The sequence below is a fragment of the Cornus florida genome, unplaced genomic scaffold, assembly GCF_030987335.1.
Source record: "Cornus florida cultivar Cherokee Brave unplaced genomic scaffold, ASM3098733v1 CherokeeBrave_3.0.0_Hap2_Chr11, whole genome shotgun sequence".
Lineage (NCBI taxonomy): Eukaryota > Viridiplantae > Streptophyta > Magnoliopsida > Cornales > Cornaceae > Cornus > Cornus florida.
Genome location: NW_026775581.1, coordinates 60,527,047 through 60,587,994, shown reverse-complemented (window position 1 = coordinate 60,587,994; position 60,948 = coordinate 60,527,047). Strand labels below are relative to the sequence as shown.

At 36.7% G+C, this 60,948-nt stretch overlaps 5 protein-coding genes and 1 non-coding gene across 8 annotated transcripts; 3 read left to right on the top strand and 3 right to left on the bottom strand.

The window, feature by feature from the left end:
- Positions 1-2,083: 2,083 nt before the first annotated feature.
- LOC132282534 (uncharacterized) lies at positions 2,084-4,272 on the top strand. Its single transcript, XM_059784255.1, has 4 exons — positions 2,084-2,386; positions 2,870-3,052; positions 3,165-3,224; positions 3,816-4,272. Exons 1-4 carry the CDS (start codon positions 2,144-2,146, stop codon positions 4,104-4,106), a joined length of 777 nt encoding a protein of 258 aa, XP_059640238.1. The 5' UTR covers positions 2,084-2,143; the 3' UTR covers positions 4,107-4,272.
- Positions 4,273-5,542: 1,270 nt separating this feature from the next.
- LOC132282535 (large ribosomal subunit protein uL22y-like) lies at positions 5,543-9,061 on the bottom strand. The gene is made up of 7 exons (XM_059784256.1): positions 8,964-9,061; positions 8,772-8,808; positions 8,498-8,538; positions 6,519-6,749; positions 6,328-6,430; positions 6,177-6,244; positions 5,543-5,833 (listed from the first exon to the last, which is right to left on the bottom strand). Exons 1-7 carry the CDS (start codon positions 8,964-8,966, stop codon positions 5,765-5,767), a joined length of 552 nt encoding a protein of 183 aa, XP_059640239.1. The 5' UTR covers positions 8,967-9,061; the 3' UTR covers positions 5,543-5,764.
- On the bottom strand, positions 7,982-8,112 carry LOC132287596 (small nucleolar RNA snoR74). The gene has a single exon (XR_009473092.1). It is a non-coding gene; the product is annotated as a small nucleolar RNA snoR74 (small nucleolar RNA).
- A 1,871-nt stretch (positions 9,062-10,932) lies between the features above and the next one.
- Positions 10,933-11,585, top strand: LOC132281144 (uncharacterized). Its single transcript, XM_059782876.1, has 2 exons — positions 10,933-11,139; positions 11,352-11,585. Exons 1-2 carry the CDS (start codon positions 10,933-10,935, stop codon positions 11,583-11,585), a joined length of 441 nt encoding a protein of 146 aa, XP_059638859.1.
- Positions 11,586-27,027: 15,442 nt separating this feature from the next.
- Positions 27,028-36,679, top strand: LOC132282828 (SWI/SNF complex component SNF12 homolog). Of its 3 annotated transcripts, none has more exons than XM_059784631.1 (3): positions 27,028-27,154; positions 27,446-29,076; positions 29,713-30,085. In XM_059784631.1, the coding sequence occupies exons 2-3, from the start codon at positions 27,503-27,505 to the stop codon at positions 29,783-29,785; spliced, it is 1,647 nt and encodes a 548-aa protein (XP_059640614.1). In that variant the 5' UTR covers positions 27,028-27,154; positions 27,446-27,502; the 3' UTR covers positions 29,786-30,085. The 3 variants fall into 3 exon arrangements, with proteins under 3 accessions (XP_059640614.1, XP_059640616.1, XP_059640615.1); XM_059784633.1 differs by adding an exon at positions 36,442-36,679 and having other exon boundaries at positions 27,035-29,076; positions 29,713-29,814; XM_059784632.1 differs by having other exon boundaries at positions 27,036-27,154; positions 27,374-29,076.
- Positions 36,680-50,114: 13,435 nt separating this feature from the next.
- Positions 50,115-51,766, bottom strand: LOC132286766 (cytochrome P450 94B3). The gene has a single exon (XM_059789150.1). The coding sequence runs from the start codon at positions 51,722-51,724 to the stop codon at positions 50,207-50,209; it is 1,518 nt and encodes a 505-aa protein (XP_059645133.1). The 5' UTR covers positions 51,725-51,766; the 3' UTR covers positions 50,115-50,206.
- Between the last annotated feature and the right edge of the window lie 9,182 nt (positions 51,767-60,948).

The following is a 60,948-nucleotide window of genomic DNA, read 5'->3' as shown; positions in this document are numbered from 1 at the left end:
TTTTGTTTTAAAAAAGAAAAAGTGATGGTGTGTGAAATAATTATGTATTTGTTTAAGTTTTATTTTAGATACTTTTCTATAGTGTATTGTATCAAGTAATTAATTTAAATACAGTCGTAATTTAATTAATTAAAAAAGAGTCATTTAATTTGCATAAGAATTTAATTACTTGTTTTTAAAAAAAGGTTAGTACTTTTTGAGAATATAAGGAAAAAGACAAGCCGAATATAACCATTGGAAAAAAAGACAAGCAGAATACAGCCATCGGAATATCACATATTCTCTATAAATATCACTAAAATTCTATAAAAAATTCTCATCATTCGACAATTATCTTTATCTCTCAATCTTCCTTTCAGTTTTTTCTCACTTAATTATCATCATTCAACACTTCAAGTCCTTCAACACTTCATGGATTATCAACCTCTATTACACCAGTCGCAAAACTCAGAACTACAACCGCAATTCAATTATAATTTCCACCCTTCAGGATTTTTTCAATCCGAAAACCTATCTCAATCCTAATTTGCCCATTTCTATAACCCACATCCTTCCCACTATCAATCTCTTTCCCAATTTGCTCTTTCCTAATACCCATCTCAATCTTCTCAACCTCGACCTAATTCTTGGAAATCTAGGCCCAATTGGTACACCCAAGAAGATGAAGTGTTATGCAAAGCGTTGATTAATGTTGGGAAAGATCCAATAACCGGTGTGGATCAACAAAGTGGCATGTACTGGGGACAAATTCATGCACTTGAATCTCGTAATTTGAAAATTAAAGTGAAATTAGATTTGGGTGTAGAGCAAGAACATACACAAAGATTGGAGATTGAAGCACAAAAAGAAATGAAATTAAAGAAGATTGAGGCACAACTACAAATTAAGAAGACGGGGATTGAGCAAGAACAGGTTCTTTGGGAAAAACGAATGATGGAAAAAAATTCAAAAGATATTGCAACCTCGGTGATCAAAAAATGGATCGAGGATCGACAAAATGAAATTATATCGCGTTTCAAACAAATGGGCAATTAATTGTAATGTCTAATATTTTCTTTATATGGGAAAGTATTAATGAATTTTTTTCTTCTATTTATAGGTTGGTATGTAATGTACTTGTAATATCATTGTTTTTTAAATAATATTTTTTTATTTTTAAGTTTGTCAAAATATATAACCGAAACAAACAATTATAGCCTTTAACAATATAGTTGTTGATAATATAGCCGTTGAAAAAAACAAAAACAAACAATTGAAAAAAAAAAAAATTATTTATATTTTTATAAATAATTTTTTAAAAATATTAAAATAATAAAGTAAAAACAGGAAAAAAAGAATGCACAACAAGGCAAAGGAGTTCCAAAAAACAGTGTAGAGCCAGCCACCACACACACTGAATGGTCTAACAAAAAGTAATTCTTGTTTTCTACTGTCACCCCTAAAACAAGTAGAATGAAAAACTTGAATCAAATTTAATAAAATGATTTTACTTTGTATATTTGAGAAAGTACCTTTGGGACAAGAGAAAGTTGTTTTCTGTTTTTGCTTTTAAAATTGTGACAACAAAATCATTTTAATAAACACTATTTTCGTTTTCTGTTTTCACTCATAAAAAATAAAATTATATTTCTCTTTCTTCAAGAAGCAAAAATATAAAATGTTTCACATTATTGAATGCGACCTAGACTTGTTTCTCTGGGAATCACTTCATTTTACTTTGGTTTTACAAAGGAAGTAGAATGAAAGGATAATGAACTAGTTGTTTTCTTTGGTTCATAACAATTAAAATTTCACTTAAACTTTTTTATTCATATTCGAGTCCTAATAATATAGGAGTAAATGTTAGATTCTCCTTAAATAATGAATTAAGCAAGCAGGCCCTTAGCAACTAAAGTGCTTAATGTCAGTAAAAAGAATTATAGGCACTCTGTTGTTTTTCAACTTTTGTCCTTTTCATGTTTTAAATTTAAAAAGATTAATGTGGCCCAATAAGTAGTATGACAGATAGGGTAGAGAGATGTGTATATATATATATATATATATATACATGATTTCTTATGATTGGGTAAAAGAATCCACAAGGGGTGATTGGCATTAGGAAGGAAAGAAATGGACACAACCCAACTGCCGCAGAACACCTTCAATGGGGTCACTAACAGCATCCACACATTTGTTCTCCTTCAACTCCTCCTCCTGGGTGAGTTTCACTCCATCTCAGTCCTTCCTCATACCCACAAAATCCCCCTTTTCAACCCCTCCTCTCAAGCCCAGAAGCCCCAATCTTCTGAGTCTCTCTTCAGCAAAGGTCAGAGCTACCCTGGATGAGAAAGGCCAAAACACCACTGATCCTCCTCTTCTTCTTCAGGAAACCAAACAGCCCACTAAGGTATGATTTCCTTACACCTTTAATTTGTGTTCTCTTATCACTTCAATTCTCTTGGTTTTGTGTTTTATTTTGATTTTAAGTCAATATTATGTGTAATCAATTGGAACTCATACTTGTTTTGTTGCAATTAATCTGAGTCAATTATGTTGGTCTAGTTGTTTAGTGACCTGATGAGTGTGGAAGTGCTCAATAAGGCCTATACTGGGACTTTTTATGTGTTCTTTACGCTGGAAATTTTTGCATAAATAAAAATGATTCTGTGGCCCTATGCCCTAATTTTTTTAAAATAGGATTGTAACGTGATTATCAATACTTAGATGGATTGGGTTGTACTTTTTAATTTCGTGGTTTAATTAGAAATTAAAGATACTCTTAAGTTTAATCTTCAATAAGGTACGATAGCTGAATCTATCTGTTTAATTAATGCCGTATTCTTGATTTGTACATGTGTATTATTGTTATTAAATCCAACACCTTATTTAGGAAGTGGAGGAGAGTGTGAAATTGCTTAAAAATGCTGCGAAAACGAGACGTGTTGCGACGGAGGAGGTTCTGTCTGCTCTCTCTGTGATAGAGAAAGCAAAACTTGACCCCTCAGGGTTTCTTGAGACACTTGGTGGATCTAAATCCCCTGGGAAAACCTGGATGCTTATTTTCACTGCTGAGGTTATTCTTCATTCTATGCCTTTTTTTTTTTCCTTTTTTTTGGTTCTTTAAGTTCACTCCATAATCTACACAGAAAGTGTCTATTCTTATTCAATGTTTATGCTCTTTATAGAATCAATTAAAGGGCGGTAAATATGTCCCCATTACGGCTGTTCAAAGGTTCGATGCTTCTGTAAGTATTCTCATGCATTTTCTTTCTCTTGTATTTTATGTCAATATATATATATATATATATAGTGTAAGGTAATGATAAGTCGGGTATGTTTGCAATCAACTTCTAGGAAGAAACTCTTCCAGTGGATGCTAATATATAGAGTACTTTTATATCTATGTTCTTGAATATATATATATATATATATATATATATATATAGAGAGAGAGAGAGAGAGAGAGAGAGAGAGAGAGAGAGAGAGAAAAGAAAAGTAGAAAGGAAAAGGTGGTGTTGGAACTATAGTGCTTGGGCATATTAGTTCAAGTACTTTAATAGCGAAATATCCTGAAAATTAATAATATGCAAGTTCGGTATAATGGTGATAGTATAGAAGTATTTTAAAGTCATATGCAAGTTTCAATGTATTTAACCCCTTAATTGGTAAAGCATTACAAGAAAGAATGGAAGAAAAAATGAATTAGCTTGAATGTGCTAATGAAAAATTGGCAAGGGTGGCTAATTTCGAAAAACTAGCTAATTTAAACAGTAGTTTTTTTTTTTTTTGCTTCTTTGTCAAGTTCCGAGACTGATTTACCAGATTTGGATTGTCAGGGAAAGAGGATTGAGAATGGGGTTTATTTGGGACCAATTGGATGGTTAACATTTGAAGGCAGGTTTTCATGGAAGAATAGAATACTTGCATTCATATTCGAGTGCATTCGGATAAAAATTGGACCTTTCAACCCTTTCGAGATAAAATTCGGAGGAAAAGATGAAAAGGAGCCGAGCACGAAGGACCCATTCTTCATCTGGTTTTACGTTGATGAGGAACTAGCTGTTGCTCGAGGCAAAAGTGGGGGGACTGCCTTTTGGTGCCGCTGTCGCCGTGTCTTTGCTCTCTGATCCCTTTCGGTTTATACGTAGATTTTGCAAAAAAATGTTATTGTATATCGATGTTATAGGATGAAACGAATCATTTGTATTGTGATGCATGTATGCTACACTGGGGAACTAGCTTAGTTCTTGGAAATTGGCCTGACTGGTTCAAAATTTGTGAGATCTCGTTCATGGGAAGATTGTTAAATTGTTCATCATCAAAGTGTTGTGACCACTATAAGAAAACTGAGCATTTACAGCATGTTTACCGCTTTCAGGTATGGAACCTCGTAAAAAATCATTTCACTCCCGCATTTTTTTGTATTTCTTAATTAAAAGCAAGTAGCTGGTTAACCTCACCTTAGACAAGGAAAAAAAGAAGTTACGGTAAACTCCCTTCGCGAGCACCATGAGTGAACACATTTCCAGAGCCCTCTTCACACCAGAGTCTTATTCACGACTCCTTTCATGAGCTCCATGAGGGAAACCCTAGCTTCCATTGTTGATGGTGAGCGAAACTATAATGGATTGTTGGTTTTAACTCCAGGTGACAGCCTTTCATTGTTTGAGGTATCAATAGTCCGAAATGTGAATTCAAATCCGATTTTCAAATTTCAGTTTCGGTATCAGCCTGAGTGTTTTGATTTCGTAGTTGTCGGATTCTCTAAACTTTAGATTTGAGTCGGCTATGATCATGTGATTCTTGTTATTTTGATCAAACTGATGATGGTGGTGTTTATATGCTTCCACAATTTACCATTAGCTGATGATTTGTATTTCATGTTTGTTGCCGTTGGAATTTTATGAATTGATTTCATCAAGCGATCGATAAATTGTTTCAAAGACGCTTGAGTTCAGTTTGTTGAAATTCACATACATCTATGTAATAATACTCTCTGCTCACGCCAAATAAGGAACTCACCAAATGACACACAATCCAAGTGCCACCCAAAGCAGGAATGAATATTCATGTGATGAATTGTGGCTATGTTTGGTGAAAATAAAATATTGAGTATTTTATATTATTCCAAGCATGGTTCGCAGTTGCGAGAGAAACACCTTCCATTCCATTCCCTAAGGATGCCTCGTCCATCCCTTCCCCTCTTCCTTCCATTCAAATGCTGTTCAAATGATTCATCTCTGATTGAATAACTCAAATCTCTCATCCAAAACATTATATATTTTGGACCATTTCTATGCAACGTAACAAGATGGCATACCTGTTCTTAATTCAATACATTCAAGGGCCAGCAAGAACATCAAATTCATTAACAAGAATCCACATAGAATAGGCCAAGACCATCTACATTCCGGTGATTATTTCAGATGAACCTACCTGTAAGGCTGTAACCATAAGTAAGCGAAAAACAAGAACCTGAGTGGATAGCATGCAATTGACCAACTTAGTTCACATCAGCACTGAAAAAGATCATTTCAAAGCAAGCATCATCAAACACCAAATAGCCTAAGCACCTTGTGCTAAAAAAATTCCAAGTAGAGATTAATCTAGCACTCCCATCATACATAGGTAAGTTCTTATATTACGGAAAGTTCACACCTTTAGATGAAATATAATTTAAGAACGCTTCCTCAAAAGCTGCAACAGAAAATGGTCTCTTGATGACAAAGACACAGAAAATGAAAAACTCTCACACTTCTTCAGATCGGACTACCACACTCATCTTTCAAGAGGAAGCACCACTGCGTAGAGCTTGACCCTTCTTTGTCTTCCTAGGAGCCAGCTGGGTCTCAGGCTGCAAAATACAAGAACCTCATAAGAAACAGTGCCATGTTAAATAAAAAATTAAAAAACATAACCCATGCACTTGAACATTATAACAAATCAAGAACAAATACACTTTGGGTGTATTTGGTTGCATGGAATTGCAGCCTTGGAATTGGAATTGGAATTAGTGGAATTTGAGAAAATTTTGGTTCAATTTTGTTAGTTGTTTTTCTCAAATTCCACCAACTCCAATTTCCAGACTCCAATTCCATGCAACCAAACACACCCTTTAGATGATTCATAGTAAAGAAGGCACATCAAATCCCCCTCATCAAGCACTTGGATTTTTCTAAATATATTTTAACAATTACCTCTTTCTTGACAGCTTCTTCTTTTTCAGACAAAATCAACTCAATATGGCAGGGAGATGACATGTAAGCTGCAAGAGGGAACAGATGGTTACTGCTCATGAATGGTAAATAGGAAGAAGATACAAGAATCCAAAATGAATAAATCACTCACGGTTGATTCTTCCATGGGCACGATATGTGCGACGCCTTTGCTTCTGGGCTTGGTTAACTTGGATGTGGGATATGTAAAGTGAATCCACATCTAAACCTTTTACCTAAAGAATAAGGTTACAGGAGTCAAACATGTAGTTAGTGAACAATGATTAAAAACGAAAAACAAAAGCAGTTACAATGGATACGTACTTCCGCATTACTCTCAGCATTCTTGAGTAAATCCAGAATAAATCCCGCGGACTTAACAGGCCAGCGACCTTGTCCATTTGAATGGCGGTTCTTTGCTTGAGCAGTCCGTCCAACTCCACGACAGAAGCGTGTGAATGGAATAGCTTGTTTGTGTGCAAGAACATCTTCCAAATACCTCTTAGCCTTGGTTAGAGCCAACTTCCGAATTGCATGAGCTGTCTCTCGTGTATTCTAATAATAGATAATTAAATGAAGAGTAAGGAATTAATACAAGTATAGAGAAAAACACTGCCAGGGATTAGCGATCCCAGTAATAGTTCTAGATAGATCTGAATTTGAATCTAAATAAACAGAAAATAGATTCTATGCAATTGCAGAGCATTAGTATTCTCTATTCAAGACGCTGCAATAAAGAACTCAGTAAATCAAAGATTATACCATCCAAATATAAGGCAAGAACCAGATATAAATATGAAAATCTAACCAACATAATAAAATTTGGGGTTCAATTGGTGTATTGCCTGTTTGTCATCATCTACTAGTAAGTTCAAGCATGAGTCTGCAATTTTGGCTCAAGACTACTCAGGAGTTCAGAAAACTAATCAAGTGGTTTCAAAATACGGGCACGGAGGGCAAAATACAAATTATGGAAGGCCTGCATCCATTACTGATAAAACAGTCTGCAAACAGAGGAAATGCAGTATGTACTATAATTGAGGAACCTAACAGTTAAAAAGGACAAATCAGGTAATTAAATTCATTTATTTATTTACAATAAGTGACACCTTGAGTGAAGAAAAAGATAACAGTGTAATTTCGCAACTGCGTGGAAGTCAACTATATGACCATATAGTTTATTCCACAAATCTAATGTCAAGAAACTATAGGTTAACCTTTGCTCACAAAGAGATGCTTTCTTCTCTTATCATGTGTAATGAACTTTAAGTAAATTCTTAGGATATCCCACAAACATCACTGGCTTTTCTTTCCATTTTCCCTTTTTGAGGCAAAGACGATAGGCATCTTTAAATAGAAGTGTTTAAGCTCAAGAAGGCTAGAAAATCAACTACTCCCCAAACTATGCTAGAAGAGACTCCTTCAATATTTCTCCATGGCTAGGCTATCTATAAATAAAGCACTGGGCTCCACAACTCGTTCATTTCATTAGATAATTGATAAAATGGAATGTATAGTACAATTCTATTTTTTGTTTGGTTTTCTATGGGCAATTCCAGAGGCAGACTAGGTGCAAAGCACAATATTAGTTCTCATTGAATAGTACCTCCTCACAAGAGCTTCCTGTGTAGTTTTCTCTTCAAATTTGTGTCGTACTTTCCTAATTCTTCTGTTTCCAGGCTTTCAACTCAAGTTGGGTTGGCCAACTATTTTAATGACCTAGCTATGAATAAAATTTTATGAGATTGAAACAACAGAATATCAAATAGGACATGGGACCACAGTAAAAATCTACCATTATTTACTGAACCTTCTGCCACCAACAGATTAACAGAGGTTCACCCAATAACAATGGACGTGATGTCCCTGAAGTTTACAAGAGACCTGTTCACAAGAGGCAACAGATCCCTGCTTTTTTCATCAGGTTCCATAACAATGCGGAGTATCCAACCCCCATGAACACGAATTTAGAATTCCAAATAAATAAAGATAACCATCATTCTACATTCATTCTTCCATTCAGTTGTAGGATGGTGTCATCAATCTAGATGCATGCTACGAGCCTATGAGATAAGTCTCACAGTCTTAAGACATTAACGATTCGCAAACGGACAAAATAATAGGACCACCGAATGGGGTCACAAAAAAAAGAGTCACATTAAGCAGCCATAAGCATCATATCACAATATATCTATGTTCATAAAATAAAAAAACTGAACAATTAAAGTGTGACACAGCACTGAAACACCATACAAACCCATATGATTCACCGCAAAAAATTAAGTCTAGATCAACTCAAGTACCTTAAAATGAACTCTAAGATCAGAGCCCCTGGCTTTGCAAGCTGAAACAAAGAAACAAAAAAACACAAAAATCACATAAGAATATTCCAAACCGTTGATTGGCACAAACCATTGCTCTTTTTCTTTGCCGAGAAACACAAAAAAGGGAAATTAAATCTCGATTCATGCCTTTGTTAACTACCTAAAAACCCAGAATTAAAAAATAATCCGTGTATATATATATATATTATCGAAGAATCATAAAACTTGACTGTAACAAAGTCTGAGTGCTTACATTTGGTGGGGTTGACCGGTTCCTTCGAATACTTCACCTGAAATATTAATTCAACCAACAACAGATCTCAAAAACAAAAACATTACATAGAAAAATCATACATGCATATATATATATACACACACACATATTAATAATCGAAGCAATATAGGAAAAAACAGGAGAGATTGGAATTTGGTTAGATTGAATTACCATTGTCGCTGTTGCTGCGAGTCCTCTCGCTGCCGAACGTGTTCAGTACCCAACCGAAGAGAAATGAGCTAAGGTTTTGAAATTGAAACCCTAGGGATAAAAAAACTCGCTGAGTTTGGGCCGGGCTTTTAAATGTGGCTAACCAAGCGTTTGATTGGATTGGGCCTTGTATGATATTGTAAATTTAGAAGTTGGGTTTAGGGCTGTTGTGCAGAAAATTTCTATTGGTTTGAGAGAGAGGGTGAGATATTGATTAATTAATAATTATACAAAATCTCATTAACTATAAAAGTAGCAGCTTTGAAATAAAATTGAAGCTCAATAAGGTGGATAAGTTTGTTAAGTGACTTTAAATGTCTCTCCTCAAAATTTCAAATTTAAACTCTCGTGCACTGAATTTGTCTTCTTATATTACTCTTGTGAATTTCATTTTTGTTTGTTCTCAATGTGAAGAGATTAGACTGCAAAATTATGTCATGGATGACATAAATCCTGTTTGGATTCAATGGGTTTATATTATATTAGATTATATTATATTATATATATATATATATATATATATATATATATATATAAGTGCTCACTTGGTTGTAATTGCTAGAAAGGCTGTTTGGATTAATATTTTGCTCACTCGTTGAGTAAGATATGTTTTCGAATATTGTTCGATGCATGTGGAACGAGAAAACTGCATTTGTCCGACAGTGAATAATGAAATACTACAAGAGACATGACACCTGTAATGACCCACTTCACCACATGGTACGATTTTGTTCACTTTAGACCTGAGCCCGCACGATTTTGGTCTTCGCCTTTATCCCAAAAGGTCTCATACCAATTGGAATGACACACCTACATATAAGTACTTCACCTTTCTCTTTCTTAGGCGATATGAAATTGTGCACCTGTAGCTTGCCAATGTGGTAACCTGTCAGTGTCTCGCATGCGCCCACGGTACATCCGCCCACAGGGTCATCACAATCCACCCCCCTTGGAGGCCCGACATCTCCGTCGGCACACTTCCGGCTGGGTTAGGCTCTGATATCATTTGTAACGACCCACTCTACCACATGGTATGATATTGTCCGCTTTGGGCCTGAGCCCGCACGATTTTGCTCTTGGGCTTTACCCTAAAAGGCCTCGTACCAATTTGAGTGACACACCTTTTTTTTTTTTCCTAGTTGGTACTCATACACACATGTCTCTTCCGAGACTTGAACCCCTGACCTCCTTTTGGGAAGTAAGAAGCTGATACCGCTAGGCCACTGGCCCGTTGGTGACACACCTACATATAAGCGATTCACCTTTCCCTGAGCTATGAGTGCACAATCCCACATCGCCTGGGTGAAAGAAAGGTGAAGTGCTTATATATAGGTGTGTCACTCCAATTGGTACGAGGCCTTTTGGGGTAAAGCCCAAGAACAAAACAGTGAGGGCTCAGACCCAAAGCGGATAATATCATACCATGTGGTGAAGTGGGTCGTTACAAATTGTATTAGAGCCTAGGTTAAGAATTACCTGGCTAAGAGAAGTGATAGTAAGAATAGGAACATATACTTATACGAATTATCTGCTCTCTTACCATGCTCCAATTTAAAGTATATATTACTTGTGAGACTTATAATTGACATTCTTTACTGAAAATAGGATGTCAGGAGCTGGAAGAGGCAGATGATGACCTGCTAGAGGCTGGGGTCAAGGAGATGTCAGTCGTGGTGGTGTTGACCATGACAATGTTCAGTTGGAGGATGCACCTCATGCGCTGAATCCTATGATTGGATTTATCACAGATATACGCAAATTGGGAGCTATTGAATTTGTCAGACCTACCGCTCCACTTGATGCCGAGAAGTGGATTAAAGATATGGAAAAATATTTTGAGATGATGGACTGCACTGAGGTGCAGAAATGGAATATTGGTGTTTTTCTTTTATCTGGTGAGGCGCGCTAGTGGTGGCAGTCAAAGACCAGGATGGTTGTGGACATTACAGCTATGACATGGGATGATTTCAAAACTCGGTTCAACGACAAATATCTTCCACTATTGGTGAAAGAGAAGAAGGCAACTGAGTTCATGCAGCTGGAACAGAATAATGATATGTCAATTAATGAGTACGAGAGGAAGTTTACAGAGCTATCCCGATTCGCTCCTCACATTGTTGCGAATGAGTTACACAAGGTCAGAAAGTTTGAGCGAGGGTTGATCTCTCATGTGAAGAAGTTTGTGGTCATCATTATGACACTTATGCTAAAGTGGTGGAATGTGCCATGGCGATAGAGGAGAATAATAACATCATCTTTCAGAAACAGAAGAAGCGTAAGGCAGAACAGAAAAGTAAGGGGGCTAGCAGCTCTCAACAGAATCAAAGTAACTCTAAATAAAATAAGAAGGGTCAGCAGCAGCAGACTCAGAGAAACAGGCAGGGTCAGTCTTGGCAGAGAGGTAGACAAGATTGGAGAGCAGGGAAACGACAGAGAGTTGGTGAAGGTGAGCAATCCACAGCTTTAATACCAATCACACCTCATGATGCACAGCCATATCAGTTCATCGGGCATTGTTACAATTGTCGTAAGCAAGGACATTTGGCTCGTAATTGTCCCAAGCCTCATAAGAATAACCAGTAGAGAGGTCAGGCACCACGGCAGCAAAGAGGTGCAAGGGTTTATGCAGCTGTTCCAGATAGGAGATAGGACTGTGCACCAGCAGCAGTGGAATGTACACTTACTATTTTTGGCAGTATAGCTAGAGTATTATTTGATTCAGGTTCTTTATATTTTTTTATTGCACTATCGTTTATGGACACATTAAGAATAGAATCTGGACATATAAGTAATGCCTTATCTATTACAACTCCACTCGGGAGCACGACGACGCTTGATAGAATATGTTGTGTTTGTCCTGTTACAATTGGAGAGTTGGAGTATCCTATTGATTTGATAGTATTACATATGAGGGACTTTGACGCTATATTGGGTATGGATTGGTAGGCTAGATATCATGCTCAGTTGGACTGTCATGAGAGGATTATTGTATTCTCAGTTCCAGGATAGTTACCTTCTAGATATAAATGTGAGGAGTTCAAGGGCACCATGACTATAGAATTTCTCGCCTACATTGAGGTGGTTAGGCAACGCATGACTATAGAGCAGTTGCCTACAGTGTCAGAGTATGCCGATATGTTTCAGGATATTCCGAGTTTGCCTCCTAAAAGGGCAGTGGATTTCTACATCAACCTCACTTTTGGTATTTCACCTATCTCTAGGGCACCCTACAGAATGGCGCCAGTTGAATTGAGTGAGTTGAAGAAACAGACTCAAGAGTTGAAAGATCGGGGGTTTATTCGACCTAGCACATCACTTTGGGGAGCACTTGTTCTATTTGTCAAGAAGGATGATGGGTCACTTCGCTTATGTGTTGACTACCGTGTGCTGAATAGGGTCACTATTAAGAACAAGTACCCATTACCATGCATTGATGATTTGTTTGATCAACTCTGAGGGGCACAATTGTTCTCTAAGATTGATTTAATGACTAATTACCATCAGTTGAGGACTAAGGAGGAGGATATTCCTAAGACTACCTTCAGGGCTCGTTATGCCCTCTATGAGTTCTTAGTCATATCTTTTGGGTTGACTAACGCCCTGACAACTTTTATGGATTTGATGAACAGAGTGTTTCGACCTTACTTTGATCAGTTTGTTGTGGTATTTGTTGATGACATTCTAATATATTCCAAGACTAAGGAGGAGCATGAGAGACACTTAAGCATTACACTTTAGACTCTACGTAAGTATCAACTCTATGATAAGTTTGAGAAGTATGACTTTTGGCAGGAACAGATTCAGTTTTTGGGGCACGTGATCTCTAAGGATGGAGTTTCGGTGGATTCTACCAAGGTAGAGGCTGTGATGAGTTGGAAACGGCGTACTACTATCACTGAGATTCGTAGCTTCTTGGGACTGGCAGGATACTACAGGGGCTTCATTGAGGGTTTCTCCAAGATTGTTGAACCTTTGACTCGTTTGACTCGGAAGGATGTGAAGTTTGTTTGGGACCACTGCTGTCAGCCGGCATTTGAGGAGCTGAAGACTAGATTTACTTTGACACCAGGTCTTACTATTCCTGTTAGTGATGAGAGATTTGTTATTTACACAAATGCATCACATCAAGGTTTTGGCTGTGTTTCGATTCAAGATGGTAAGATGGTAGCGTATGCCTTTAGGCAGCTTAAACCACATGAGTAGAATTACCCTACACATGACCTGGAATTGGCAGTCGTGGTTCTTACATTGAAGGTGTGGAGGCATTACTTGTATTGTGAGAAATTTGAGTTATTCTCTGATCACAAGAGCCTCAAGTACCTCTACACTCAGAAGGAATTGAATATGAGGCAACGGAGGTGGATGGAGAAGATGAATGATTTTGATATAACCCTACAGTATCATCCTGGGAAGGCGAATGTGGTAGCAGATGCCTTGAGTCGGAAACCGAGAGGATTAGTTGCCTTTATGATGATTCAGGAGTGGATAATGTTAGAGGCATTGGCCGAGTTCTATATCATGCCGATTTCTCAGAGTACAGGGGCTCTTCTTTGTAGTTTAACTGTACAACCTACTTTGATCAACCGGATCATTCATGCTCAGACTCAAGATGACAGGTTACAGACTAAAGTAGTTGATGCTGTTAATAATGAAAGTAATGTCGACTGGACATATTGTGATACCCCTCGGATCCGAGACACGGGTTGATCAGGCCCAGGCCCAAACCCGAGCGATATCAAACGATTAAAGTATTTTAAATCGAACACAGAATACAAAGTGAATAAGAAATAAAAGTTAAAAACTGAAAGAATACTAAATTAAAAGGAAATCCTCAACTTAAACTAATTAAAAACCAACTTATTTAAACTTAAACATAAACATCGAGAAGAAACCAATAACAGAAACATCAAAGATTACGCAAATTTCGTGTCAATGAGATTAATATAATTCATACATGCATACAAGACTTGATATAATAAACGTTTAATCCATTTTAGTCTTTAAATAAATCCCTGGAGTCTAGCTAGGCATGCACAGAACACGAATTAACGGGAAAGAATAGAATAGAGACTTGCATTTGAGTTTCATATTACATACTCTAAACTGTCGTCTCTGAATTGTCCCTTGCTCTGCCTTCCTATGCCCCCTCTTTCACTATCTGTTTCTTAGCAGTCCCCTGTGATACAGACGTAACTTATGGAGTTTTGAATTATCGAATTTGATTAATTATGATACAAGGATTTTCTTTTAGTTTTTTTCAGCTTATTATATTATTTCGTATTTCACTTTGTATTCCATGTTCGATTTAAAATACCTTAATTGTTTGATATCCCTCGGGTTTGGGCCTGGGCCTGATCAACCCGTGTCTCGGATCCGAGGGGTATCACACATATGAAGCCGATAGTGGTATGAGATTCCGAGGTAGGCTATGTGTTTCAAACTTAGCAAACCTCAAGAGAGAGATCTTAGAGGAGGCACACCACTCTAGGTACATAGTGCACCAAGGTGGCACTAAGATGTATCATGATTTTAAAAGGCAATTCTGGTGGGAAGACATGAAACGTGATGTGGCAAAGTTTATGTCTAGATGTTTCACTTGTCAGCGAGTGAAGGCTGAGTACCAGAGACCAGCAGGACTATTACAGCCTTTGCCCGTGCCTGAGTGGAAATGGGAGCATGTGACGATGGATTTTGTTGTGGGGTTACTGAGGTCGATGCATAACCATGATACAGTATGGGTGATAATGGACCGATTGACTAAATCAACTCATTTTCTACCCATTCGAGCTACTGATACTGTAAGGAATTGTGTAAGATCTATATCAGAGACATAGTTAAGCTCCATAGAGTGCTGGTGTCTATTGTTTCAGATCGTTATCCTTGTTTTTCATCTCTGTTTTGGAGTAGTTTCATGCAGCTTTTGGTACTCCTTTGAGTTTGAGTATTGTTTTTCATCCTCAGACCGATGGCCAATCCAAAAGGGTCATTCAGGTGCTGGAGGATATGTTTCATGCTCGTGTGCTAGATTTTCGAGGCAGTTGGGAAGATCACATTCCATTGGTTGAGTTTGCTTATAATAACAGTTATCAGGTTAGTATCGGCATGGCACCGTATGAGGCACTTTATGGTAGACTTTATCGTTCACTTGTATGTTGGGCCGAAGTTGGTGATGAAAGTTTTTTGGGACTAGAGTTGGTACAAGAGTTTATAGAGAAGGTTGCCATCATTCGAGATCGACTTCGTACAGCTCAGAGTCGACAGAAGAGTTATTCAGATCGACGCCGTCGAGCTTTGTAGTTTAGTGTGGGAGACTTGGTGTTCTTGAACGTATCACCAATAAAAGGGGTTACAAGATTTGGTAGGAGGAAAGAGAAATTAGCTCCTCGATTCATTGAACCTTTTGAGATCACAGAGAGGATTGGGGAGGTGGTATATAGATTGGCTTTACCACCCTGACTATCAGTTGTTCATAATGTTTTCCATGTCTCTATGTTGAGGAGGTGCTTAAGGGATGAAACTTAGGCCATTAACTGCACAGAGGTCCAGATGCACCCTAATACAACCTATGTTGAAACGCCTATTCGCATTATTGACCGTATGGTGAAACAGTTGAGATGGACAGAGATACCACTAGTGAAGGTGCAACGGAATCATCAGGATGAAAGAGAGGCTACTTGGGAGTTAGAGTCAGAGATGAAGGAAAAATACCCACAACTTTTCGAATAAGGTACGTAAATTTCAAGGACGAAATTTCTTTCTAGGAGGATAAAATGTAATATCTTTAAAAATAATAATAATAATAAGATATGTATGTTTTTAGGAACGGTTTATGGTTGTGTTATCCTATTATTTTGAATTTTAAAATAGCTTTATTTGATTTAAAACTCTAAGAATAATATCTATATTATAGAGTTTGTATTGTATTGGGTGAGGAAACAAAAAGAAAAACACCATCTTTCTCAAAACCTACCTTAAACTCTTATCACGTTAATTCCTGGGTACCGATTACTAAAGCATTGTCAACCTTTTGCAGTGGCTGGAAGGAGAGGTGATTAAAGGTCATACACGTGAAGGAGTAGCGTTATTTGAGGCAAGTTAATCTTTGTCTTATAATTTTATATATACGACTGACTTGTTTATTAAAGTTTTAATATTAAATTCTGAATTATATGTTCCCTGGTATACAGATTATCTTGTTAATATTAAGTACTTGTTGAAATAGTTGAACATTTTTCGTTTACATATATTGATCTTATATTTACATACACACTTAGAATTGGTAATTGAGCAAATCAAATGATCTGTGTCAAATAGTAACATTTGTGTATGGATTGTATGTTATCCTAACGTAAGTCTTTATTCTAATTTGTGTGAATGGTCATTAATGAGTAGATATATATATATATATATATATATATATATATATATATATATAAGTGATATGCGTATGGATGTATAATTATCGTGTCATTGAAATTGTTACATTATTACGGCTTATTAAGTATATTATGAGCTTTGGTAGATAAACTGATTTTTTATATGTTCGTATGTGTGTATATATATTTTTTATATTTTTATATGTATAATGTGGATTCGTTAGTTGATACAAATTAAGATCAATTTTAGTGGACTAGTAATCTATGTTGGAGTCCATAATAGCTTGCGTCTTGTGTTGGTCTAAAATGAAGATTTTAGAAAACATTGACTTTTATATGTGCTTTGAAAAAGTATTGTATATTAATTAGTTGGATGAACGTCTATATAAATCCTATGTTAATATGGTTGAACAATGGGATCGAGATTGGAATAGTGATAAACAATGGCCGATTGTAAGTTGTTTCCCGCTTACAATGATATAATTAATTATATTTTTATATTTTTATTGTATTTTAAGGTTAGAGAAATTGAAAAAAAATATTATTAATATTTCAAAAATTATGAGATTTTTCAGAAAATTAGATTTAAATATTATGAGGTATTTTGGGATAAAGCACAAGAGTAAAACCGTGCGAGTTCAGGTCCAAAACGGATAATATCATTCCATGAAGTGGAATGGGTCGTTACACTCAAAGCGGACAATATCATACCATTATTGGATTGGGCCTTGTATGATATTGTAAGTTTTAGAAGTTGGGTTTAGGGCTGTTGTGCAGAAAATTTCTATTGGTTAGAGAGAGAGGGAGAGATGTTGATTAATTAATAATTATACAAAATCTCATTAACTATAAGAGTAGCATGTTGTGCTTTGAAATAAAATTGAAGCTCAATAAGGTGAATAAGTTTGTTAAGTGACTTTAAATGTCTCTCCTCAAATTTTCAAATTTAAACTCTCGAGTACTGAATTTGCCTTCTTATATTACTCTCGTGAATTTCATTTTTGTTTGTTCTCAATGTGAAGACATTAGACTACAAAATTATGTCATGGATGACATAAATCCTGTTTGGATTCAATGGGTTTATATATATATATATATATATATAAAAGTGCTCACTTCGTTGTAATTGCTAGAAAGGCTGTTTGGATCAATATTTTGCTCAATTGTTGAATAAGATATGTTTTCGATAATTATTCAGTGCATGTGAAACGGAAACGGGAGAACTGCATTTGTCCAAAATTATGTCATGGATGACATAAATCCTGTTTGGATTCAATGGGTTTATATATATATATATATATATATATATATATATATATATATAAAAGTGCTCACTTCGTTGTAATTGCTAGAAAGGCTGTTTGGATCAATATTTTGCTCAATTGTTGAATAAGATATGTTTTCGATAATTATTCGGTGCATGTGAAACGGAAACGGGAGAACTGCATTTGTCCAATAGTAAATAATGAAATACTATAAGACACATGACACCACCGTCATCTAAATAATAAATAAAAAATATACAATATGTACTGATTCAATTACAGGCGGTCTTCCAAGTCATCTTGAATTTAAGCTTAGGTTGCTCAAAAGAGGTGGGCTTGGCCTTGGTTCTAAAATTAGTTGTCAACATTGTTTGTTTGTTTTTCCCTCCAAGCCCCTAAAATTCATCTCAAATCTATGTAGCATTAATGTTTTATCACTGCCCATTCGTTTTTTCTTTTTTTGGAACTAACGGAAGAAGCCTAATTTTCATGATGGCATAGAATTGCATATGTATGTTCGATTGCATAAGATTGGTGTCTTGAAATTACAAATAATTTTAAACTAGCTTAAAACAAGGCTTCAGTTGGGAAAACCAAACAAGAGATAAGAAAGATCCAACAGTAAGAGAATTTAGATATGAGAAAGCTCCGAGCTATGTAGCATGGACACCGATATAAGTATAGTTTAGATATGACTATATAAATATTAATTTTTATTTATATACATGTATTGAGTAATAGTATTATAAAACTTTAATTCATTTATGATTTTTATACTAAGAGTTGTAATGAATTTTATATCATATATACGGTATTGCACTACTTTATCATAATAGTGTTTTTATTTTAAATGAACAAATATTATTTAATATTTCACTTGTGATCATATAATGTCAATTTTTCTCAAAAAAAATAAAATAAAAAATTGAACACTTAATAATGTGTTCATATTATTTCAAGATTATCGGGTAAGATTGTATTAAAAATATCTGAAAATGTCGATTTAAGTGTCCAAAAAATATCGACAAAATGTTCCTACCCACCCATCAGTCAAACATTATTTTACCTAGCATTCCTAGCCATTCTCTTGTCTCATTCGGCCCCATTTTGCCATAGGATTGATTAGTTTAGAGATTACTTCTATATCTTATCTACGTAGGATACTGATATTCGTCGAACACTCTTCCAACATATATGACACATTTTATTTCGTATCTGACACGTATCTCGTATAATATTTTTATTTATAGACACATATATAAAATGTGTCAGATACGTGTCGAAAGAGTGTTCGACGAATATCAATATCCTACGTAGACAAGATAATAGAAGTAATCTCTAAACTAATCAATCTTGTGGCAAAATGGGGCCGAATGAGACAAGAGAATGGCTAGTAATGCTAGGTGGGCGCAAATCATCTATTGTACGATTCCCATGTTGTTTCCTATAGTGAGTGGTAAGTGGCCTTGGTTTGGCCACGTTTTACTCCACTTAATAGACACTAAGACTGTGTTTGGCAATTGCACCACTATTTATAAATAACATTTCACCACCATTTATAAGTAACATCACAGAAGTCTAAAAGTAACATCACATAGTCTAAAAAGTAACATCACCACCATTTATAAGTATCTTCACTCTCAAAACGTGGTGATGCTACTTTTAGACTTCTGTGATGTTACTTTTAAACTTCTGTGATGTTACTTATAAATGGTAGTGAAATGTAAAAATATATATATACATCTAAATATAGAACACCCAATTCAGCAAATTCAAGTTTTGGCCTAAATTTTAGACACCCAATTGAAAAAATCGATCTAATTGTGCAATTTTAACACTTGACATTATTTTGAGCATTCAACTGAGAAAATTCAAATAAAATTAAGAAATCAACCAGGGTTAGAATAATTTTTAGAATTTCCACAAATAAATTAATCAAATTAAGCATATATTCAACAAATTATGAAATTACTCATAGTGCTTGCATTTTCAAAAAATACATTTTTTTTAGAGGCATTAACTACAATAATTCAATAAAGGAGTATTACTTGTTTTAACAGAATTAATGACAATATACAATTCCTAGATTCTGAAATTTATAAATGGTGGTAATGTTACTTTTTAGACTATTTTTACATTTCATTACCATTTATAAGTAACATCACAAAAGTATAAAAGTATTATCACATAGTCTAAAAAGTAATATCACCATATTTTGAGGGTGAAGATACTTATAAATGGTGGTGATATTACTTTTTAGACTATGTGATATTACTTTTAGATTTCGGTGATGTTACTTATAAATAGTGATAGAAATATTACTTATAAATAGTGGTGTAATTGTCAAACACAGTCTTAGTGTCTATTAAGTGGAGTAAAACGTGACCAAATCAAGGCCACTGTAGGAAACAACATGGGAATCGTACAACAGATGATTTGCGTTCAATACTAGGTAAAATAATCTTTGACCGATGGGTGGGTAGGAGCAAAAATGGGTTTTTGTTCTTTGGATGGGTAATTTTGCGGTGGATGGTAATTGGCTGAAAAAATGCACATGGACAGTTTTGTAATTAGCTTACGAAACTTGATGGTCAACCCTAATAGCTTTAAAAAAAAAGTATTGGTAAATAGCAATAAGTGACTTAAAAAATTTACCTTTTTGAATGAATCCTTACCTTTAACTCTGTTTCAGTATTCCACAATATAGAAAGAATAGCTTAAAAAAGTAAAGTATTGGTAAATAGCAATAAGTGACTTTAAAAATTTACCTTTTGAATGAATCCTTACCTTTAACTCTGTTTCAGTATTCCTCAATATATGCCACCACAATACATGCTACCACAATATAAAAAGAAGGAAAACATTGCCTAATAGCCAGTTTGGCAATCGATCACTTTTTACTTCTTTGATCCATCAAACAATATTTTACTTTAAAGTCTATTTAATAATATTTTGAAACTTGTTTGATAACGCAAAATTTGGCTACAAGATTTTTAAAAGAAAAAACATGAAAACATATTTGATAAAAAGTGACTAGTTAAAAATATCATTTTAATTTTTAAATTTTTTTTTTTTTTTTTCAACCAAGTGAAAGTAAACAAAAATATCATTTTTATACTTCTAAACAATTTTGAAAACATTTCAGTACTATTCAAATAACAGCAAACGTTACCAAACACGTACACTAGTAAAAACAAAAAACACGAAGCAAAAACATTAGCCATAAGGGCCGCCCTAAGGGCGTATGCTTTCAAATTGAGTAAATCTCCAAAATGCCCATTGATGTACTGATGGTGAAAAACCCCCTTAGGGAAGACAAACACGTCCCTGCATCAAGTTTCAAGATTCATTACCCTCTAAACTAGAGGCCGAATCTAAGTTTTTTCTTTTTCTTTCCTGGCAAACAAAACCTACACAACAAGATTACGTAGTTCATCCTTGGCAAACTCAGGGAAGTGAGCAGAAAAACATTCAACAAACATATCAGAAAAGAGTTAATTAAATTGAAAGCTTGCCAAATAGCATGGGCAACAATATGTCCTCGATTTAATTAAATTGAAAGCTTGCCAATAGCATGGGCAACAGTATGTCCTCGAGAACTGATAAACGAAGACAGAACGTTCTGGTGACAAACTTTTGCCGCCGGGATATAAAAAATGACGGAGGAAATCCCTACAGGAGAAATGACCTCCTTCGAATCACTTTCAAAAGCAGCTGAATCTAAGTTTATTTTACTATTTTCTAAAAGTTGCTTTTGCAGGAGGAGATGGCTGCAACAGTAATGGCTTTAGCTTCTTCAGATGGAGATAGATTAGAGCAAACTCATGGAGCAAAGATTAAAAGCAAAGACAAACATTTTTTTAAAAAAGGTCATCCTCTCAAAAAACAATGTTCCCCTACCAAACTCTCCATAGAAAATTATGAAGCCATCGCAAATATGTCCCCTTTTGCAAGCCTCACATACAGGAGTCACAAATAATAGGTATTTCTGACGAGAAAAAGGGAGTCGAAAATAATTGTGTTGAACTAGCAACATAACAATTTCCGTAGGTAATGGACAATCATTTACGACACCAAAAAAGGTCGATATTCCTATGCTTTTATGACGACGAGGGGTCACATTTCCAACAAAAATATACAGACAAGAACCATAAAAGTCATCAGAGGGAACACATAATAACTCTCTAATCTGATCATCAAAGATTAGAGTAAAAAAAAACTAAGAGGGATGAGGTTGATCCATATACAAAACACACCCTCGTGCAGTCGTCAATCATTTCCTACATAGATGTGCCTTTCTTCTTCATACGCTTATCGAGTATAGCCACCAATCTCCCTACAGTGGCATCCAATCTGCCTACAGTGGCATCCAAACGCTGTAGTAAGCGGCTCAGATCAGCAAACCCTGCCTCAAATTGAGCAGAGAGAGCAGACAATTCCATTATCTCCTGATGAAGCAAGACTGCATTATCTACAGGCTGTGGATGCTGTGACAAAGACAATATAGATGGTTCATTATAATATTGAACAATTAAGAGTGACAGCACTGAAACACCATATCTAATGTGATTCGTTTCTACCGATAAGCTCCAATTGCATCATACAAATTACAAAAAAAAAAAAAAGGGTTCATCTTTTTTTCCCGTATACTTGCAGTCAATTATTTCATTTTGATAGTCTTAGCGATTACATGGATTATACCCACTTACACAAATACCTCAACGATTCCTGCTCGTTAATACATAGAGTTCAATTTCAAACCCATACACACACACACACACACACACACACACACACACACGATTCAACTCAAAAAATTAAGTCTAGATCAACTCAGGCACCTTAAATTGAAGAGAGCCCCTCCTGGCTTTGCAAGCTGAAACAAAGACACCATGAAAACATGAAACCAAATAAGAATAATCCGGAAAATTTGTCATTTTCTACTTGAAAATTTCTCCATGATCTCTACTTGCGTAAATGGCAGCTTTTTGTTCCTCAATCTTTCAGCATTGAATTTAAATCATCTCCATATTACTCTCAAAATTGACAAAAGCTTAGACAATGATAAATTTTGCATTTTTGGCATGTCCAAGTATTATGACTCTGCTCTACATCTAGAATCCAAAAGGTATTTTGATCATATATGTGAAGATTTTTTTTATTTTTTTGTAAAAATGATTAAATTAAAATTAAAATACCATATGAAGCTCATAATTGAATTTTTTATTTTTAGATCCAATGGAGGGAGATCCCATTTGATAAATATTAGTAACTTTCTCTCTCTCTATGTATATATAAGATCTCATGAACATATCTATATTTTGAGGAAAGGGAAATTAAATCTTCATCATTGCTCTTGCTAACTACCCGGAAAAATATATATATATATATTCGGAAACTTGGGTACAACAAAGTTTTGAGAGCTTACATTTGGTGGGGTTGTTCGGTTTCTTTGAATACATCACCTGAAATGTTAATACAACCAACAACAGATCTCAAAAACATCCACATTACATATAAAAATCATACATGCCACTTATATATATACACACACACACACATATTAATATTCGAAGGAAGATGTGAAATAACAGGAGAGAGAATGTAATTTGGTGTGAAGTGAATTACCATTGTTGCTGTTGGTGCTGAACGAGTTCCGTACTCAAACCAAAGAGAAATGAGCTAGGGTTTCGGAAATGAGACCCTGGTGTGATACATATGCTTGGTGAGTTTGGGCTGGGCTTTTTAATGTGGGTAACCATGCGTTTGATTGGAATTGGATCGGGCCTTTTATGGATATCGGAAGTTTTAGAGGTTGGGAACCCGGTTGTGAGTTGGATTTGTTTGGTTTTTGAGTCCGTGTCTTTTCGTTTTTCAGAACTATAATGCTCCGTTCGGTAAGAAAGATGAAAATTTGATAGAAGGAAGAGAAGAAAAGATGAATGAAATTATAAAATATCTATAAGGAATAAATTGTGTACTTCTCTCTTTTTATTTGGTTGGATGGAAGAGAAGATAACGAAATAATACTTTATTTTGTTTTTTATGAGATAAGAGAATATAGTATGTTAATTATAAGAAAAGTTTTATAATTTAATTTTTTTATAATATCTTGTCTCATCGCTTCTTCTCTGCCAAACCAAGGAAGTTTGCTTCTTTTTTCCTATCTTCCGCCACCCTATTTTCCTTCCTTTTTACCAAACGGAGCATAAAAATTTATGTAGTTCTTGAAATATATAATTTATATTGAATGATTCGGTGGCTAAGGGTCCCACTGAAAGAGAAGTAAACTCAGACGTTTTGGGTTGTTTAACTTGTTTGTGAGTTTGATTTTCACAAAATACATGGATTCAAATTAATAATATGAATAGTTTGCAGCTCATTGCACTGATATAAAATTTGTCTACAATTTTTGTGAACCAAAGATCACCAAGTTAGAATGGTTTCTACATTTAAAAAATATATATATATAATGATAAATAAGTTAAACCGGTTGTTAGTGAATTTAAATATCTTTTCTTAAATTGTTAAATCAAAGGTTGGAGTTAAGTCTAATTGCAAAAAAACCTCCTTCAACTACAAAAAAAACCTACATATCACACGAAAAGTTATTACTTTCTTATTGTACAGTCAAGAGTCTTAAAAAAATTATTATGCTATGTGGCGTTTGAGAACACGTGCTCGGTGATGGTCTGTTTAGGGGAAATCACGTGCTTGGAGAAATTTGGAATTGTCTGCTTAGGAGAAACCAAAAGAAACTACCACTAAGCGAATATATTTGGCTATAATAGACACACTTAAATAATATAACTACTGCTCCTTAAATTTAATTTGATAAAAACAATGAAATATAATTATTTCATTACTTTAAGTAATATTATATTAATTTTTTTAATATAACTGGTATTTAATAAATTAAAATAATAATGCATTAAGTTGAATAAATATATATAAGTAAATGAACATATATTCTAAGGACGCTCATGCTTTCAAGTTTCTTTGATACTTCAGTGCCTTCCTTTATGCTTTATGCGGGAATTTCGTAATATAGCATTAATGCTTTTCTCATTTTGATCGGGAAAAATTTCATTGCACCCGTTGCACCATGTAACGAGGTCAGTCGGACCATTTGTATAATATGAACGATTGGATGTGCCCGTTACATTGTGCAACCAACGCAATGAAATTTTTTTCCATTTGATCATTAACCGAGGAAAGTGGTTTGCAAAATTTTAAACATTTTAAGTTGATTATTTGCTAAAAAAGTGGTGTAAGAAGCGGGGGCGGCTCAATCTAATTTGAGCCTTAAGAGAAAAATATAAAGTGACTTTTTCAACAATATAAATAAAATTAATCACAACCCAAAAACAAAATATACAAATATATATACACACAAGTTTATAATAACGAAAGTTAATAAAATTAAAAAATAATTAAAGAAAAAGAACCATTGAACCTCATTTAGAAAACCCAATCCTAGTTAGTTAATTCGGATACGCGAATTAAACGCGTAGGTATGAATTTTGGGAAAATATTTATATTTGCCGATCAAAGTTGAAAGATATGATAAAATACGCGTTTTTTTCATCACCCCGTATCTAACGCGTTTATTCGTTTTCCTAATTATTATTTTTTTTCATTTACGAAGTTCACGTTTCTAATAGCGTATTTTTTTTGAAACACAAACTATTGTCTTTTCTATCCTCTTTTGCTTGATATAGTCATTATTTTTGAAACCATCAAAATAATGTTATTTGTTGTGCAAGTTATTGTCTTTTCTAACCTCTTTTGCTTGGTATAGTCATTATTTTTGAAACCATCAAAATAATGTTATTTGTTGTGCAAGTTATTGTCTTTTCTACTCTCTTTGCTCAGTATAGCCATTATCTTTCAAGCCATCAAAATAATGTTATTTGTTGTGCAAAGCAATGACATATATATATATATATATATATATATATATATTTATTTATTTATTTTTATTTTTTATTTTTTTGTGGAACACTTGAAGAATCGTAAGTTTTTATTGATGTTTGTAAATATTTATAGATTTTTTGTTTTGTTGTAAGTTCTTTTAAATTTTGTTAATATCTTTATTATTATTATTATTTCAGAAGTTTGTAGGTCACCACACTCGCTAGATGTTTTTGTAGAATATCACATTATATACTTAAGTATTTTTTTTTATGATTATTGTGATAGTGTCAACTGTAATATATTTATTTTATTATTTGTTACATATTCTTTATTGTCCTTACAAATATATATATATATATATATATATAAGAAAATAATAAGATGTATATAGCCGAATTTTTTATCCCGAATTTTTAGAATATACAACGTATTATACACGTACGTATCCGTATTTGTATTTTTACGTTTTCGTATTTTTTTGCTGAATTTTTTAAACATGTTTTAAAAAAAATATCGAATTATGCTCGTACGTTTTCGTACCCGTATTTTTTCCGTACCGTATTTTACTAACTATGAACCCAATATCTAATAGTTCTACAAAATTTTTAATAAAATAAAAATGTGCTCAAAACAACTGTAAACTTGTAATGAGATGGGGAGGAGAAGACTTCCTGAAAAGAAGAAGATAAAACATAAAAATAAAAAATAAAAAAATGGAAAGTTTTAATCATTTTCCCAAACAACAACATTAAATAGATATTTAATATTTTAGTGTTGGTTAACTTACCAAAAAATATTTTTAGTGCTTGTGTAAAAAACGTGAATGAGAGTGAAAGAAAGAGGGGAGAAAAATTATTAAATGATACATTTTTTTGGGTCTAATATTAAATTTCTATATTGGTTAGAATTTATTGTAAAACGTGAATGATAGTAGAAAAAGAGAAGGAAAAAAAGTCATATAAAGATATAAATATTTGGGGTCAGTATTAAATTTATGTATCTTAAAGTCCAACCTTATCCCGTGTGTATCTATATGCAGATACATATAACCAGTTATGGGCAGTTTTCTTGAGGGCCTATATATTGGGGTGCATGGGGCATGGTTTAGGAAGAGAGTGAAACACAGAGTGTGTATTCTTAGCTTTGGTTCTTTGTACGAGTTTGGTGTCCTTTGTAATATGTTTAATATGAGCAAAGGTTGGGCTTGTCTCTGTAAACTGTGTGTGCCTTCTTTATATTTTTGTATTGTGTTGTATGTTGGTTGAGACTTGGTGGGCCCAAGTGCCATTAGAGAGGCGCTGGTAGGAAGGTAAGGTGCAATTTTTTTTTTTAAAGTTTAAAAAGTTTTTATGCATTTATACAGGTATCAGTTAATTTTCAGATCTTAAAGGGTTATATTTGCAATTTACGAAACAATTTCGAACGAGGGCACTTCCGTAACTTTGACGACCCAATAAAAGAGAGGGGGCTTAGCGAGATAGAGAAGAGACAGAAAGCGAGAGATATAGAGAGAGCGAGCAGTTCGCAAGCTCTGTTGCGGATCTCAAGAGGCAAAAGAAACGAAGTAGAAGGAATTTGAACTGCGAATTGTTCTGTAAGATCATTTATTTTGCTTTGAAATCGCATTTTTTTCAGATTATTATTCACTGTATCTCTCTAAATCTAGGGTTTCAAGATTCATTCTTGTTCTTCCTAAGAGCTGTTATAGAAAAGATTTAAACTCATATAATTTCATTTAGCTGAAAATTGGTAAGCTTCAAAAGCTTTGGTCTTTAGCTCTATAAACTTGTCAAAACTCAAAATTTATATACAGAATACAGTCGAGCTTTGTCTTACTCTGCTGAAGTCAAGGTTTTGAGAAGCTTCATTGTTTGGTTTGGATTAGGTATACAAACCTAAGCTTGTTTAAACCCTAGAAGAATTGAGTGAATTATATTTTGATATGTCGATGAACAACAACAATCCAATGAAGAATGTTGGGGTTCCAATCCCTTTTGGGAGTCCTGGGGCAATGCCACAATCTATGCCTATGAACCACCAGAGTCATCTTCTCTCACAGTCACACCATCAAACACAAGGCGGGCCTCATTTTCCGGGTCATTTTCAACTGTCTGAGCCTCAAGCTCAAGCACTGGCTCAGGCACAGTATGCCCAAGCTCATGCTCAGGCTCAGGCTCAGGCAGCTCATGCCCAGTTCAAAGCACAGTTACAAGCTCAACCCCTGCCCCATACACAGTTGCAAAACCCTGGGACTAGTAATGTGGGTGTCTCTTCACCCTTAATTTCGGCACCCGGCACGGGAAATGCCAAACGTGCTCCTCAGAAACCGCCTTCTCGACCTCCTGGTTCCTCTGGTACTGGCTCAGCTTCACCGTTAAAGACCATGGAATTAACACCTGCGGCTCGAAGAAAAAAGCGGAAGCTTCCTGAGAAGCAGATTCCAGATAAAGTAGCTGCACTTCTACCAGAATCAGCTCTTTATACTCAGCTGCTTGAATTTGAGGCTCGGGTAGATGCTGCCCTTTTGAGAAAGAAGATTGACATCCAGGAGTCCCTTAAGAACCCTCCTCGTGTTCAAAAAACCCTTCGAATTTATGTCTTCAACACTTTTGCCAACCAGACACAGATGACTCCCGAGAAGAAGAATGCTGAGCCCCCATCTTGGTCACTTAAGATAATTGGCAGGATATTGGAAGATGGGGTAGATCCTGATGCAGCTGGGACAATGCAGAGACAGGGCTCTTCATACCCAAAATTCTCATCTTTCTTCAAGAAAATTACCATTTATTTGGATCAGAGTCTCTATTCAGACAATCATGTAATTTTGTGGGAAAGTGCTCGATCGCCTGCACTTCATGAGGGATTTGAGGTGAAGAGGAAAGGGGATAAGGAATTCACTGCAATTATTAGACTAGAAATGAATTATGTGCCTGAGAAATTTAAACTTTCACAGGCCTTGAGTGAAGTTCTTGGAATTGAGGTAGAAACCCGCCCCAGAATTATAGCTGCATTCTGGCATTATGTGAAGGCTAGGAAGTTGCAGATTCCAAGTGACCCGTCTTTCTTTATGTGTGATCCACCACTTCGGAAAGTGTTTGGGGAAGAGAAGATGAAATTTGCTATGGTTCCACAGAAGATATCACAGCATTTAATTCCTCCACAGCCTATACATTTGGAGCACAAGATCAAGCTTTCTGGGAATAATCCAACAGGAAATACTTGTTATGATGTACTGGTTGATGTCCCCTTTTCTTTAGAGAAGGAAATGTCTGCTTTCTTGGCGAATTTAGAGAAGCACAAGGAGATTGATGCTTGTGATGATGCTATTTGTTCTGCTCTAAAGAAGATCCACGAACATCGTCGGAGGCGGGCTTTCTTTCTTGGATTTAGTCAGTCTCCGGCGGAGTTTATCAATTCTTTAATTGCATCTCAGAGCAGGGATCTAAAGCTTGTAGCTGGAGATGCTAGTCGTAGTGCAGAGAAAGAGCGCCGCTCTGACTTCTATGGTCAGCCATGGTAAGCTTCTCTCTCTTTGTTTTATTTTGTCAATGCTATACGTGGGCGCATGCATATGTATCCATATCTATATAGATGTACATATAATATTAGTTGACAAACTTAAAGGAAGAGGATTATTGGACAATGTTTAACGTGCTAAACAAAATGTTGCATGCAAATCCTGCTATTTCTGCAGATATAGTTGATTTGGTGGGTTTACTACTAGCCAATCTTATTCAATATGTTTCATTAATGGAAAGGACCAACATTAAATACATTGTCATTTCGATTTTTAAATTTTTTTTGGCTGCTTCCCTCAATGATATGATTTTTAGTCACTGTATTTTTTGAACTGTAGTTTTTAATCACAAGGCTATTTAAGCCTGCTTTAGTTTTTTTCTTGCTATGAGAATTATATATGAATATTGAATGCTGTAGTTTTTGTTTAACCATTGCATTTGAGAATACCCCTTTCTGATGTTTATCTCAGAAAGAATTTCTTCCTTGATTATGAGTTTTATAAATGAACATGACTTAAATACTAATTTTTTGTGTAACCCTTGGTCAGCGTTCGTCTCAGAAGGAATGCTGTCTTAAATTCTTCCTGTAAAATGGTCTCCAAGTAAACTAACTAATTTTTTGGTTTGACTATAGGGTTGAGGATGCTGTTATCCGTTACCTGAACCGCAAGCCCACTGCTGGAAGTGATGCTCTTGGAAGCACATAGCTAGGAATTATTGAATTTTTATTCTGCTGGTATGAATGTCAATGCTTCTACTTAATATCCTCGGTGTGAGTACCTTGCATTGAAAATGATTTAGCTTTATGTACTTGGATATAAGATTAAATACTTCAGTGAAAGAAAGTGTGTTTGACGACTTTAGGCTTGAAGTCAGTCAAACTTGTTCAAATCTGATCATGCTCTGTGAAAAGGGAAATGTTTTGATTATCTTTCTGCAGTGCTAAAAATCTGGATAGAACTCCATTATTATTTTCAAATAAAGGTTTTAGCGGGTATGGTGGTAAAGTTTGGGTTGCTAAGTGTGAGAACACAGGTTTGATTTTTGGGTAGCCATTTTGTGCAAATTATATTAAATTGTGAGTGATGGTGTCCAGCATGGCAGTACCCGACTCAATGCTAATCCGTGCAGTGCTCAACTAAAAGGGCCATTACTCAGTGTTATCTCCGTTATGCCTATACATAATTCTATGTACTCTTCCCAATACCCTCGGTTGATAGAGAACGCATTGAGTGATGACCTTTTAGTTGAGATGAGTTTGTTTCATGCATTTTAAGCATAGTGATATAGACATCCTGATGCCATTCTTATTTATGCCCATTCTAAATATCCAAAGTCAAACCATTTTATATGCTAATTTACTTATTTTGCTTTCTATAAGTCGCTTTGAAAGCCAATTTTGTGCTCCTATTTACTTGTGTGTTAGTGGGAAAAAGATGTTTCAACTTATCCTTTTGAGCACACACTTAAGGATGTCAATGGGGCGGGTTCGGGACGGGGCTCCCCTTTCCCAAACCCGCCCCACCAATGAATTTTTTTTCCCAAACCTGGTTTGGGGCGCCTCGCATCAGGGTCAGGGAGGGTTAGGGGTATTGCGAAATTAAACAGAAAACACAAGAAATAGATTAAACACACAAACAATAAGAACACAGATTTTACTTGGTTCACCCAAAATTCAGGGCTACGTCCAAGGGTTGCAGGGATTTCACTATGATGATAAAAAAACGGCCACAGATACAGAGAGTTCAGAATGAATAAATACCCTCGCACTAGGGTAACATAATAAGTGCGGAAATAACCAAAATACCCTCCAAAAAAGTTGGGCCTTGGCGTACAGTATCTATCAGGCTCCACACTACCCATCAATCTCCCACTTGGAGACTGATAAACATCAAACTGTCAACTCCCATATGCCTTCATACATAGTAAAACACCACATCAACTCACTCCTTTGTCCTCGTGCTTGAACACCAACTGAAGCTAAACAAAGCTTCAGTTTCTCAATTGTCACTGCCTTAGTTAACATATCTGTTGGATTTTTACTCCCATGGATCTTCTCAAGTGATAAAACTTTATCCTCTAAGTGTAAGCGTATGAAATGGTACCTTAAATGTATATGCTTTGTTCTGGAATGGAATGCCGGATTTTTAGCAAGATGAATAGCACTCTGACTATCACTATACAAAATTCTATTTTCTTGCTTCTTACCCAATTTTTCCAAAAAACCATGCAACCAAATCATCTCCTTGCTAGCTTCTGTAATTGCAACATATTCAGCTTCTATGGTCGATAGAGCCACAATCTTCTGCAATTGAGAGACCCAACTCACCGCTGTACCACCCAAAATATACACATACCCCGTAGTACTCTTCCTATTGTCCATATCACCAGTCAAGTCTGAATCAACATAACCATGCAATGCAACTCCCTTCCCAGTAAAATATAGTGATGTTTCTGCGGTATTCTTCAAGTATCTAAGGATCCATTTTACCGGCTCCCAATGATGCTTGCCTGGATTACTCATGTACCTGCTCACAACTTCCACTGCATGTTCTATGTCCGGTATGGTACAAACCATGGCATACGTTATGCTGTCAATAGCTGAGGCATATGGAACTCTTTCCATGTATGCTCATTCTTCCTATGTCTTGGGTGACTGTTCCTTAGTTAGTCTGAAATGACTAGCTAATGGGGTGCTCACTGGTTTTGCATCTTGCATGTTAAACTTGCTAAGAACCTTTTTAACATACTCTCTTTGTGACAGCTTTAGAGTACCACCTACTCTGTCTCTGCAAATCTTCATGCCAAGAATCTGTTTTACTTCACCCAAATCTTTCATCGCAAAATGCACAGACAATTGTTTCTTGAGATTTTTAATCTTCTCGAGACTTGACCCAACAACCAACATATCATCAACGTACAATAGTAAGATAATGTAGCTGTTGTTAAACCTCTTAACAAAACAGCAATGATTTGCATAGCATCTTGTGAAACCATTACTGCACATGAATCCATCAAACTTCCATTGTCTGGGGGCCTGCTTTAAATCACACAAGCTATTTTTCAACTTGCATACCAAACCTTGTTTTTCTGACACTGTGAATCCTTGTGGTTGTCTCATATAGATATCTTCCTCTAAATCACCATGGAGAAAGGCAATCTTCACATCTAACTGCTCTAAATGCAAATTTTCTGCAGCCACAATTCCAAGCACCAATCTGATTGTAGTCAACTTCACAACCGGGGAGAAAATCTCAGCGTAGTCAACACCATGCTTTTGCTGAAATCCCTTGACAACCAATCTGGCTTTGTAACACTTGTTGCAATCATGTTCTTCCTTGATTCTATAAAACCACTTGTTATGTAAAGCCTTCTTGCCCTTTGGTAGTTCAGTTAGCTCCCATGTCTGATTTGATATGAGTGAGTCCATCTCATCCTGTATAGCTGACTCCCACTTGGTTGAATCACCAACCTGCGCTGCTTCATCATAACTCTCTGGTTCACCACCATTAGACAACAACAAATAGTGTAAAGAAGGCGAGAAACGTTGTGTAGGTTTGGAGATTCTAGAGGATCGTCTCAATGCAATAATAGGTGTGCCTTGTTCCACCCGTGGAACTATATTTTCTGGATTGTTCTGAACTCTCCTCTGCACATCTTCCTCGGAGATTTCCTCCAACTCAACAAACTCATCATTTTCAACATGAGCACCCGCATTAGTAGAATCTGATGCTAACCTATCCTTATACATTACTTTCTCATTGAACACGACATTTCTGCTTCTAATTATCTTCAGGTTTTGATCATCCCAAAACCGATAACCAAACTCATCAGTGCCATACCCAATAAAAGTACATTTTTTTGACTTTGGATCAAGCTTGCTTCTAGCATCAGAACTTATATGTACATATGAAACGCAACCAAACACTTTTAGATGTGAAAGATTTACCTCTTTTTTGCTCAAAGTCTCCTCTGGTAAGCCTCCATCCAAAGGAACAGAAGGTCCCTGATTGATCAAGTATGCTGCAATGTTAATTGCATCAACCCAAAACATCTTAGGCAATCCAGCATGTATCTTTATACTCCGAGCACGCTCATTCAAGGTTCTGTTCATGCGTTCTGCAACCCCATTCTGTTACGGGGTTTTAGGAACAGTCTTCTCCATTCTGTTCCCGTTAATAGCACAGAACTCTTTGAAGCCTTTCTCTTCATACTCATCACCATTATCAGACCTCAAACACTTCACCTTCAAGCCTGTCTCATTCTCCACCGTGGCCTTTCACTTCTTGAAAGTATCATATACTTCAGATTTATTTTTCAAAAAATAAATCCATACATTTCTTGTAGAATCATCGATAAATGTGACATAATACAATGAGCCGCCAAGAGATGAAACTGGAGAAGGCCCCCACACGTCTGTATGAACCAACTCCAATTTCTCCGTCTTAGGTGTCCTGCCAACCTTTGAAAAACTGACCCTCGTCTGTTTCCCGAAGATACAGTCCTCACACAAACCAATTTCAACTGATTTAATACACGACAATTTTCCTTTCGACAGAAGTACTTTCATCCCCTTCTCACTCATATGACCTAGTCTACAATGCCACAGGTTTGAATCTACGCAAGCATCAGCAACAACAATGGCGTTCTTGGTGTTTGTTGTCATGTATAGAGTACCTGTCTTGCTTCCACGAGCCACGACCAAGGATCCCTTGGCAAGCCACCTACAAAATTAACTGCATGCGCATTGTCATCAAGTTGTCCTACAGAGATCAAATTTCTCTTTAAGCCAGGAACATGCCTCACATTTTGAATCTTCCATACAGCCCCATTAGGTTACCTGATCCGAACATCACCTTTACCCACAATATTCAAAGGCTCATCATCAGCCAGATAAACCTTTCCGAAATCACCACCAACATAGTTCTCCATGATTTCACGATGCGGGGTAGAGTGAAAGGAAGCACCTGAGTCTAGAACCCAAGACTCAACTGGATTATCTACACAAAATCAGAGAATCAACAATCTCTTCTCTGACGGCGTTTACAGATTCCTGTTTTCCTTCGCTCTTCTTCTTTGGTGCTTAACACTCAAACCTTTAATGCCCCTTCTTTCCACAGTTCCAGCAGGTTTTAATTTTCGACTTGTTTCTGTGTTTGGATTTAGATTTACTGCGATCCAAGTTTGATCTTTCAGAAGTTCTTCCTTTGCCCTCGGTATTGAAAATAGATCTAGATGATTCCCCTGTTTCCCTTCTGCGAATATCTTCGCTAAGGATCAAGTCTCGAACATCATCAAACTTCAATTTTCTTTTTCCTGAAGAACTACTCATTGCTGTAACAGTACCGTTCTAGCTTTCTGGTAAAGAGCATAAGAGAAGCAACGCCTTAATCTCATCATCAAACTTGATCTTTACAGGGTTTAACTGAGTCGTAACAATGTTAAACTCGTTCAAATGGTCAGTCACTGAATCGCCTTCTCACATTCTTAGGTTGAATAATCGCTGTATCAAATATACCATGTTAGACGCAGTGGGTTTCTCATACATATTTGATAGGGCAGTCATCAGACCTGCTGTTGTCGTCTCCTTTGCTATGTTGAAGGCAACGTTGTGCAACAGTGGCAATCGAATGACCTCTAGTGCCTGCTGATCAAGAAGAGCCCAATCATCATCCTTCATCTCTTCTGGTTTCTCTATGGAAAGAGGCTGATACAACTTCTTCTTATACAGGTAATCTTTAATCTGCATCTTCCAGAATCCAAAATCTGCAACATTGAACTTGTTAATCTTGATCTTTCCTTCTTCTGTACCCATCGCTCCCACTCGAACTTAATGGCTCTGATACCAGTTATTGCGAAATTAGACAGAAAACATAAGAAATAGATCAAACACACACAAAACAAGAACACACAGATTTTACTTCGTTTATCCAAAATTCAGGACTACATTCAAGGGTTGCAGGGATTTTACTATGATGATAAAAAAACGGCCACAGATACAGAGAGTTCAGAATGAATAAATACCCTCGTACTAAGGCAACATAACAAGTGCGGAAATAACCAATATACCCTTTAAAAAAATTGGGCCTTAGTGTACAGTATCTATCAGGCTTTACACTACCCATCAAGGGGCTCCCGATATACATATTTTTTAAGAAAAATAATTAAATCTTGAATAAATTTCATATTTTTTTTGAAGTATAGTCAAATATTTTACAATCAAAATAACAAAAATGTTGTTGAAATTTAAAATTATCGTAAGAAATATAGGAAAAAGAAAAATTATAGCTAATAAAATATTATTTATTTAAATATTAATTATTAATTGGGGCCGGTTTGGGGCTTTGCGGGTTTTTACACTCTCTTCCCGAACCTGCACCTAAGCCAATTAGGATGATCCCAAACCCATCCCAATAGGGGCGGGATGGGGCGGGTCAAATTGACATCCCTAAGCACACTAATCAGCTCAACTCAACTCTGTGAACATGGGCGGACCTAAATGGGGACTATGCTGCCCCCACCCATTTTTTTCCAAAAATTTTCCTAATATATAGTTATTATTCTATGCACAGAACCTTCCTTTGTTAGGTGCCCCCCGAAAAAAAAAAAAATTCCTACAAATAAAACCTTAATCTAAACTCAAATCTTACTTTTGGGAGTTTCTATTTTAAGAGAGAGGTCAGATAAATCTAAATGTAATCGATATTTCCATTCTTCTCCTTTTATACGCTTACGGGATTCTAAAATACCTTTAATTACAATTCTCAACATGTCTACATAGTTTCATGAATGTTTTTGTCCTTGAAGTTCAACAGTTGAAACCATTTCATTATTTTCAAGTGGCATGCACATGGACCCTTTTGTATATGTGTCTAGTTAGGTCACTTACAAAAAGATAAGATAGGGGCTCTGGTACACAGTCTTGGGTTTTTGGTTGAATGCATGATTTCTTTGATAGATCTTCAAAGCTAATGCTTAAAGGCTTAGAGATTAGTTTTTAGCATGCCGAGCTCAAGCTACTGTGATATTACTTTGTAGCATTGTTTCATCACCTTCTATGTTCTTTATTTACATTCAAATACACAAGCAGACAATAATAATTTTTGTTTATTTAGTTACTATAAAGAAAAACTGACTGATGGACCTTAATTAGAAATAGGAAGGGTGCAATTAGTTTTTTCACACTGTTCTCTCTTTCTTTATTTATTTATTTACTTTAACGGGACTATGAGTTATATACGTCTTAACACTCTACCTACATGTTCAGAAGTATATGGGTTCTGTAAGATTAACTGGAGTTTTAAAGCCAATGGGTAGATTTTAGGTAATTGATGTTTATGTCGAACTTGTTTGTCTTGTGTAGAAACATTTCCAATTATGCTTACGTCTGTGCAAGTGGCTCGAGTATGGAAAGCAACTGAGTTTCATTTGCGGTATGAAATGGGTGCACCTCTATCATTATTGGCTTTTCCCTTCCTTCTCCTTGAAGTGTATGTGTTGGTTTCCTTGTCTATTACATGTGACCTTATTGTGAAGGTACAATGTGTAATATGACCTGAATATTTTTTCCTAATAATAATATGATCTGAATTATAATATATTATTAACTAGGTTTTTTTCCCTGTATGACACCACATCTTTTTGTCCCACTGGATCGCATTGGTATGTTTCAGTTTCATCTTTCAATGCTTATTTGAGATATCCCAATATACAAAAAAAATGCAGGTCAATGTTCCAATTATTGTTTAGAATTGCAAAAGTATGGAGTTGATGTTTATCTAGTAGTTCTATCATAGTGAAATAGGTAGCGCAACTTATTTAATGTCCTGAGATCGGCAGTCTGCATGCATTGCACTTTGTGGCTTTTAATCCTGCATTCCATGGGGTAGTTGATATCATGGTTGTCCTTTGGTTGAGTTTTGTATCCTCATGTCTGAGGAGGGTGGTTTATTGATCTCTTTGATGTGGTTTCTCACAAATTCAGGGTCTTGAGAACAAATTGGTTGATGAAATCACTTCCTGAGCACCCAATAGGACTGTGAGAGTGCTTTGGCAGTTTGACCTTTGGCTACTTCTCTCAAATCTGCCTTGAAAAGAACCAATTTGTTACATGGTTGTTCCCTTTCTTTGATAGGTGGAGGTTAATATTGATGGTTGTTCACAGGAAATTCGGGACATGGGGCGGTGGTCATGGATAGGATGAGAGTGCACTGAGAAGTACTTCTGCCTTTGAACTTGGGCAGGCTTCTACTATCACCGTGTACAGTAGAAGAAATTTTGGGCTGTTTCTAAGAGCATCTGCAACTTGGGGAATGTAAAATTAGGCATATATCATACTCTGATGTCACGGGTTTGAAACGAGAAACAACCTTTCCACATCTTGAGGTAACTCACTGTACGTCTCACCCTCCCCAAACCCTGTAATGGCAGGAGCTTTGTGCACTGGGCTAGCAAATACTCTGAAATACTCAGAGTTCGTTCTAGATGTTATTATCAGGAGGGCTGTCTTAAACTCTTACGCAAACATCATTAGACTTGGTCACAGTTGAGCAGCACAGAACAGAGAGGATAGGACTTGAAACCATTCAATTATTTTCTTAAATCCCCGTTATGATCATATTAATAGGTATCTTCTTACCATTGGAGGTACATGGAAAGTTTTTTTTTTTTAACAAGACAAGAAGGGTTAGAAGTTAGATTAGTAGATGCAGATAGTCGAAACTTGGTACTCCAAAGTCTACCGGAGGTACTAACTCACTGGACTATCGAGGCATCTGCAGGTACATGGAAAGAGAAAACATCATCTTCCTCACATTTTTTAAAACAAAATAAATATATTTTGTGTACAGCGACTACCATTATCTCAAAGAATTCCAATTGCCATCATTTTCAAGTTGAGAGTGACAGAGAACAACAATAACTGGTTGATAGAACCCCACACTATTGTTGGATCTATTGAATTGTATTCTTTCAGAGAGTTGTGGTTGGAAATTAGTGGTCTTTTTTAGTTCCAGGGATTAGGGTTTATAGTAGGAGTGTAGGAGGACCACATGCTCAGCGCACACGTTATATCAGAATATCACATGTCAATAGTGTCACATGTTTTATAGACATGTTCATGGCTGTGAATTCATAAATTGCTTATCAATAATGTTGCAGTCCTGTAGATCACGCATTGACATGTGGGCATTTACTACTTTTTGCTTGCTAAAAACGAGTGTGCTGTGGTTTGGAGCTCTACTATTTATCTTTCCTGATTGAGTTGTTGTAGCCTTTTCGCATGCTTCTTAATTGCAGTTTGGGGACCTTTGTGGTCTATTCTTGTCTGATCCCTCATTGACATTTCATGCTATCCCTCATTGACATTTCATTTTTTTTTTTTCATTTTTTTTTATTTTTTTTATTTTATTTTTTATTTTTAGGTTAAGCAAACACACACCCATACTTGAACCCCCGCCACCCGAGGGGAGGGGCTTGTACCAGCTGGGCTATTGCCCATTTGGGCCAGATAGCTGGAATTGTCACTTCTGTCAAGTGTGAAGAAGTTTGTTACAAACTCAAAAATAGTCTCTCTGAGTCTTTTCACTTTCTTGAGGTGTAGAGTTACAATTGTCAAGTGTGAAGTATTTTGTTACAAACTCAAACAAGAGCACTCATTGATAATTATTATTCAACGTAAAAAAGAATAAGAATTATTTTACCTGAATAAATAAATAAATTATAAATAACATAAAAATGACTATATAAAACTCACATGTTATCTTTCAAAAATTGTACAACTTACGACCACCACGGAGTAGAAATCACAGATTTAAATATAGCAAAGATTCACCCTATTGTAAAGTCTTCCACATATATATATATATATTTGTACGTTATGAACCGCTTGGCAACCTTTGTAGCTACACTCATTGGTGATAATTTTTTGTTTTTTTGAGAGAGAAAACAAACAACAGAGTATTTATTGTTTTTGTTTTTTAAACACAATTGAAGCTAATTTTTCTCTTCTTTAATTTGCAACAATATTGTTCAAATCATCCAGCTGGTTGACCAAAATGAGGATCCCAAATTGCGTGAGCATTAAGTGGGTACTCATAACTCGTGCTGCCAAGCTACATGAAACACACTTTCGAAAGCCGACAGAAATATTATTAGTTTTAGTAAAGAAAAATAAAAATTTTCTGATAAAGACATTTCTCAATAATATCATCGTAGCAATATCAAATCAAATTCGAGACATTTGCGACCTAAAATTTGGTTCTGATTGATATCATTCTAACTTCAGTGGTCAAAATGGACCCCATTTTAATCTATTGAAGTTATGGTCCATGCACTAGACATTTGAATAGAAGTGTAGCAATGTTTTTCAATTGAGTGAAATTTTGACTACATTTACACATTAATGAGATTTTTTCATAAAGTTGAAACATAATCCGAAAATTTCAAATGAGATATTTTTCATAGTGAACTAGAAAATTATTTGTTTGAAGTTCACTAAATTTTTTTTTTTTCATATTTCACCACATACGCAATATTTTCATAGTGACTGATTTTTTATATATATATATATTTACTAATATACCTTATTAAATTAGTCTTTATTTAATTATATACCCCTAAAATATTACTATTACTCCCCTAAAATTATTAGAAAATATCATTATTGCCTCCCCTCACTTAATGGTCTGGGTCGTCCTGCATCCACATGTCCCTGTGACTTCAATTTTCTATTTGAAAGATGAGAAAATATCACTTGATTACGACCGTTAGTCAATAGTTTTTCTTTAAAGAGCTTTAATTCGTGTAATTTCTTTAAAAAACAATAATGAATAAAATGAAATGATAGCATTTTTGTGGATTGTGAGTATTATCGATCGTTTTCTTTTAATAGCACGAGTGATTTCGTATAATCCAAAAATGATTTGAAAAACGTAAGTAGAAAATGACATTTTAATAGTTGGATGTTTCTGCAAGTTGTGTTCATGCAACCTGCAGCAAAATCATTTTCAGTTGCTAAATTGATTAGTTAGATGACTAAAAAGATGATAAATATATGTAGCTGACCTTGGAATTTAGCAGCTAGTGGCTAAATTATTGAAGTAACGTCAAGTAGTTGTTTTCATTTCCTGTAAATGGCAAATTAAAGTTTGTCAACATTAAAATGATTTATTGCTTTTTAATCTATGTTTTGAAGGAAAGCTACAAGCCTACAAGTCATCTTACTTCGAAGGCACAAACTTTAATTATTTGATACACTAACATTTGAAGAAACAACTTGGCATTTTGTTTGTTTTGATGTAAAACTTTCATGTTTTGATACATTTGGTTACATAAATAATTTTTTGGTTAACTTCTCCTAATGCATTTGGTTCCATGATTTTTCCTAAATACATTTGGTTCCATAATTTCTCCTCAAAGTTCATTAGCAGAAGCAATTGGTTATGTTACTTTTTAAATAAATAAAATGAGGAGAAAAATTATTTTTCTCTATTAGAAAATTTGAAATAAAGGAGAAAAGTCGGTTTATAATGTGATTGTTACTATATTTAATATCACTGCGGATTTGTTTCGTCAGGGTGAAGTAATTATAAAGGAAAAAAAACAAAAAAAAATTAAATTCTTTTGAGAGTTTGGTTAGATAGAAGTGATACTTTTGAAGAAAATACGATTCCTGCATCTTATGAATTTTCTTCAAATCATTTCTCGCATAAAACACGAAAAAATAGTACTTTCTCAGGAAGAGTGTGGTTCTACATGTTATTTTGCTATTCAGCCCCAAGTCAATATTCATCTATCTTCTTTTCACAAACTTCACATGGACAGACCTACATGCATTTCAGGGAGCAATTGGCCCCTTGAATTTTTTATTTTATTTTTATAAATATACCTTGTTATTTTTTTCTTTTCCCACTATATACCCACAAAATATTGCTATTGCCTACTTAAAATTATTAAAAAATTCATATTTGCCCCCACCCCCACCCCCACCTAATGCTCTGGGTCCGTCCTGTTCACTGAAGGTGAAGTCTTGTTCTTATGTAAATTATTGAGTTTATATGATCATGGAATACTAATGCAACTATTTATATTTTTTGTATGTTGATACAAAATTGATATATTTTTTTCTTCTTTCATAGTTATAATTGTTGAGAGTATATTTATATATATATATATGTATATATATAAATCAAGCACTTATTCTGTTGAAACAATTACAACTTACGATTGCTATCATATTCATTGGTAACACAAAACATGAAACCACGACAATATATATGGTAATCCATATTTTAATATTTCTTTGCTAAAATAAACCATTGAATATAAAGATAATTCATATAACACAATTTTATTTAAATTTTTAATATTTGAAATTATAAGGGTATTTTGTGATAAGTAGAATTATTTTATTTTTTCTTTTTCATGTTATCTAAACTAACAAAATAATTTATTTTTACAACTTTCTTCAAAAAATTCTTACTAACGATGGAAAATTAATTTTATTTTATTTCAATTCACTTTCTTTCACCTTCACTTTCCGTCATAAATTTTCTTCTAACCAAACGAACCTTACAAGAAAGAAAAGAAATAGTTAGGGACAACCACGTAAAACTGCTGTAATTTTTTTTTTTTTTTTTTTTTCAGACTACACAATTTTTTGCCAGATACTAATAAGAAGCTTCTTCTATCTCTGTCATGAGTCCAACACTTTAGACAAATTTTAAATGAGTAGTGGTTGATCGAGCGTGAACGTTGAGAATATAAATGACATTGTAATAACTTTAACTTCTACTCTCATAATTCACTTAATTAAGTTATCCAATTCATTATCCTTTCAATATAATACATTCTTCTTTGGCTCTCTTTTTCACTTATGCTACTTTTGGGGTGCCCTATGCAACATTAAGAAGCTTCTTCTTTCTCTGCCATGAGTCCAACACTCTAGACAAATTTGACTAATTTTAAATAAGTAGTGGTTGATCAACAGTGAACGTTGAGAATATAAATGACATTATAATGACTTTAACTTCCACTCTCATAATTCACTTAATTAAGTACGTTGTCCAATTTATTATCCTTTCAATATAATACATTCTTCTTTTGCTCTCTTTTTCACTTATGTTACGTTTGGTGTGTAATAATTGAATGAAATGAGAATGAGAATGAGAATTGAATGAAATTATCATTTTTATTTTATTATTTAGTTGCAAATATGAAATATGTAGGAATGGAATAATAATAACTATTCTATTATTTGGTTGGAACAATTTAAATTTTAGAATGGAATGAATTTCAAATTGAATTCTCCAAAATATCCCTTTTATTGACAAATAAATTAAATTAACAAATAACATTCTTCTATAATTTTTTTTAAAAAGAAATGGTGGTGGATGGTGGTGATGATAGCGGTGTAGGTGGAAAGCGATAGCGGTGTAAGTGGTAGTGTTGGAAGAAGGCCGCAGTGGTGGCGATGGTGAAAGGAAGCGGCAGCGGTAGTAGTGTGGTTGTAGAAGGAAATAGTAGTGTCGGTGGTGATAGTAGAAGGTAGCGGTGGAGGTGACTGTGGTGGTGGCGATAGTGAAAGTCGATGGTTGTGGTGGTGGTGAAAGGTGGCGGTGGTGGAAGGAGGTGGGGGTGGTGAAAGTTCGCGGTGGTAGTGGATGGTAGTGGTGGTGGAAGAAGGTGGCGGTGCTGAAAGTCCGCGGTGGTAGTGGATGGTGGTGGTGGTGGAAAGTAGTTGAAGTGGTGAAAGTCAGTGGCAGCGGTGGTGGAAGATGGTGGTGGTGGAAGGCATTGGAGGTGACAGTGGTGGTGTTTGTGAAAGGCAGTGGTGGTGGTAGTGGCAGCGGTGGTGGTAGAAGGTGATGAAAGTTAGTGGTAGCGATGGAATGTGGAAAACGGTAGTGGTGGCACAGGTGTTAGTGGAAGTTGATGGAGGTTACAAAAGGCAATGGCGGTGGCAGTACAAGGCTATGGAGGCGGTAGCGGTGTGGTGGAGGTGGTGGAATGTGACGACAGTGGTGGTTGTGGTAGTGGCAGTGGTGGAAGGAGGCAATAGTGTAGGTGGTGGTGATAATGGAGGCAGTAATGATGACAGGGGTGGTGGCAATGACGGTGGTGATGGTCGAAGGTGGTAGTGGTGGAAGGCGGTGGCATTGGTTGAAGTCTGTGGTGGTGGTGGTGGCTGTGATACCCCCCAATTTTGGAGACACGGGTTGATCAGATCCACACAAAAAACTAGGGGATATTAAAACAAATTGACAAAAAACGAATACAGAATACAAAAGGATAAACAATAAATAAATAATATCGCTGAAAATAGAAATTAATAATAAATAATTAATCCTCTGAATAAATCCAACAATTTCCTACTATAAAGAATCTTCCAAAACACAATTCAGGAATCCGTATCATGGACCCCTAATAAAAATTACATAATTGAAAATAATAATAAATGTTTAAAACTGAATAATAAAGACATAATGAAGAATCCTACGTTGACCGAAAAAGTGATGAAGAATAGTCTCTGCTCAGCACGAACAATTTCTAAGCCTGCTACTGACGAGGACTTGAAAAATATAACAAATTAAGGTGGGTCAAAACTAATGAACAAGTCCTTTTTACAACAACCCAAATAGAGACCTGATGAACGATATCTTTGTATCTAACTCATGCAATATCTACATAGTCGATATATATATATATATATATATATATACACACGCACATTAAAGACTCTCACTAGACTAAGGGCAGACTCAACCGGATAGTGAGTATATCTAATGCCCCCAGATTTCGGAGACGTGGGTTGATCAAGTCCACACTAAAAAACCAAGGATATCAAAACAATTAAAGTATTTCAAATAAGTACAAGGTACAAAATGAAATAAAAGAATAAATAACTCGCTGAAGGACAATCTATTAAATAATAATTCTACTAATACTTCTCTAAAATTACAACTCGAGAATCCCGTAATTTAAGAACCCCTAAAAACAAAATTCAATAATGATTTTTATTGATTTAAATCACATGACCAATAACTAAGCTTTGACAAATCGTCCATGTCTCCACCAATATTATTTTATTAATATTATAAAATAAATAACTAACCTATAAATGCTAGATTATTCTAATATAAGAATATTTAATCTGTAATATCCCTAATTTTAAAAAGATATTCTCGGTATTTTAATTAATTGTTTAATTGCATTTTTATTTGATTATGTGATTATTTTGGCTAATTGGTTACTTGTGAAATTGATTTAATTGTCTAATTGTTTATTTGTTGTTATTTGAATAGTTTGGTTAATTAAATAATGTGATTAGATGATGTGTGCTAAATGTTTAGTTGTAATTAATTATTTAAATTAAATGTTTATTCTGTTTTTATTTTAAAGGAGTTGGGCTTGGATAGTAGTAATGGACCAACCGTTTGGGTCTCATAGACTATTTGGATAGGAGATTAAATGGGTACAGTTATTACCCATGGATAGTTATACATATGTATATAGGTATATATGTATATAAGATTGGTTTAATTATTAATTATTATTAATGGTTAAATGAGTAGTAATATTCAGTATATATGTATTATATAGTTTTAAAGTTTGATACATATATATATGATATCACGATGTGGGATAGTAGACATATATATATTTATTTTATATTATATTATATTTTCTTTTTATTTTTCTTCTCTTCATATAATTAGAATTAGGTTTTGTATAAGCATATATATATATGTGTGTTATGCCTGCTAAGGGTTTAGAGTCTTATTCACGTAACAATAAAGATAGTAAAATACAGAGAGCTACAGAGAAACTGAGAAAGAGAGAATTAGGGTTTGGCTAAGAACAAGGGCTGAACCAAGGAGGGGTTATTGAAGCTTGCTCGTGGGTTGAACCAGGAGCAACAAAGGGTCTGTGAAGGCAACCAAGGTCGTCAGAATAATCAGAGAAGTAGGTTTAAGGTTTCAAACTGAAACTTAAAGCAAGTTCTTCTTCTAACTCTCTCCCTTAGGCTTCGTGTTCTATACATGCCTAAAACAATTCTAGGAGTAATTAGACTTTAAATTGATTATGTATGCATGTTGAATCAGATAAAACAGAATGTATGTTAATGAAATTATAATTGCTTGATCTTGAATTTTCTTGCATGAATATTTGTTTTAATTGGTGTTAATAATGCATAATGGATTTGGATAATTTTTTGAAATAATCTGGGACTTAGTTTGACCGTTAGATAATGATGCATAATGGATTTGGATAATTTTCTGGGATAATCTGGGACTTAGTTTTGAACGTTAGAGACCTTAACAGAGAAGAACGGAATGATCGGAAGTCGCTGGAGATAAGGAAGACGATGTATAGCAAGGAGAGAGACAACTCCCTCTTGGAGAGATACGGCTCCTATTGAAGAGAGACGGCTCCCTTAGGAGGGAGCCGACTTTGTGTAGGCTGAGGGAGGTGGCTCATTAAGAGGGAGTTAGCTCCATGTTGGAATGAGGCAGTTCCTTCTATGAGGGAGGCGGTTCCCTTCTTTAATATTGTTTTTTGACGAGTTTTTGGCCACTGTGTTTGGGTTTTGGGGTTCCAGATTTTATTAGGAACTTTCATGGGGAATTTAAATAATTTTTAAGAACTTGAACAATATGAAGTTTTAAACAAATTTGCATGTTGTTATTGGATATGGATGATTTAAATTGCTTACTTTTACTCTAGCAATTTTCTATGTATGATTGTACAATTTTTAATCATGTATCAGCAGTATAATATGATTATGTTATTTTACAGATTTATAATTGATATTTTAATTTATTATTTATTTCATCAATTATTGGACTGTATGGATGTGATGCACTAGTATGGGATGGTGGCATCTTAGTGATGGATTAACTAATAAAAGTTAAGTCCTACTTACTTGGATTTATATGGGAATGGATTAACAAAAAAAAAAGTTAAGTCCTCCTTATTTATGTCAGACCACTATATCAGATGGATGACATTTTAACTTATGCTTATACAGATTATATATATATAATTATGGTGCTATGATATTAGCTTGAGTCTTAGGATCATGGTTAGGGTGCGTATATTGCCTAGGATGGATAACTGGATATAGCAGACATCTGGGTGTCTAGTAGGTCTAGGTACACATACCCACTTTATGTGTGATTTGCATGTTACCTTCTATTCAGGTTGAGACAGACTTATAGTCCAGTGAGCGTCCTATAGTGCGTATATATTTATATGGACTATTCAGTTATTGTTAAGTTGTCTGGGATGTATTTGTGTATCGGGTTTCTGTTTGGATTGTAGTAGAGTAGAATTTGTTCGTGGGCCTGACCCACTATTATTTTTCAGGTGTTCGATAATTTCAGTCTTAGAGCTTGTTCGTGTCAAGTAGAGACAGTCACTCACTCTTCCGACTACGTAGGACTATTCTTTATGCTTTAGTTTTTAGATTTTTCTTTCAGTTCAGTTATTTTATTTCCAGTTGGGATATTATTAGGGGTCCATTAGATGGACTTCCGAGTTGTAATAATATTGGAGGTTTTGGAAATATTGGATTATTTAATTTTAAGGATTTTTATTTAGATTTCTTTGAGCTTAATTATTCTTTATTCTTTATTCCTTCTTGTATTCTATGCTTGTTTATAAACTTAATTATTTAGTATCCCTCGGATCTGTGCTCGGACTTGATCATCCGTGCCTCTATAATTGAGGGGTATCGCAGTTGGTATCAGAGCACTTCAGGTTCAAGTATTTCTAGGGTCGTAATAAGACATCCGCGTAGCGTATTATCTTGTTTAGAGCTTAAGTTTAGAATTCGTTGTATTCCTTTACGATTCGTTTAAAATCGTACTGATGTTTGTTTTTTTATGTTAATAGAATGGTTAACGCTAGAACCAGACAAAACAATCAGAGAAACAGGCAGTGAAGGGAAACGGCATGTAAGCAGCAAGATCTCCTACAGTGTCAGTAAATGGAGGAAGAACAGCAATTGCCTGGGTTTTAGGATAATGGTGGTCAGTTGCACGTGGAACAGGAGGAAGTTTAGCAGACTCAGGGGTCTCAGGATCGGGGCTATAATTAGGGCAGAGATCCAGAATATCCTCCTCATCTAAATGACCTCATTGCTCAGGCTATAGATATAGGTGTAACAGCTGCACTTCGGAATCAGCCACAGGTTCAGCAGACACATATACTAACACAAGTGGTTTGATCCTTAGAAAAAGGTTAGGAGTTCTTTCACAAAGTGGAGCCCACCTAAGTTCTCAGTCTCCACCGATGCGAAAGTAGCTCACCAGTGGAAGTTCAACACTCGTACTTATCTTTTTCTAATGCATGCCTAATCTTTAATTTTGATAATTTTCAAGTTTCAATGACTTACCTCTCAAATGATAACATGACTACTCTATTTTTCTTTGTTACAACACACTATTAAATTATAGGTTTTTATTTTATTTTATTTATTATTCTTTTTCTTTTATTTATTATTTTTCTCTACTCTTTGTCATGCACATACAATAAATTTGTTATGATTAAAATGATACAAAATTTTATATATATATAAAGAAAAATAATATAAGTGAAAACCGATCGACTATATTAATCAGAGTGGAGGACGCGATCACGCAGTCGATCTACTAATTTTGGAGAATGATTGCATGTGGAGAATCACGTCATCCCCTCACGTGTATGATAAACACCAAGAAAGTAAAAATAAATTTTCAAGTTAGGTGATTACATATTCAGTAAAAAAATTTGACAGTTATATCAATTTCTTAAACGAGATCTACAATTCATAGAGCGTGTGTACAGTCAAGTCTATTAATACCAAAATGAGTGAATATCATCACATGCTCCTGAGTAGCCCTAACTTTGTCCTATTCCTTCCCTTCTTACACATTCAGTTATACTTTCATCACTACTTTTATCGTCTTTTTCTGGTCACATTTTGCCTCGATACAATACAATTGAATCATATAATATATTATATTTATGTGTTCATGCACACTATTAAATACAGTATATGCCATATATATATATATATATATATATATATATATATATATTGAAAAATATATATAAAACTCTCAAAACAGTCAGTTGCCAAAATAATATTTGACAGAACACTCAAAGAATGGTGCCATTCAGAATCAACACTATAACCAATATAGAACTGAGATTAAGAGTAATATGTGAAAGTGAAAATTGTGTTTCTGTATTGAAATGGTGAGACATTGAGTGATGTTTACAGCTAAATATTATAATTGTCTTTTACACGTTGCACGAGTATTTGCACAGTGTCAGAATATTAGGGTGACACGGTATTATCTACAGTTTGTCCGGTTAGTGACGCATTTAAAAAATTTTGTAAAGGGGCGATCTTTTAATTTATGGTGGTAAACTTATATAGTGAATCTATTTTTTGTAATTTCAATAGGATTTTCTTTATAAATTTTTTAAAAATTAAAATATAAAATGCAAAAAAAATAAAATAAAAATTAATGGGGCGAATTGTAATTTTAGTGGGGGCATTTAAAAAAATTCTTAAAAATTTAAAGTATAAAATGCAAAAAGAATGGCGATTTATAATTTTAGTAGGGGCATCTTCATAAATTAAAAAAAATTTAATGTATGAAATGAAAATAAAAAAAATTCTGTGGGGCATTTTGGGTCCGTGCCTGTGTGCAGTTGGAGGATATGATATGCACGTTGGTTGAGAGACTCAGTCATGTGAACGTTGATGACACCAAAATATCAACTATTAACCTTCCGAGAAAAAAATATATATATATATATATATATATATATATATATCAACTATTTCACAAATAAAATATATTGAGTTATCTTGAAATACTTTATATATATACATATATAAATACACACACACACAACACAACCTGCAGCAAAAATCATTTTCAGTTGCTAAATTGATTACTTAGATGACTAAAATGATGGATGATAAATATATGTAGCTGACCTTGGAATTTAGCAGCTAGTGGCTAAATAATTGAAGTAGCATCAAGTAGTTTCCAGTTCCTGTAAATGGTAAATTAAAGTTTGTCAACATTAAAATGATTTATTGCTTTTTAATCCATATTTTGCAGGAAAGCTACAAGACTACAAGTCATCTTACTTCGAAGGCACAAACTTTAATTATTTGATACACTAACATTTGAGAAACAACTTGGCATTTTGTTTGTTTTGATGTAAAATTTTTAATATTTTGACACATTTGGTTACATAAATAATTTTTTTGGTTAACTTAGCTTGGCCTATGCAAGGCGTCCCTCACTTAAATTAACGATAATTTTTTATATTTAATATGTTAACGAAATTAATTAACTATTCTTATATATTGGAAAAAATTATTTAAAAGTTCATTATATATACCTTCTCCGTCCCAAAATAATTGGGTACTTTAAGAATTGTGACTCACAACAAGAAACTCACACACATACACTTTGCTCCTTTGAAGACTCGAACCCTCACTATCCACTTTGACAAATAGAGGAGATTCTACTAGTGAAGTTCATTACATTTTTCTTCTTCTAAATTCATAATTAATCTTTAATTTTGATATTTTCAAGTTTTGCAGAATTATTCTCTCAAATGATAGTATGACTGCTCTATTTTTCTTTGTTATTAGAATATTGGTTTTCTTTCTATATTTTATTTTATTATTTGTTTAATTTATCTTTTTTATCAATATATATATTAGTTTTGTAAATGTTCATTCCTTTTGGTTAATATTAAAGATATATATATGAAGGGAGGACTCATAAGAAACTCACACCCATATTATTTTTATGAAAATTTCAACCTTCAACCTTATAAAATTATATAAATGAATTATTTGACTGATATGTTAACGAATAGTCTTTACATCAACATGCATATATATAATTAATTTTCAAGAACACCTTAAGATTGAAGGCATAATTAATTAATCCTTCTGATCTAACTCTTATGGTTGGCTTAATACTTAATTAAACTTTTGAATGAGAGATTACATATATATAGATAGTGAAAAATAAATAATTAAAAATAAAGCTGGTAAGATTTCTTAATTAGCACGTTTAGACAAAACTTTACATGCAACTAATTAAGCCCTAACCATAATGACTCCTCTTAGACACCCTGACTTTGAACCCACCAGCCATGTGAGCTGTTAGGAGAGGAACAAAAACAGGCTGGACCGAACCGGCCGGCCTGATCTCGAACCGCCTCAGAACCGAAGCCATCACATACTTCATCTGCATGAAAGCCATTTCCTTCCCAAGACACACCCTCGGACCGGCCTGGAAAACCGGAAACTTGTACGGACTCACCATTTTCATCCCCCCATCCCCATCGAACCACCGGTCCGGTCTAAACTCTAACCGGTCCTTCCCCCACAACTCCTCCATCCTCCCCATTCCATAAGGAAAATAGGTTACCCTGTCCCCCTTGCACACCGGTGTCCCGTCCGGCAACACGTCGTCGGCTCCGGCGTGCTTCGAATCCCACGCCACCGGCGGGTAGAGCCTCATGGACTCACACAAACATGCCTTCATATACTTCATATCCTTCAGTCCATCATAGTCCAAAGGCTTTGTCCCATTGTCTACTAACATCACTTCCTCAACAATCTCTTTTTCGACATTGCTATTCCTCGACAGCAACCAGAACAGCCACGTCATCGCCGCGGACGTGGTGTCTCTTCCCGCCATAATAAAACTTATCACCATATCTCTCACCACCTCCTCGTGATGTCCGGCCACTAGCAACCTCGACAAAAGGTCACCGTGATCACCACCACTGTCTCGATTTTGTAATTTAATTTTTTTAGACCGAATTATCTCAAGAACCGAGCTATGGATGAGCTCAACCGCCTCTCGGAGCTTCTTCTCCGACCCCACATTGAAGAATCTCTTCATTTTCCACACGGCGAAAACTGGCGCCGCCCCTCTGGCGGCGCTTATCTTCGAGGCAGTGTCAAACGCCTCCACGAGAGGCGGCACCGCCCTAGACAGGTCGAGACAAAAAGGGTCCACGCCTAGTGACACCCGGCACACCGTGTCAAACGTAAACCGCCTCAGAACGTCCTGCAAGTCCAAAACCTTGCTGTGGCACTCTGCGGCCGTCTCGAGAATCGGGACTAGCCGGGTTTTAACTTCTTCCTCAATTATCTTGACAACAAACTCCCTCAGGGACTTGGTGCTGAACTCGTGACTCGCTAACTTGCGCTGGGTGTTCCACAGCTCCCCGTCCGTGTTGAAGATGCCTCGGCCGAGCAAATCTCCGAGGATTTCAGTGAAGGGCTGCCCTTTCGGGTAGTTGTTGAAGTTTGTCTTGAGGATGTACTCCACGTTGGCCGGGTTGGCGGTGACCACGGTCCGGCGTGCACCAAGCCGGTTCACCACTATGGTGAGGGCAGATGACTCGGACAAAAGGCCGGTGTACCAGTCCAAGAGACGGCGCCGGTTCTTGTAGAAAGAAATGAGGCATCCGAGGAGTGGGTGTGTAGGAGGGCCGCCATTGATGGATGATTTTTTTGTATGAAGGTTTTGAATTTGAATGAAGAGGTGACGTAGGAATGTCATGAAGATAAATACTATAGAGAGAAAGAGGATGAGAGAGGGAAACATGGCTGGTTTAGGGGATGTGTTACAGAGAGCTAGTGTTAGTTTTGGAGGGGATGGAGTAATGCAGAATTGACAAATTAGGTTATATATAGAGTGAGTATGGGCAACAACGTTCAAATGGTCCACATGAAAATCGTGCTTCAAATAAAAATTGTGGGCGGGGGCAAATTTGTAATTACACCGAGCAATAAATCGCGGGCGTGGGTTGTCTATTTCTGTCCGACATTGGATGTTTCCACGTTGTTATGAAAGAGAAATTATTTGATCCCTCCGGACCACATTTGATTTAGTTGTTTGAGCTTAGTAGTCATTAGACTAAATTTTAATTTGCTAAATTACACTACTCTTCCATATCAGACTTGTGGACTTTATAATTATATTTCTATCCTAATATATATATATATATATATATATATAAAATTTTATTCTAACAAACACATCACTCAATAATGGAATTAGAATTTGAAAATTACAACATTATGGACATCAACATTTTTTTTGTTATTAGTCGTATTGATGTATTATTTACATACCAATTTAAAAAAAATCTTAATGTAATTTGACAAAGAAAGAAAGAGGTAAATATAATTTGACAAATAAAGGAGAGACACGCTATTTTCTCAAAAAAAAAAATTTTTAATGTAATTTGACAAATAAAGAAAGAGGTAAATATACTTTGACAAATAAAGGAGAAACACTATTTTCTCAAATTTGGCAAATAAGTTCACTTTTTATTAAGTTAAATGAGATGGATTCTCCTGTTACATGCTTCTCTCCATTAAATTACATCCCTAAACCAAATTAACAAAGTTGTTTAATTAAGACCGTATATATCACCCCCATTTAATTCAAGAGCTAAGTACTTAATTAACGGTCACTGTTGAACTTTCAAAAGAAAATATATATTTTTGAATTTAGTACTTTCGGGTTAGTGCAATTGGTATAATTTCTTCCTCGAAAAGAATTTAATGTTTTGATATTTATTTCTATAACTACTTAATTAAAATGCACACAAAGAGCCATTTAAAATTTAAATTATAAAAAAATTATTTTTTAACAAATTGTATTAATTATATTGAATTTTCAATGTTCGAACTTCACACACAATAACTAATTAATAAAATTAAAAAACCAGTCACAATGGGCTAGCACACAGAAAAGAGTTAGAAATTCGTTTCAGGGATGTCGAAGGCGACAACTGGTGAGCATTTAATGATTTTAAAAATAATTACTGTAATAATAATAATAATAAGATCATTTTTAAGAATGAGTAAGCTGATAGAATATTTGTTTTTGATGGCATAATTAAACATATTTTTGTATTATTTCTGTAAGTACTGCTTTAGTGTTAAGCAACCTGAGGAGGCCCGAGATGACATGGGCCGGATATGACTTGCAAACGCGACATTCGGTCCGTACAGATGGGTCAGGCCCATAGAAAGATACTGCCATATGGGCCGAACGTGAATAAGCCCATCAAAGATGACCAGAACCCATGGAGGAACGGGCCTAGATCCAGCAGTCCATCAACATTTGTAAATATCTATAAATAGGAGAAGTAATGGAAAGAAAGGGGAGATATTATTTTGGTTGAAATGCAAGAATTCCAGAGAGAGAAAGGGAGGAAGAATATCTTGTATCTTCAATTGGCGCCGTCTGTGGGAAGCGTGGAAGATTGGTTGATCAATGATTAATATCGCGTGGATTCAGACCAATTCGGGGGATCGAGACTCGATCTTTGGGAGTTGGATCCAGATCTGAGCGATTGTGACCTACTCTGGAGGAATTTTAGTTCCTGTTGCTTTGGCAGAAGTGGCTTCAGATCTACGCAACAACGAGTTGTTCGATTGTGGCAGGATCTGACGGATTTAGAATTCAGACAATTCAGATCTCGTCAACCGTGAGCATAATTCGGAGAATTCGAAACCAGATCTGAAAAATTCCCACTCACGAAGCTCGAATCTACTCACGAACTTGAGATTAATGCCTTTACTCCGTTCAGGAATAATGATAGGTGAAAGCTCCAATCCGATGGAGGCTGTCCAGCAAACGAAGCTTGAGGAGTTGATGAACTTGATCGAGGCTCTCAAAAAAGAGAATGCAGAATTGAAAGCTGGAATGCAACATCAGCAAATGCCCGCGGTTTCGCTTCCACCTCCGGCCGGAGAAGGAGGTGTTCAATCTAATATCACGCATCAAGGCGAGCAGGACGAGAACAGTCAGTCAGCTCTCCACCGTGATGAAAGGAGGATGGATGATTTGCCGCCAAATGCTCGTCAAGTTGAGGATCACGAAGGATCGACTCACGTTGATCCGCGACATGAGCAGATCAGACAGAACGAAGCCATGACCTTCGATCCGCATCGGGAAAGGTTCAACCGAGATGAGGTGATAGAGGTTGATCGCCGCCAAGTTGCGTCGCCTTGGCAAAGAGAGCTCATAGAGGAACGGTCGTTCGATCTGTCCTACCGGCCCTCCATGGCTACAATCACTCATCGCGGTTCGGAGAGCAGAACCGTAGCTCACAGAGCTACCACTGGGCGCCAAAGAAAGAATGAAGCACTCCGATCCGCGGCTCGAACGGTTGATTCACCATTCACTGATGAGATCCTGAATGCCCCGCATCCAAGGAAGTTTGCTATGCCAGTATTTATTCTATTTGACGGAACAACCGATCCGATCGATCATGTGTACCATATCCAGTTGAAGATGGCCCTGAATACGGAAAACGACGCTTTAATATGCAAATGTTTCCCTACAAGCCTAGCTGGACCGGCGCTCAGCTGGTTCAAGAACTTGCCTAGGAGCTCCATTGGTAGCTTCCGAGACCTGTGCGATCGGTTCATAAGCCAGTACTATGGGAACAAGCGTCCGCCAAAGGACATCTCAAGCTTATTCACAATGAGACAGCACAAAGATGAACGTCTCCAGGCTTTTCTCACCAGGTTTAATCTCACTAAAAGTATGGTGATCGAATGCCACCCCTCTACAGCGGTTCAAGCCTTCAAGTTAGCCATGACATGTGGCACTCCGTTCTATACCAGTCTGGTAGTGAACACGCCGACGACTATGGATGAACTCAATGAAAGAGCCGACGGCTTTGTGCGCCTAGAAGAAGAGGAGGCAGCCAATGCTCGGACAGCGTCGCTTGTGTCGACCGAGGAAAAGTCCAAGGCAAAGATCAGGCAGAAGCAGGCTCAGCCGCAACGTCAGACCTCCTGGAAGGCAGAAAAGAGGTCCAGGGAGGAAGAGCTGATCACTCCGCTGAAGGTCACTCTGGCGAGGCTATATCAGGAGAACAAAGATAAGTTTCATCCACCACTGCCAATTAGGCAACCCCTCGAACAGAGGGATCAGACTAAACATTGTGCTTTCCATTCTGATTTCGGTCATCAGACTAATGAATGCATGAATTTGAGAAGGCAAGTGGAGATGTTGATAGCTAGAGGGGAGTTCGCGAGTTATGTTCAAGGCTCGGCGACAGAGCAGAATCGACCGATGGAACAAGTAAAAAGGAGCCATAAACAAAGCTCCCACAATTCACAACTAGTTCATATAATCAATGCTATCCACGGTCGACCCGAGCCCAGCGAAGATTCAGATGAGCTGCTCCGAGCGCACCTACGGCAGGCACAGATGAAGAAAAGGGTCAACAGTGTGAATACTCTACACCAGCAGATCACATCGATACAGATAAAGTTCGACAGGACAGACCTGCAGCGTGTTCAAATCCCCCATGAAGACCCGTTGGTAGTCAGTTTGACAGTGGCGGACTGCCTGGTGCGCAGAATTCTGATCGATCCCGGGAGCAGTGCGAATGTCATGCCGAGGGACACATTTGATCGGCTCGAGATTAAACTAGAGAGGCTCAAGCCCACTGGAAATCCCCTGTTAGGATTTAATGGCAAGAGGGTGGAGCCCGTCGGAATGGTGGAAGTAGAAGTTCAAGCTGCAGAACGAGCTCTTATGGAAACTTTTGTGGTTGTAGAGATTCACCCCTCGTACAATCTCTTGATGGGAAGAGGATGGATTCACAGAGTCCAAGGAATACCCTCAACTTTGCATCAGGTCGAGGTGCCTCGGACCCGATGGAAATAAGGTGATAGAAATTCGTGGGGATCAAGTTGCAGCCAAAGAGTGTTATTCCGTCACACTAAAGTATGCTGGGAAAGGGAAGGCGCCCGTCCGACCGGCAAACCCCAGATAGCAATTACAGGAACCTCCGCCCAAGCAGAACAGGGTGGAGGAGTCAGTTGACTTGACCGAAGAGCCCCTTCTGGATGTGCAGATCGATCAGTCCAGGCCAGAACGAACTACCAGAGTAGGAATAAGACTGACCAAGGATGAGCGGCAAGAGCTAGCTGACTTCTTGTCTCACAATGCCGATGTATTTGCATGGAGTCACCTAGACATGCCTGGAATTAATCCCTCCGTATCATGTCATTCCTTGAACGTCAATCCCAATTTCAAACCAGTAAAACAAAAGCAACGAAGATTTGCTCCAGAACGCAACCAAATCATAGCCGAGGAAGTTGATAGGCTGCTTGATGCGGGATTTATCAGAGAAGTACACTACCCTGATTAGTTGTCCAACGTCGTTGTCGTGCAGAAGAAGAATGGGAAATGGCGAGTATGCATTGATTTCATCAATTTGAACAAAGCCTGTCCGAAGGATAGCTTCCCGCTGCCAAAGATTGATCAAATGGTGGATGCTACCACCGGGTATGAACGCTTAACCTTTTTGGACGCTTATTCAGGTTATAATCAGATCCCTTTGGACCCGGCAGATGAAGAAAAAACTTCTTTTGTAACCGAGCGAGGGACATACTGCTACAAAGTTATGCCTTTCGGACTAAAGAACGCGGGAGCAACTTATCAAAGACTTGTTAGCAAAATTTTCAAGGATCAAATAGGAAAGATTGTGGAAGCCTATATTGATGATATGGTGGTAAAGAGTAGGAAGAAGAATGATCATCTGAAACATCTGCAAGATATATTTGATGTGCTGAGGCGATATGGGATGAGGCTCAATCCAACCAAGTGCTCGTTCGGTGTGAGTTCCGGTCAGTTTTTGGGACACGTGGTCAACCGCAGAGACATCGAAGTTAGCCCCGCTCAAGCAGAGGCTTTGATTAAGAATGCCCAGCCAAAGACGATCAGAGAGGTGCAAGCCCTCACAGGACGAATAGCTGCATTAAGTCGATTCAATTCAAAATTGTCAGACCGCTGCAAGCCGTTCTTTGACACGATTCGGAGTCATGGAAGACAGGTCTGGGGAGATGAGCAACGACAAGCATTGACCCATTTGAAGGAATATATACAGAATCCACCAGTCCTGTCAGCCCCGGATCCAGAAGAAAAGTTATTTTTGTATCTTGGAGTATCTAGTGTTGCGACAAGTGCCGTTCTGATTCGTTGCAAGGAAGGCGTGCAACACCCGGTATTTTATGTCAGTAAAACAATGACCGAGGCAGAACGAAAATACTCGAAGGCCAAACGGGTGATACTTGCACTTGTAAACGCAAAAAGAAAGTTGAGGCATTATTTCGAATCCCACCCTATAGCTGTTCTAACAACTTTTCCAATCAGAGTGCTTATGCACAAGCCAGAACTCTCGGGCAGAATGACAAAGTGGGCCATAGAGTTAAGTTCATTTGACATAACATATGAGCCGAGAACAGCTGTCAAAGGACAAGCGGTAGCCGATTTCCTGCTAGAATGTGACTCTGAAGATACGGAAGAAGACCTTAGGTGCGGCTCTTGGAAACTTTATGTGGATGGCTCCTCTAACCAGATGGGGGCTGGAATTGGGGTTAAACTGCAAACCCCAGAGGGTACTTCTTTGAGTCAAGCACTCAGACTTGAGTTCCGAGCCACCAATAACGAAGCGGAATACGAGGCGTTGCTGAATGGGTTAAAGTTGGCCAGAGAGCTACAGGTCAGAAGTTTGACTGTTTATAGTGACTCACAGTTGATTGTTCGGCAGGTAAATGGTGAGTACGCGACCAAGGATGACACGATGGAGGCATATCGTTCTGCATAAAGCCAAGGACTTTGCAAAGATTGAATTCATACAGTTACCGAGGGAACAGAACGCAGATGCGGACCGGTTAGCATGTAGTGCTTCGAGTTTTGGTGAAACATTGGCGAGGGTGATTCCAATAGGAATATTGACCCAGCCATCTATTTTCGAAGAACCTTTGGACTCTGACCCTTGGCAAGTCAACGTCATACCGTATGAACCGAGTTGGATTGACCCCATCATTACTTATATTCGAGATGGCATTTTGCCTATGCAAAGGGATGAAGCTAGGAAACTCAAAAAGAATGCTGCAAAATACGCCATCGTGCATAACCAGCTGTACAGAAGATCCTACCCTGGCCCATACTTGAAGTGTGTTACCCCCGCAGAGTCGCAGCAGGTATTGCGAGCTATTCATGAAGGTGTGTGTGGCAATCATTCTGGGGGAAGATCGTTAGCGCATAAAGCAATGACACAAGGGTATTTCTGGCCGAACATGTCAAGAGATGCGGAGGAGTTCTCTCGAAGGTGCGATAAATGCCAACGATATGGACCATTGATCCACCAACCACCTGAGGAATTGCACGTAATGGCCTCGCCATGGCCTTTCGCGCAATGGGGGATGGATGTGGTCGGTCCTCTGCCAACGGCAAGAGCTCAGAACAAGTATGTGTTACTGGCCACGGATTACTTCACTAAGTAGGTGGAAGCAGAACCATATCCTAGCGTGACTCAGACTCATGTGAGACGATTTATTTGGAACAATATTATCTGCCGTTTTGGCGTTCCAAGGTCAATAGTCATGGATAATGGCACGAACCTCGACAGCAAGCAAGTAAGAGAGCTGCTGGAGGAGTATGGAATTAATCAGAAGTTGGTTGCAGTAAGTCATCCTCAGGCCAATGGACAAGCAGAAATTACAAACAGAACAATTTTCGCCTGCATTAAGAAGAAACTGGAGGACCATAAAGGGAAGTGGTTGGATGAGCTCCTGAACGTCCTATGGGCTTACAGAACCACCCCAAGGCGGCCGACTGGGGAGAGCCCGTTTGCAATGGCATATGGTACCGAGGCGGTTATACCGGTTGAGCACTTGGTCCCAACTATCAGAAGCTTAGCATGAAGTCGAGATCAGAACGACAGGATGTTAAAATTGAACCTCGATATGATAGACGAAAGGAGGGACGCTGCAGCAATAAGGTTAGCATCATACCAGCAAGTATTGGCGAATAGTCACAACAAAAGAGTGAAACACAGAGATTTTGCCCCTGGCGATCTGATCTGAAAAGAAAGGTGGGGATAGTCAAAAAAATGATGCCACCCTGGGAAGGCCCATACAGAATTGCAGAAGTCATAGGCAAAGGAGCATATACGTTAGAAACCATGGCGGGAAGGTTGGTCAGCAAGCCCTGGAATGCCACGTCTCTGAAGAGGTACTACCAATAAAAGCTAAGTTTCGGCTTTATTGGGTGTTGTTTGTTGTCAATCAAGTACGTATGAATGTGCAAATTCCTGAAATTTATAAAAATAACTTTCCTCTTCAATGGGTTGCTAAAAATAAAAAAAAAATGAAAAGCCAAGTGGCAAGTGGCATTCTAGCCGAGCGCCAGGCACTTAAGCAAGATAAGTGGCAGCTGGCACCATAAGCCGAACGCCAGACACTTGCTAAAAAATGAAAAGCCAAGTGACAAGTGGCATTCTAGCCGAGCGCCAGACACTTAAGCAAGATAAGTGGCAGCTGGCACCATAAACCGAACGCCAGACACTTGTTAAAAAATGAAAAGCCAAGTGGCAAGTGGCATTCTAGCCGAGCGCCAGGCACTTAAGTAAGATAAGTGGCAGCTGGCACCATAAGCCGAACGCCAGGCACTTGCTAAAAAAAAAAAACAAAAAAAAAAAAATGAAAAGCCAAGTGGCAAGTGGCATTCTAGCCGAGCGCCAGGCACTTAAGCAAGATAAGTGACAGCTGGCACCATAAGCCGAACGCCAGACACTTGCTAAAAAATGAAAAGCCAAGTGGCAAGTGGCATTCTAGCCGAGCGCCAGGCACTTAAGCAAGATAAGTGGAAGCTGGCACCATAAGTCGAACGCCAGACACTTGCTAAAAAATGAAAAGCCAAGTGGCAAGTGGCATTCTAGCCGAGCGCCAGGCACTTAAGCAAGATAAGTGGCAGCTGACACCATAAGCCGAACGCCAGACACTTGCTAAAAAATGAAAAGCCAAGTGGCAAGTGACATTCTAGCCGAGCACCAGGCACTTAAGCAAGATAAGTGGCAGCTGGCACTACAAGCCGAACGCCAAGCACTTGCCATAAACAAGCACACGACAAAGTTAATATATAAAAAAAAGAGATAAAAGGTATATATATATTGAAAATGGGTTTAAACAGAGTGTAACACAAAGGAAAAAGAGAAAAAGAGTTCTGTCATCTCATTCATGATAAGCATTGGATTTACAAAAAATGAAGTATTCAAGTCACATTGTTACAAAAAAGTATGGAATCGAAGAGTCCGGAGGAGTCCTAGCTAGCTGCCCCAGTACCGATAGCCTCCTGGTTGTGCCGATCCGCCTCCTCGGTCCCATCAGCCATCTCACCCTCACGAGGTGGGGAATCAAGATGAATAATAGAGTCATTCTGCTGGGGGCCAACGTCAGCAGTGGCTATGGGAGATACCACAGTTGACGATTGAGGACCGGTTAGAGGCAGAGCGGTAGGAGGAGCTGTAGTGATCCTAGAGGAAGCAATGTCCTGGCATTCATCAAATATGTGCTCCGCTTCGGTGGGTTCTGGGTCAACATAGACCCCCAGAGGGTCAATCCCTAAATCCTTATCGACTTCATCTGGAGTTGAGCTGGTCTGTCCCTCATCCGGAACTCGGTCGGAGAAACCTTCTCGGAATCCTTGAGCATATCTAAGAGCGCCGACTCTTGAGAACCGAGCATGAAGAGCCAGCATCCCACCGTTCACTCTGCTGATGGTATCAATCAGAGCAGTACGCTCGTCCAGAGCTCTCTTCTCAAAAACCATCCGAGCAGACTGTTCATCAGCCAGAAGGCGCTGGAGCTCTGCCTTTTCGTCTCTGATTGAATCACGCTCAGTCTGCCAGACACTCTTTTCAAACTGGAGGGCATCCTTCTCATCCTGAAGAGAGTCGTTTTCCTTCTTCAAGACATCTCTTTCTTGTTCGGTTTTTTCAAGCCGAG

What these genes read in the sequence shown, in the direction of transcription:
- LOC132281144 (XM_059782876.1), top strand. Translation starts at nt 10,933, where the DNA reads ATGGTTGTGGACATTACAGCTATGACATGGGATGATTTCAAAACTCGG. An exon ending in TTGCGAATGAGTTACACAAG is followed by an intron (nt 11,140 to 11,351) that starts GTCAGAAAGTTT and finishes TAAAATAAGAAG; the next exon opens with GGTCAGCAGCAGCAGACTCA.
- LOC132282534 (XM_059784255.1), top strand. Translation starts at nt 2,144, where the DNA reads ATGGGGTCACTAACAGCATCCACACATTTGTTCTCCTTCAACTCCTCC. An exon ending in TGCTTATTTTCACTGCTGAG is followed by an intron (nt 3,053 to 3,164) that starts GTTATTCTTCAT and finishes TGCTCTTTATAG; the next exon opens with AATCAATTAAAGGGCGGTAA. An exon ending in TTCAAAGGTTCGATGCTTCT is followed by an intron (nt 3,225 to 3,815) that starts GTAAGTATTCTC and finishes TTGGATTGTCAG; the next exon opens with GGAAAGAGGATTGAGAATGG.
- LOC132286766 (XM_059789150.1), bottom strand. Translation starts at nt 51,724, where the DNA reads ATGTTTCCCTCTCTCATCCTCTTTCTCTCTATAGTATTTATCTTCATG.
- LOC132282535 (XM_059784256.1), bottom strand. An exon ending in ATGCTGAGAGTAATGCGGAA is followed by an intron (nt 6,431 to 6,518) that starts GTACGTATCCAT and finishes CTTATTCTTTAG; the next exon opens with GTAAAAGGTTTAGATGTGGA. An exon ending in AAGAAGCTGTCAAGAAAGAG is followed by an intron (nt 5,834 to 6,176) that starts GTAATTGTTAAA and finishes TGTATTTTGCAG; the next exon opens with CCTGAGACCCAGCTGGCTCC.
- LOC132282828 (XM_059784633.1), top strand. Translation starts at nt 27,503, where the DNA reads ATGTCGATGAACAACAACAATCCAATGAAGAATGTTGGGGTTCCAATC. An exon ending in GACTTCTATGGTCAGCCATG is followed by an intron (nt 29,077 to 29,712) that starts GTAAGCTTCTCT and finishes GTTTGACTATAG; the next exon opens with GGTTGAGGATGCTGTTATCC.